We start from the raw sequence: 72,089 nt of genomic DNA, 5'->3' as shown, positions 1-72,089 counted from the left end.
TAACTTCTTAGTGTATTTTTCTTTGCGACGCCCACAGCTACAATCAGACTGGCTTAAAAAGCATGATAAAAACAGAATAATTGACTTGTTTCACTCTTTAAAATATTTAGAAGGCACCAGGTGTATCTGGTAGTTCAAACCCAATAGATTTCTGCTTTTCAAAATTATAAAATGATTAAATAGTCATCAGATATGACATATTGTAAAAGTTAAATAAAATACAAATACAACAATATCCTATGCTTCAATGAAGACCATATTATCAGATGTAAATGATAATGGTGCATTTTCAGTGTAAATATTGTACATTGATGAAGTTATAACATTAAGTCTAATCATGTCAAATTTTCATACTAGTAACTGTTGAATACAAAAAACAATTACCTCATCCTGGTTACTGTCTGTATCATCATCCTGGGTTACTTCTTCAGTGGAAGCATTGGTATGCTCTACCTGTTGTAATATAAATAAAAACATAAGTCCTCAACATAAATAAGTACATATTTTTAAAATATCAATTATGGATACAACATGTCTGCTGGTGACAATTTAATACCTAACAGGTTAAGATTTGCATTTTTTTTTTGTATATTTGATTTCAACAATTTATGTCTCTTCAGTGATGATAGGAATCGAAACGTTATTTGGGAGGCCATACATTTGCCCTTGATTTTGGATCGATTCTTCAATTTTGAAGCTTCTAACTAAGATATAAACCCATAAGGGAACTATAATGCAAGCCCTAACTAAAAATATACACAAGTTTAAATTAAAAACAACTTTCAAAGCTCTATTTAGATATATATATATATTTGATAAATAGATATAATGTCTGATAATGTCTGATTTTTTGTTGTTGATTTGATGTGATAATAAATTTAAAAGATATCTTTGCAAGATAATTCCGACATTTTTTATTTTGGTAAACCTCTAATTCAGTTAAGACCTTTAAATTTCATGGCAGAATGCTGATTTGTAAAATTTATTTGTTTATAATTTATACAATCTCAAGATAAAGATCTTGAAATAATTCCTTAAGTTATATATATTCATTTTACAGTTAAGAAGATTGTTCATATAAGTCTATTTCAATTATATTAATTTCTTTTCTCTAAGAAAGATGGCTTGAACATGAACAGTTAAGCAAATTGTTTTTTCTTAAAAAAATCGTGTTTAAAAAAGTAAGAGACTTGAACTTAAAAAAATAAAATGTTTACCTCGCTCAATAAAGTTTTGAGTCTGTCATTTTCAGCTTTGAGGATAACATTTTCTGCTTTCAGTGAGTTGATTTCCTCCCCTTGCTGCTGAATAATCTGAAAGACAAATATAATTTTTTTAATCTCAAAATTAATAAAATTATGTATTTTAACACTGAATTCAAACACTTTGCTGTTATCTGTTTAAATGTATTAGGTATCTATCCACTAGTACATGGCTACATTGCTAACTATATAAATTTGCCAATTAAAGGCATTCAATGCTCTTTTGTCTTTTCTGTGTTTAGTAGTAAAAATTCAATGTTTTAAAAATACTTGTACATGTAGGAAGTCAAGCTCTTTATAAAACCTTTTTTAACCCAGTTTTCTGTAGGAAATATACCTTCCAATTCATGAATATATATGATAGTATTTGTTAATTCAATGGGCTGGTTGACATATTCCAGAGTGCCGTTATGAACGCTGGAATATGAACTTTGAATGTTTCATTACTTTTCTTCCTTACAATTCTGTAGTTATTAATTTTGTTATTCTAGTTTGTGTATAAAATTTTACCATGCATCTAATAACATTTATAAGCCCACTAGTTCCATTGAGTTAAAAAGTACAAAAACCGGAACTTCCGATCTGAGCTACAGGCATTATATGCCTTTCTATATCAATTTCACACAACTTTTTAGAATACAACAAAACAGCTTGGATTAACAGTGATCACAGGTCCATATCCTTTCATTTAATTCCAAAATCATCCCAAAATATTTAAGAAAGTCAAAAGTGAGAAAGTTCCTTTCCATTTTTGACTTTTTTTTTTAGATATAAGATATTAGAAAAATAATAATGATTTTTCTTTTTATATGCGTTTCAATATAACTATACAATTAAAAGTAAACATACCCTAGTCTGTCTTATCTCCTCTGTGTCATTTTGCTGGACGTGGCGATTGGTATCCTGTCAAACAAATAAATGTTTTATTATGCAGAAGAAGTAAGTAACTAAATATTTTGAAATTAATTGTGTACACTTATATATCTGAAGTTTTGAAACAAAATCTGCAACAAGAGATACAATAATCAATAACTAAATCACTGGAAAGAAGGAGTAATTGTTCTAATTAAGAAGTTTAATAAGCATTTTAATTACAGTCAATTGTAAGGAGTATAATTGTTCCACTCAAACCAATTAATATGAAAATTAAACAAAATCAGCAGAGTCTTGATAATGACTAATGGCTGATAAATAACATCAGATGATTACTTTTGCTATTTATTTTGACTCTCTTTTCAGCTTTATTTTATTGTCTAGTGACCCTCAAAAGATGTGTACCCACATCTCTATTTACTTATGTTTTTTTATTAAAAAAAACTAAGTCACATAATTATGTTTGTAAAACAAGATGGTTGGATATCATAGTGTAAAACAGATTTGAACTGTCCATGGATCAGAACGTTAAACTCTAATTGCACTTTATCGAGAGACGACAGAACAAGAACACAGAACAAGACATCATGTACAAGCTTTGTGGAAATTTATTAAAAGAAACAATCAGGTACTTATATAGGAAATAAGAAAGGCTTGTGGACAACTGTTACAAAATTTTCAGTGTGTCGACTTATTGAAATTTATTTATCTTTACCTTTAAACTCTTGCCTTTTTCCCTGAATTCTTTCATGGTAGTTGTGCCGTTGACCAACTGCTGTAAGGCAAAGCGCACAGGTCTCTCTTCTTTAAAGCCAACAAATGACTGGAACAGGCCTCCTGTTAGTTGTGTGGTCTTGAACGAGGACCTCACCATCCCTTGGGTCATGCTGTCTTCTAAGTCTTTGACTATGTCGAAACAAGACTGTGGCAGTGTGGATACATACAACCTCTCTCTGAAGGTCCCTCCAAACGTACCTTCCTATAAAAATATAAAGAAAATTAAAAATATTTTGGTCAATCTTGTATGCTTTTTTATAAATAAAAAATTGAATACTTACGTTCTACAATAAATATAATTTCAATCATTAATTTTTTAGCCCAAAAATAAGTAAATATGTGATGTTTTTTTTCAAATTCACTACTTAAGTCTGAATTTTAAGGTATTGCACTGTGTGGTTCAGGTTATTATATTTATTATTGCATGTATGAAGAGGAAAAATATGTAAAAATGTTAAACAGATATTTTTTTTTCCCTCAAAAATTAATATTTTTTTTTATGTCTGAGAACCAAAATATCTGCAAATATCTTGTAACTGGAGACCTTAAGCATATACTTGATTTATAATTATTTGGGATAAAACTTTATACCTTTTCAATCTTTAATTCTACTAATATAACTATAAGAATGAACACATTTGTTAAATTTATCTCTTCTAAAATTAAAATATGGTATTGCTAATAAGGAAATTATCAAACAGAGTTGAATGTTAGTAAAATATATTTTTTTTTAAATTGAAAGTTTGATATTATTTTCATGATACGAATCAAATTCTAATTGAAAAATAAATACATACCATGCCCCTCTCAAAACCAAGAGAACTAGCACAAAGCTGTCTCCACTCCTTGTGGCTTGAATCCCAAAACTGGTTGTATACATAGTCTTCCTTTTTTGGGTGCAGCTCTCTCATGATCTGAAATTCATAAAGAAAATGGTGTTATTATATGTGCACCAATATGTGTTAAAATAAATTTACATTTCTATAAAAATCAGTATTAGTCCAGTCAATCGAGCATAAATTTGACCTTAACCTTAAAGTAATTGCAACAGAAGATTTTTAAGTTTTAATCTTTAGCATTATCCCCCAAATGGACACAGTAAAAAGTCTTGTAAAAATCTGAATTGAGGAAGACTAAAAAAATCACAATTTAAAATTTCTATGGAGATTTGCATTGAAAAGGGAGATAACTCTGCAAAAAAAGGCTGAAATATCAATAAAAATTGATACAAAATTAAAACTTTATCGCTTCTTTTCAACAGAAGGTATTGATTCTTGATATTTTAGCAATCTTTAGAGTATGAAAAACAAATCTAAAGATGTTTTCATATCTTTTATCAAATTTCACTCTAGATTTCGTAATTCATTAGATGACCATTTATTTTCAACATGTCAAGGTAAGGAATCTCGAATTAAATAAAAATAATTTATCATTTATTCCTCTTTTTGTGGTTTAAAGTTTCAATGAACAAAACAGTAGCTAAACAAAAATAACATACAGATACAAACATACCAAATTTTCACATAATTTTTTCAAAATGGTCAAAAAGCCACAAAGTTGCAATTTCTTACATGAAAAATGCACCCAATTTTTTTTAACCATAACCCATAATACGGTGAAGTATATTCCATGAACAGAAGATTATATAATATAGTCAAATACAGACTTATTACCCCATCAAAGTATCATATTTGACAGAAATTTTAAGAAAATACACCAAAAATTGACAAAAAAAATAATCAATTTAGTGGAGTTATCTCCCCTTCCAATGTTAATTTCCATGGGAAATAAAGTGATGATTTTGCATTTCCTAATCTCGATTTGATGGGAATTTTTTCTGTGTATTTTTAGGGCTTGATGCTATAGATTAGAACTAAAACATTTTCTGTTAAAATTAGTTCAAGGTTAATACTAAGTCTGGACTATATCTGACAGTAATTGGACTCAACATATAAAAAATTAAGATGTGGTATGGTTGCCAATGAGACAACTCACCAGAAGAGACGTTTGTTCGGACTTAGTTTTTGGTTATCATATAAAATATATGAGCAAGTTTATTTTTCTCTATGCATAAACATGATAAATATGTACCCTTGTACCTTGAACAAAAAAAATATAATGTATATATTGTATATCAATAAAAGAAATGTCAATGATAGAAATTATGCTGAAATTTGATCACAAGAATCCAATGGTGCAAGTATCAAATGACAAACATTTAAAAGAAACTGATTGTCACCAAACTAAACTAAAACTAAGCTTAAATTTTCCTTATCATAATCTAAATAATTGATGTAAGCTATTCTATAATTGTAGACTTGTTTTACATAAATAAGGCCGTTAGTTTTCTCGTTTGAATTGTTTTACATTGTCTTATCAGGGCCTTTTATAGCTTTTACTTCTTAAGCATGTTCAGAATATTATGTGAAGATGAGCTTCATTTTTTCATAGATTGCCTTCTAAATGTACTACATGATATTCAAAGGGAATATTTCTTTCAATACATTTCTAACAATTTTCAAATTATTAATAAATCTTATAAATTGTTATAGTTCGGCTGTTTTTTACTGTTTTGAATTAAGAAAACTCTTTATCATAAAATTGGCCCATTGACTCCTATTATAATTTTCTAGTGGTTTGAAAAAATTATTTTGGAACTGAGAATTATTAACTCGATCCTTTACATGTTTAAGGAGTTCAGGTATGAATGTTGAAACTAAGTTAATTAAATGATTTGAGAATGAATGCAAATAATGTAATTCTATTCTTTTATTCACAATATAAATTTGTGGGTTTTGGCTTAGATTCTGACCATTGAATGCTAGTAGGCATATTTACATGTGACTTTTATTTTTGTTGTTACAAACATTTTATGTAAATCAATCATGCCAATGGTATCTAATTTTGTGCACTTCATGGCCATGGGTCCTGTAATTTGTGAAATAAAATTATTTTAATTTATTTCATAGAATTTTGGCTACAATAATGTCCCCCCTCCCCAACTTATACTGAAAATCGAGTTGCACTTGACACTTGTCTCATTTATTATGCAGGATATCTATAATCGATTTAAGAGGATATATATATAGGGGCAGATATATTACTGAAAGATGAAACGTAGGCTCCCAACCACCTTTAATTGCCATGGCATGAGAATGACGACTTGATATTATTGAAAACATTTTGCTACCTCGTCCGTTTGTGTACCTTCGAAATATATCATTATGGTGACTCATTAAAATAATGTGTCGGTATTGTGTTAAGCATTATGTGGAGTAATCGAAAGATACCAAAGATGCAATCGTGTAATCCTGCTAAGATCTGTTCTCCCCAAATACACTTTCGTACCCGTTACGTAACACCTCACACTTTCGACCCACAGGTCCGTTCGAACCCTATACGTTCGCATAACAGTTGAAGTATTATAGAGGGTCTGGACGGGGTTAATTGATTAAAGAATAATGCCCTTAAAAACTGAAGAATAGAGAATAACAGGCCAAGAAAATTGATTAGAAACATTTGTGGTATAATTTTTGAAGATTAGAGAAAAAAGGGGTGAAAATTAAAGGTCTACAGAATAACAGGCCCCATCAAGACCCTCATTAATTAGTTTCAAATAATCCTGACTTAATAATTTTATTTGATTGTCAAAAATTATAAAATATTAAAAAAATGAAGATTAGAGAATAACGGGCAAAAAATGAAGATTAGAGAAATTTGTGGTCTAATTTTTTGAAGATTACAGAAAAAAGGGGGTTATATTTTTGAAGAAAAGAGAAAAAAAGGGGTGAAAATTAAATGTTTACAGAATTATAGACACGACCCCCCCCCCCCTCCCCCCAAATCAAGACCCTCATTAATATAGTTAAATAGTTTCAAATAAAGTTACGCCTGATTTACAAATCGGGAGCATTATTATGATAATTTTTTAGTAGTAAATAGTTTCAAATAAAGTAAAGCCTGATTTAAAAATCGGGGGTATTATATAATAATTTTTTTATTTGATTATTAAAATTGATAAACTATTGATTATGTCACTGGGTATACATTTGTATTGGCGTGACGGATTATTACCTCCCCTGTAAAAACTGAAAACTAGATCGAATGTCACTTTATTTTATACAATGGAAAATATTTTAATAGCAGTTTTCTTTTAACAAAAACAAGATTATTATTGTGAACTTTATTCAACTCCAGAATGCCTTTATTTTAAAACCATGAACAAAAATCCCAACTTACTTTTAGCAATTTCACTCATCTTATATACAATATATACTTTATTATTTATAGTGATCTAGAGTATAACCGACTTGAAGACTCACAATCAAATTAAACGTAAAAGCAACATAATGAATGTGTTTTTACCATTCATGAATAAAACTATTAAGTGAAATAGTAAGTTCAATCTATTATTAAAAATCCATGCAAGTACATACCTCTGAAAAAGCTACTGTGATGGTAACTGTCCTGGCAGCGGCTGCTGGTTTAACGTCTACTACTAAGTATTTCTTGTTGAAGTCTCTCTGTAAAACTAAGCAGTCTTTATCTGACGAAAACCACCAAAGTTTCTGCTGACTAGTTGAAGACTGTGATGCCATTGTAGAGTAGTATATGTTAATTAATCGAACGCAAAATATAAATGAACCGTAATGTGTATTTTTTTCTACCATATATATACCCATTGTACTATAAATTGTTAAAACAACAAGGATGACATGCTGGAAATTGTAATGAAAAGGGAGGTACCATTCTTTAGAATGAAAGCCTGTCACCATTCATTGTTTACACCTGTGTTTCGTCTTTCCCAGTGACATGTGTATTTGAAGGTAAATTCAAAGACACTGAGTGTTAGAAATACAAGTGATATAGGGTATCCATCCATAATACACAAGATCAGAACATACATCGAAAAACACAATACCTTTTCGTGTCATTACATGATAATAGTCACTAACAATATTTGTTTATTTTTTATTTATAAATTTTTCTTTAAGATCAGTTGCAAATTCTTATAATTTTACCTTTCATACGTCAAAGAAACTATGGTTGTCGTTATAAATCAAATTTCCAGTAAAAATACGTTAAAATATATAGATCGCAATATAAAAGAAAATCTATGAATATATGATATATTTTTTTCTTTGCAGACATATATTTATTTAACCAATACCTGAATTTACAAAAAGTGCATTGTTTAATTTAGATCATCACCACATAATATAGCTATAGAAAAGAGAAATGCAAATATAAACCTTAGAACCTGTACATTGTGTATTGATATTGAGGATGAAATGCATTTTATTTTATCATGTCCTGGTTTATTCCTTGAATGCCAACATCCTTTGTTCTACCGACAATTTACCTGTAAAATTATGTTGGCGTTCAAGGAATAGGTGCTAGTAGTTATCACAACAAAAGTGCATGCTTATCAAAACTAATTAAACAAATAGGTAAATACAGGTAGCTTAATCGAGTTCATGTTTGTCTAAAAATCATATGTTGCTGCTCCTGCTTGAACAAATATGGATTCTCTTAAAATGAAACTTTCAAAAGTGTTGCATCACAAAGTCAGGACTGTAAGGATTCCAGTTTGCACAAATTCTACAATAGACTCTTTGGACTTTGAAGTGGTTTTTTTCAATATTTCTATAGTTGTGTGTGCTGTAATATCCTACCATATTACTGATTAAATTTCCTGAAACTTTGTAAATGTGTTAGATTACTATTTTGTTTATTTCAGTTTGTTCAGGATATTCTCTTGGTTATACAATTACACCTTCTTTTTTTTTTTATTGTGAGTGATTCCTAAAAAAAACATTGTTTAGTTGTTTGTCGTGTTCTCAACTCATCTGAATTCTTTTTACCATATTTCATGAAATTTCTTGAAACTTTTGTAGAGTTTCCCGCTTAGAGGCTATCAAATTAATTTAATTATTTTTTTAATTTCATTAATTGTACAACTGAAATCTTCATATAGTTTATATTAACTAATAAAATATTTAAATTGATATGGAACTAAACAAATCTCTTATATCCTTTATTTAGTTTGAAATAGTTGTATTAAAATAAAATTTCATTAAATTTTTTAATATTTCTTATGTTATTAACATATATTCATTCCAAACATATTTTTTTTATAAAAAGTAATAAAACGTTTTAATTTTCTTTATTTCTTTAAAATTTATGATAATTTTACCCCTAAAATCTTCTATATTTCCTTATGAGAAAGTGATAAAATGTTGCAATTCTATAAAGTTCATTAATTATTTCTAACAGTGAAATACTTATAAAAACACCTATTGCTATTATATAAACATCTATTGAAATATTTTTGTTGGCATTCAAGGAATGGGTACCATATAAAATGTTGGCATTCGAGGAAGACACCCATGTCCTTTATTCAATTTTGCGCAAACATTTGATAAAACCATTTTATTGGCATAAACAATCTGTCTACACTTTTACAATTATTAAGCACAACCTAATGAGGAAAAAAGTTTATAGCGCAACTTACGAAAATATACATTTAGTGCACTAAACTCAGAAGTGACTGTTTTCATGCAGTAAGTTGATTTAATTTGTAATTCATTTTTTACATATCTATTTACTATTTGAAATTATATTTATATATTTTTATGTGTATTTGATACTTGTGTGTGTCTGTTTTATCATGAATTTATGATATTTTAGTAATCAATATTTAGTTATTATAATAATCATACATGTAACTATTTATATGATGTTAAACATTTGTTTAATTATATAGGAATTGAAAAGTGAAAATCCCAGCTATTATAGTAAATTTTATTTCGTTTTTAATTACAGTGCAGAAACATGAGGCAGATAAAGGTAGTCGACTTGCCGTTTGAAGACTGGAGTGATATTGAAGGCTCCGATACTAGTAAGTAATTATTTATTGCATTTATTCAGAAATCAATATTTAAACGGTTATATAGAATTAAAAAGATAAAGAAATAAATAGAAAGGATCCAGAAACAAGCAATTTGCCTACAATACTATATCTTTATTACCAAAGTCTATATAAACTATAGGTATACAATTATATCAACATCAATAATATATATAATATAACCACAATGGTATATATTAATAGATTAACCTTTCATTAACCGGTGGTCTTTCATAATATATTATAGTGGACCAGTAAATGTAGCTTTATAGCTCACCTGAATTATATCATCAAAGAAGTGTCTTAATTTTTTTCGGAGTAAACGGACAGAAAGTTACAAACTGAATAATACAGAATGTCATGAAATTTACAGAACAGAAAGTATAAAAAAAATGGTTTTTTTAACAATAATATGATTGTTATTGGTTTTTTTTTAAATACTAATTTCGTTTACAAAGTTGCTTTATATATTACCAGAGACATATGTCTCTGTATTATAGTATAATTTTTAAATAAAAAAAACAATCATCAGTGGCGGATCCAGAAATTTTCATATTAAAGTGGGGGCCCCCTGACTGACCTAAGAGGGGGCCCGCTCCAGTCATGGTCCCCCTACCCCCCTAAATCCGCCTCTGATTATGCTTTCAAAAGAAAAAATCGTATAAAACTTAGTTTTGTCCTTTCGTCTTGTGACTTTAAAATAGATGTCAGAGCGAATTTAGAGGGGGGCCAGGGGCCCGGGCACCCCTACTGAGCCTTTTCTGGGAACATTTTGCTTGATTATAATTATAGGGAATCATTGAAACATTCTTTTGCCGACAGCGGAAATATATATAAAATATGTTATTTTGTCTGCTCTAATGTCCGTGCTCGATATTTTGACAGCTTCTGGTAGGTTAGAGGATATAAAAGGGTTTAACACTTTGGTTTATATTCATGTTATTACAACACATAAAAAAAATAAAAAAAAAATAAAAAATGACCATTATTTCAAAAACAATTTTACTTCTGTCAAAAAAACAAATTTATTTTAAAATATTTTTGACTTTTGAAGATATGTGAAATATTTTACTGTAATGATTTAACAAATTTATGATCATGCAAAGAGATTTGTAACTTTAATTTATTCTAATAACCAAGAACGTGTAACTAATAGACGTTGTAACATACATCGTGATAAACATAGTCAACATACAGTAAAAATATAATCTCAAAAAATTATTACCAATTAAATCTTTCAGCAATTTTTGGTGAGGTCTGTTTTCATTATCTTATGGGTTAAACACAAATACAATTTTTTATGATTTTAATATGGTAAGAATACACTTCGTCAGAAATTAAAGAACTATATCATGGCCAAATAAACAATAAAAATTCAGACATTTCTGCATCTTATGGCATCTATTTTATAAAAATCGATCAAAGAGCTACTTCGTAATAATTTCTTGAAAAATATTGTTAGTTTTATATCTGATAGGACCTTTTTTTAGTGTGAATCTCACTTTTGTCCAACGATCTACAGTGGCGGATCCCGGCAGAACTTTTTTCATAAAAGGGGGGGGGGGGGGGGGGCTGGGCGCTAACTGACATAAGAAGCCTAAGCAGGGCGCCGCTACAGTGACGCTTCAGTAATTCCCTTTATCAACCAAATTTCCCCCACAAGATTTTTTTTGGGGGGGGGGGGGGGGGGTCCCTATAATGTCTCCTTGATCCGCCTTACCCTATGATGACTATGATCATAGATAGGCGCTGCCTGTAAAATAGCTGTTTGATAGTGCACCTCAATAATAGGAGGATGATACAAAAGAGTATAGATTCAACTAGTCTGCAGATGCTGAAACATCCCCATTTAAATTCAAGTGAAAACTTTTGGAACAAGCTGATACACAGCCGTTGATTACAGGTTTGATGTCTTGAAAAAAGTAAAACCCTGACACATATGCTTAATACAACGATCAAAGACACCAAAAGTTTTGAAAACTTGATAATGTATACTGTAATATTTCAATTTTTATTTGATAAAGCACATGGCATTGGTAGTCCAAATAATAAGGCAGCAACCGTTTGATTTTCTGGGGGGCCATGGATTTTTTTTCTGGACAAACTTTGTTTTTCGCCTCAGAAAACAATCTATTTTTTTTGGTGACAAGACAAGTCGACAATTTTTTCTTTTACTATTAGTATTACATATAGTGGCAGCTGAGGGTGAAACAAACAACTTTTTTTTTCTTTTTCTCAGGGTTGCATGAAAACAAATTATTTTTTTCTCCAAAAACTGGAAAACTTTTTTTCTCCAAAAAAATCCATAGCACCCCCTTTTTGACTTTTTGCAGACACTTTTTGTGGTCCTCAAAAAGTAAAAAAATAGCACAAGGACCTAAAAGCTACGATTCTGCAACCTCCCCACCCCCACCCCCCCACCCCCCCGAAAATCAAATGGTTTCTGCCTTATGACGTCTTGAAAGGCTATTAAATAATTATTTTTTTTTTACGCCCCACAGGCTATTATATATTTTTTCTTGGAACAAACTCAGACAAAAAGTCACTTCAGTTTTGTGATTATTTTTCATGCAAACAAGAAAACACTTATTTTAAGAATATTTTTTTTTTTTCTTTATTTTAAAAGTAATAAATTAATAATCATGTTAATGAAGCAACTTTGTAATAAAAACTTATTCAATAAATGAAGGCGAGTATAATTGAGGAGTTTTTTCCAATGATGGATGACCTAGAACTTTAGTAGTCTATTGTGTTACATTGTCATTTCGGGGTCTGTTATAGCTGACTATGCTGTGGCCTGTATGGGGTTTGCTTATTGTTGAAGGCCATTGAGATGACATATATTTGTTAATTTCTGTGTCATTTTGGTCACATTGTCAATCATACCGCATCTTCTTTTTTATGCATATTGAATTCTTACACAAAATATAAAGTGTTTATAATAAATTCCGTTTTAACTAAGACATGTTAGAGCATACACAATGCAAATTTGTCAGGGTAAACACGCACCCCAAATAGTGAATTTAAACTTGTAAATCAATTAAGTTAGTTTGTAAAGTTGTCAAGGTACAAACTATTGAAAGTTTTTTATCTTAACAAATCAGGGGGAAAATCATAAGCATTCGTTGAATATAAAACTTTTGTATTGAGAGAATATGATGCAACTAACTTATCCTGCTTGAATCTCACTTCCATCTCCTCTTGGGTGAGTAGGTGACTTAGACATACAGAAAGGATACTTTTACTTAAAAATAATTGAATAAATTTACAAATTTTAATTTGTAATGCACAGATTCTTTTCATGATTAAAATGTAATAGTTTTCATTTATCAAGACTTAAATGGTTTATGGACAAATTCTTTAACTTCTACATGCTTTATGTCGGTAAACGTACAGAAAGTTGCAAGACATAAATTTGATAGGACAAAAAGTCACAAATGATTTTTTGACAATTGTTTGAATAATATGACAGAGATGTCTTGAAATATTTAATTTTTAATAGCTATATTTATAATAAAGATTAAAAATATGTCATTATACTTGAAAAATGAAGATTTATTTAATTTTAATCATGTAAACATGGTAAAGGATTCATTTCTTGGCACCACGAAGCCATTTAAGGGGGCTCATTCTGGGTATAAATGAATTTTTTTCTAATATATAGGATTTCGCTATATTTTTTCATAAATGAACTTTATCATATACTTAAAAGAAAAATGAAATAAAAAAAATGGGGTCACCATTCATTTAAGCTAAAATCTGCCTCTGGAAAAAACATACATTTTTGTTAATGTCCTTTTTTTCTGTTGAACTAATAGGAGAAAAAGAGGAAATATCGAAATAAAATAATAACCTAATATAAGAAATCACTTAAATTTTACAATAATTTAGTTTATGTACAGCTTATTTGAAAACAATAATTAAAAATATAGGTCACCGATGAGTTAAAAAAGATATTTCAAATTTCAGGCCAAAAAATGGCATTTTCGCACCAAAGGGAGATAATTTGGAGCTTTTTCAAGTTTTAAAGTCATCTGAGGCCAAACCAAATCATTTTTGTGGGTTGTTTTTTGTACCATTTCATAAAGTAACAACTTATAGTGTAATAAATAAAATTTGTAATGAAGAAGTAAAGGTTTAATTTTTTTGCTAAAATTTTTGTACCCAGGAGCCTCCTTAAGTACAAAACCACTTTGACATTTTGTTTTTTTTAACAATTATTTGATCATCTTTGATAATACAATAATTGAAGTAAAATACCAAAATGCTTTTGTAAAAATGAGGGTTTTATTATTCAGTGAAAATAATCGGAAAAACGAATTGTGATTTTTAAGTTTTGATTGTGACTTTGTCCTGTGACTTTCTGTCCTACATTCCTGTATGTCCTGTAACCTTTGGTCCTTTCAAATTTGTGATTTTATGTTGTGCCTATGATTTCTGTCTGTTAACTTACAGACAAGACTTATCATCAAAGATTGCGGAATAATCAAATCCATTTAGAAAAATTTCTTTAAATTTTTATTTAGTTATACCTTTGACTTATAATGAAAAATAGTGTAAAATTTTGAAATAAAGGAAAAGAAGGACCCTTAATACTTGTAATAATTATACTGTATGAAGTCTTATAAGTCAGAAGGACAAATTTGGTAATTTTGTTAACCTTTAAAGCCCTATACATGAGGGTAGTAATGGGGGTACCTTCATGATGTACAACAGTAAAAATTCTTGCCAAATGACATTAAAGGTATAGTTAAGTGCATGACAATGAAATGAACACTTTTTAGACGATAATAAAATGAGCTAAGTTTGACGAATCACACTATTTGACGCCTGACGGGGAAGGGCATTATCACCCTCGTATATTTACATGTAGATATATATATATCTATATATAAATCAAATGTGGATCATTGCTTTACAACCAAAGATATATATAAAAGAAGAATACAACTGTTATTATAACTTTTTGGTGTCTTATGTGTTGACTCAGATAAAAACACTTTCTTTAAACATGTCAAATGTGCTGTACTCTTGATGACCTACAAAAGACCTAACAATGGGTGAGTTTCCTGAATTATCAAATTACATATATTATCTTTTTTTTTCTCTTTCTTGTAGGAAGTAATACTGTAGATGATAACAGTGATGATAACCTCTTTACCACAGTAGGATATGCAAGATCAGAGGGTCAGTTCAAAAACTTTTTTCAGCAGAATACTGTAAACCAACTTATTTTCGCGGATACTTTATTTCGCGTTTTACCCTTTCTTGACCACTTCGCGGCTATTTAATTTCGCGATTATCTGATTTATTTGATGAATTTTATTTAGGAAAAATCAAAGATTGACATATTCGCGACGATTTATATTCGCGTTATTTTTCTACTCGCGAAAGTCGTGAAAATAAGTCGCTCGCGAAAATAAGTTGGTTTACAGTATTACATAAAGTTTTCATGAATCATCTAATCAATGTGAAGCACAAATATAAAATTTTGATACTGGTTTACATGTGAAAACTGGAGTGGTATCATTAAATGATAATGAATGATCTTTGTTCATATTGTTTCAATTAATCTGTCCGTCTATGACATGTATGATATATAGAAGGAAGATGTGGTATGATTACTAATGAGACCAACACCTCACAAGAGACAACTCTTCACGATGTTCACAAGAGACCCAATAACATTGAATTTGGCAACTATAACAAGTCACCTTACATCTTTCAACATTCAGCAAAACCCATACTGAATAGCTATTAAAGCTTAATATAAGCATGATAAGTCTTTACATTTAAGGAGGATTAACCTGATTCACTAACTATGCTAATGTTATATAGAAAAATAGGTTAATAGAAATGTGATAGTTTGAAAATAATGCTTTCCAAGGTTCCTGTAATTGTTACAATAAGTTCCTTTGTGATACGATTAACTTCATACAAATGAAATCTAAAATTGAATATTAAAATTACAGTTTGAGATGATTATATTATCAAGTACATTTTTTTTCAGTTTTGAGTGAAGATGACAAATACCAATCTTCAGAAGAATCTGATCAAGGTATGTGTTTAATATAACAGATCCAAATTAAACCAGAGCCATGTATTTTTTTTAACTATAGATTTTTTTACTGATAATTTGTATAATAATAAAGATTCTGTCAAGTTGGAACTCAATGATTAGAAGGGAAAATGTTCTTAAAGTCAATATCTACCTTCTTCCTGTTTTCATCCAAATTTATATTTATCAAATGTTTCATTTATAACAGTTAATACCCTCAAATAACACTTTTAAAACCTTTAAATTGAAAACTATTAGATATTGTTTTTGGTTGCAAGAAGCTATTTTGGCTTTAAGAAGCCTCTTGTTGAATAATGTTCCTGCCACTGAGGTGAATTGATGTAAATTGCTATCAGAACAAGTTATTATTTCCTGTCATTTATTTTTCAGAAGTGCAGAATAACATGCTTACAAATCTGACGAATGTGATGAAAAATCGAAAGCCAGGAAGAGCAGGTAAACATAACTAGAGGCTCTCAAGAGCCTGTATCGCTCACCTGATTCTACTTGGGTTTTTGAAATCATATGAAAAAATATAAAATTTGGCTAAAAGTGACAACACAACCTCATTGATAAGGAAAGGAACATGTTTAATTTCATTCAAAAGTCCCCCACTGGCGGCCATCTTGGATGGCGGATCGGCTACAAAGTAACAACACTTTGTCAGCACCTCATAAGGAACATTCATGCCATGTTTGGTTTTATTCCATTCAGTGGTTCTCTAAAAGAAGTCATTTGTATGCATTTCCCATAGGGTCCTATGTTAAACTAAGTCCCCTGCTGGCGGCCATCTTGGATGATGGATCTGTTACAAAGTAACAACACTTGGTCAGCACCTCATAAGGAACATTCATGCAATGTTTAGTTTTATTCCATTCAGTGGTTCTCTAAAAGAAGTCATTTGTATGCATTTCCAATAGGGTCCTATGTTAGGCTAAGTCCCTGCTGGCGGCCATCTTGGATAATGGATCGGCTACAAAGTAACAACACTTGGTCAGCACCACATTAGGAACATTCATGCCATGTTTGATTTCATTCCATTCAGTGGTTCTCTAAAAGAAGTCATTTGTATGCATTTCCCATAGGGTCCTATGTTAAACTAAGTCCCCCGCTGGCGTCCATCTTGGATAATGGATCGGCTACAAAGTAACAACACTTGGTCAGCACCACATTAGGAACATTCATGCCATGTTTGATTTCATTCCATTCAGTGGTTCTCTAAAAGAAGTCATTTGTATGCATTTCCCATAGGGTCCTATGTTAAACTAAGTCCCCCGCTGGCGGCCATCTTGGATGATGGATTGGCTACAAAGTAACAATACTTGGTCAGCACACCATAAGGAACATTCATGCTATGTTTGGTTTCATTCCATTTAGTGGTTCTCTAGAAGAAGTCATTTGTATGCATTTCCCATAGGGTCCTATGTTAAACTAAGTCCCCCGCTGGCGGCCATCTTGGATGATGGATCGGCTACAAAGTAACAACACTTGGTCAGCACTCCATAAGGAACATTCATGCTATGTTTGGTTTCATTCCATTTAGTGGTTCTCTAGAAGAAGTCATTTGTATGCATTTCCCATAGGGTCCTATGTTAAACTAAGTCCCCCGCTGGCGGCCATCTTGGATGATGGATCGGCTACAAAGTAACAACACTTGGTCAGCACCCCATAAGGAACATTCATGCTATGTTTGGTTTTATTCCATTCAGTGGTTCTCTAAAAGAAGTCATTTGTATGCATTTCCAATAGGGTCCTATGTTAAACTAAGTCCCCCGCTGGCGGCCATCTTGGATGATGGATCTGCAACAAAGTAACAACACTTGGTCAGCACCTCATAAGGAACATTCATGCCATGTTTGGTTTCATTCAATTCAGTGGTTCTCTAAAAGAAGTCATTTGTATGCATTTCCCATAGGGTCCTATGTTAAACTAAGTCCCCGGCTAGCAGCCATCTTGGATGATGGATCGGCAACAAAGTAACAACACTTGGTCAGTACCTCATAAGGAACATTCATGCCATGTTTGGTTTCATTCCATTCAGTGGTTCTCTAAAAGAAGTCATTTGTATGCATTTCCCATAGGGTCCTATGTTAAACTAAGTCCCCCGCTGGCGGCCATCTTGGATGATGGATCGGCTACAAAGTAACAACACTTGGTCAGCACCTCATAAGGAACATTCATGCCATGTTTGGTTCCATTCCATTCAGTGGTTCTCTAGAAGAAGTTCAAAATGTAAATTGTTAACGACGACGACGACGGACGACGACGGACGACGGACGACGGACGACGACGACGGACGACGGACGCCAAGTGGTGAGAAAAGCTCACTTGGCCCTTCGGGCCAGGTGAGCTAAAAATTCATTTTATTATTCCCCACCTACAATAGTAGAGTGGCATTATGTTTTCTAGTCTGTGCTTCAATTTGTCTGTCCGTTCGTCCCACTTCACAATGCTTCAGGTTAATGATAATGCAAATGGGGCTTAAATTCCTTGTACTTTGGACACATTTATTTGTTTATAAATAAAAAGAGATGTTGAGTATTCACCAGTAAGACAGCGTTCCAACAACAGTAAATAACAAAATGACAGTTGTCAGTCAGGGGTACTACCTGTACAAATTTTTTATTTACTTGAAGAGGTAAAAAAAATAATTTAAGTGAATTATAATTTGTGAATAATCTCCCTTGAATTTTCTCAAAAAAATTACTGATATAAGTGATATTTTTTTACAATCCCAACAAATATCTCAAATATTGAAATGTCAAACATGCCGTTTTAATGATTTTTCCCAGCTTAGCACATAATTTTTTATTAGAGTTCAATGTTTCATCTCATTAGATCAACAAAGAAACTGATTGTGCAAATATGTAAAGTATTAAGTATCAAAGATTAAAATTATGTTATTTTCTTAGTTTGATATTATTTTTTTTTATTGCTTACTGGAATAAATAAGCTGTCTAGTTATAATCAAAGTTAAGTTATTCTTGATAATGCTGATTTGTATTCAGGTCGAGTGTATTAATCTTATAAATATTGACAATTTACATTTTTAAGAAAGAATATGATTTGTTTGTTTTCAGCAAGGAAAAAACCAAAGCGTAAAGGAAAAATACAGGTCTTGGAAACATCATTTGAAACAGTCAACAAAGTACATGATGGCATCTGCTGTGAGAAGGAATGTGTAAAAAAGATAACAAGGAACACAGTGATGAAACTACGTAAAGCATTTTACAGCATGACTCAAAGAAAGCAATCAAAGTTCATTCTTGATACTCTTCAGTAAGTTCTACTGTTTAAATAATATGTAGCAAAGGAAAAATGAATACAGTCCTAAGCATTCTAATTACTGTAAATTCAGAAATTATTGCGTGCATTTATTATTGCGATTTTGTCATTTTAAACTTTAATGCGATTTTAATTTTTACGATTTTAAGAAAAGTCATGCTTAATTCAGTAAGAATATTACAAAATGCAAGTTATAATTATTGCGTTTACAAGTCTGTCGCATTATTCGCAATGATAAAAACCTCGCAATAATTTCTGAATTTACAGTAGATATTAAAGTCACTTGAAAAGGAGTTTCAAAACATTTTAATGTTCAGGATATTTTTGCACGCATATACATGTACTCAAATAAGTCCTATATTCTGTATGCAATTCTTTAAAGCCCCATTCCGTTGTACTGTTCATCCAATGTTTGAATATATAAGAAGAAAAAAAAATCTAATTGAGGACCAAAGCAAATTTAAGCAGAAATTGACATTGAAACTTTTGCTTATTCTACATGTATTAGTTTGTGATTTAATGGGTCAGTTTATGGGTAGTAGGTCAATGATATTTGGTATGCAGTTGTATAAGCATTGGCATATCTCAATTCCATGGAGATAATTAGATAATATTAATTTTGAGTCATAGTTAAATTTGTTATTTATGTTATTTGCATGACTTTATTAGTTTATACACTTATGATATTAATTTTCAGGAAATCGTATGCAGTTGAAGACATCAGTCCAACTTTTGTAGTTGATCAGAAGCGTGTTTGCCAGGATGCTTGGAAATTGGTGCATGGAATTAAAGAAAGAAGGTATTTGTACTGAAAATTTGTCTTCTTTGGTTATATTGAAAGTTGTATAATTAGATGGATATATTAAAGGAATGACTTATATTTTCTGCATGTCTACGAAGAAATATCATAAAAAATGTGGTGCACACTTAATAATGCACATAGATGGTTATTTCGAATAGACTGACAAAATATTACAGTTATATCTTATAATTTAATTCTCAATTCCATTTTTTACTAGCGTAAATCATGAAAAAAACGTTGATGACATCATGGTCACATGATAAACAAAATGATGTCAGCCAATCAGTATATGTGTTTCTTCCAAAATTAAGTTATATTAATTAAGCATGTCATAAGGCTCAAAAAATCATATTATAATTTGTGGATCATTGACTCATTATGGCACCTTTGATTGTAAAAAACAGAAAGAAGGCAGAAATTATAATAACCGAAAAAAAAGCCACACTTATTAAAGGAGACAATTAAATATATTGGGTTTGTACAGAATAAAACATTTTTAGCTCACCTGGCCCGAAGGGCCAAGTGAGCTTTTCTCATCACTTGGCGTCCGTCGTCGTCGTCGTCATCCGTCGTCGTCGTCCTGCGTCCGGCGTTAACTTTTACAAAAATCTTCTCCTCTGAAACTACTAGGCCAAATTAAACCAAACTTGGCCACAATCATCATTGGGGTATCTAGTTTAAAAATTGTGTCCGGTGACCCCGCCAACTAACCAAGATGGCCGCCATGGCTATAAATAGAACATAGTGGTAAAATGCAGTTTTTGGCTTATAACTCAAAAACCAAAGCATTTAGGGCAAATCTGACATGGGGTAATATTGTTAATCAGGTTAAGATCTATCTGCCCTGAAATTTTCAGATGAATCTGACATTCCGTTGTTAGGTTCCTGCCCCTGAATTGGTAATTTTAAGGAAATTTTGTTGTTTTTGGTTATTATCTTGAATATTATTTTAGATAGAGATAAACTGTAAAAAGCAATAATGTTCAGCAAAGTAAGATCTACAAATAAGTCAACATGACCGAAATGATCAGTTGACCACTTTAGGAGTTATTGCCCTTTATAGTCAATTTTTAACCATTTTTCGTAAATCTTAGTTATCTTTTAGAAAAATCTTCTCCTCTGAAACTGCTGGGCCAAATTATTTGAAACTTGGCCACAATCATCATTGGGGTATCTAGTTTAAAAATTGTGTCCGGTGACCCCGCCAACTAACCAAGATGACCGCCATGGCTATAAATAGAACATAGGGGTAAAATGCAGTTTTTGGCTTATAACTCAAAAACCAAAGCATTTAGAGCAAATCTGACGTGGGTAAAATTGTTAATCAGGTGAAGATCTATCTGCCCTGAAATTTTCAGATGAATTGGACAACCTGTTTTTGGGTTGCGGCCCCTGAATTGGTAATTTTAAGGAAATTTTGCTGTTTTTGGTTATTATATTGAATATTATTATAGATATAGGTAAACTGTAAACAGCAATAATGTTCAGCAAGGTCAGATTTACAAATAAGTCAACATGACCAAAATGGTCAGTTGACCTCTTTAGGAGTTATTGCCCTTTAAAGTCAATTTTTAACCATTTTTCGTAAATTTTATATATCTTTTACTAAAATCTTCTTCTCTGAAACTGCTGTGCCAAATTGATCCAAACTTGGCCACAATCATCTTTGGGGTTTCTTGTTTAAAAAATGTGTCTGGTGACCTGGCCATCAAACCAAGATGGCCGCCATGGCTAAAAATAGAACATAGGGGTAAAATGCAGTTTTTGGCTTATAACTCAAAAACCAAATAATTTAGAGAAAATCTGACATGAAGTAAAATTGTTAATCAGGTCAAGATCTATCTGCCCTGAAATTTTCAGATGAATTGGACAACCTGTTTTTGGGTTGCGGCCCCTGAATTGGTAATTTTAAGGAAATTTTGCTGTTTTTGGTTATTATATTGAATATTATTATAGATATAGGTAAACTGTAAACAGCAATAATGTTCAGCAAAGTAAGATCTACAAATAAGTCAACATGAACGAAATGGTCAATTGACCCCTGTAGGAGTAATTGACCTTTGTAGTCAATTTTCAATCTGCTTTCTTTGTTTAATATTCACATAGACCAAGGTGAGCGACACAGGCTCTTTAGAGCCTCTAGTTTTTTTAATTTGAGGTGAACATGTAATGATATTGCATAGGGCAGATTAAGTTTTACCCTTGTGTCTGTAAGTCTACAAACGTCCTCATGTGTATGTGTCAAGAAATTGGTTCCTGTTCTCTAAAAGTAAATTTGCTTTTACCAAACGTTATGAAACTTATACACAATGCTTATTTTAACAAAACACAGATAAAAAAAGAAGATGTGGTATGATTGCCAATGAGACAACTTTCCACAAGAAACCAAATGAAAACAGAAATTAACAACTATATGTCACTGTTATGCCTTCAACAATGAGAAAAGCCCATACCACATAGTCTACCACATAGTCAAGTTTGAATTTTTGTAGCGTTTCAGTTCTCTTACTTTATTTGCCTTAGTATACCAAATGTTATGAAAATTATACATCATGCTCATAACCACAAAACTCAGTTCAAGTATGAATTTTGGAAAATTAACTTTAACCATTCTTGAGTGTTACCCCTTTACATGCAGGACAGGCTCCATCTGTCATGTCTGTGTCATGGGACACATTCCCAGTTGTTTTTTTCAAGAAAGTTGTTAGAAAATATATTTTGATTTTTTAGGCCTAAAAAAAAAAGATATGTGTTTCCGGTAACATCATTTTGAAAAATAGGGTCGGTAGGTCGGAATTCTTTGCAAGAGGAAGCAAGAGAGAAAAAATATTATGTCATCTATCAGAAGCCTGTGTCAAAAACAGGGTCGGTTGATAAATTTTTTTTATTTTTTTTTTGGAAGATCCAATAAAAAAGTTAGGGTCGGGGCTAAAAAACAGGGTCGGTCGGGTTACCGGAAACACGGATCTTTTTTTTCTCGGCCTTATGGAGAAAATTTCAGAGTTTATGGTGGAAAAAAAAAGATGCCTAGTCTAAATATTAGGAAATATATGATTTTTTAAAGCAATTGCTTTTATGCCGTCGCGTATGGCCATCTTTGTGACCCAGATCAGAGACTCCGCCCAGATCAAGCCATAGTATTTTGTTAAACAGGCTCCTGGTCAGTCATTCTTTAACACCTATGTATGTTTTCTAATGCAATACATAGCTTGAAACTTTAAAAAAAAGTTAGTGGATTTAAGAAGTTTCAGAATATGTTCTTGTAGATGCATTTTTGTATTTAAAGGGTCAACCGTTTGACTATCAAATAACATAGAAGTCCGAGTGAAAAAAAGTACATTTTTATAAATGCGATTCCGTTTTCCGCCGTTCGTACGATGTTTCAACAAAATATGGATTCATTTCAGTTGTTGATTTAGTATTGAAAATTTAACTGAATTATCTCCTAATAAATACGGTTTTTTATGTTTAATTTGTGTTTCTTTAAGAGGTCAGGTGCTCTTGTTCATTCATAAAATTATCGTTCATTCATACATTTATCGTAAAATCAAAATCACTACACAGGTTAATGCGTAGTGTCAAATTATTACCTGTAATCTAAAAATAGACAAACTTTATTTGCGCAAATAATTTAGCGGAACGAAACCCTTGTTGAAAACACATAACAATAAGTTCGTTTTCCTTTTCTGTCAAAACTCCGTAATATTTATCGATCACCTTACTAATGAAATGGACCCGTCCGAACGTAGTAGATGCCAAGTCGGTCCAGATGAAGAGATATTTACAATTTGGAATTTTCTAGTTTATTAATACATAGATTGAAAAAAAGTACGTCTTTTTAAATATCATGATCAAAACTGGGTTTGCATAACAAATGTCAGATGAAACCATTATCCTCGTCTTTTCAGTGAACAAGTCTACTATACGTTTGTTGACACTCGACGGTCCACCGTGTTAGCAATTTTATTTCACATGTTTTCGAAATATTGAAGATCATTTTTCGCAATGTTTCCTGAAAATTGATAAATATCAAAACAACGTAGAGCTGTTTGTTCTTGTTCGTATAATAAAATTGAGAATGGAAATGGGGAATTTGTCAAAGAGACAACAACCCGACCATAGAAAAACATACAACAGCAGAATTAAGGTCACCAACAGGTCTTCAATGCAGCGAAAAATTCCTGCACCCGGAGTCGTCCTTCAGCTGGCCCCTATACAATATATATACTAGTTCAGTGATAACGATTTAATGTCATGTTTGTCTATGATGACCCCCCTTTTCGGGATTGCATGAGAATTGTAGTTATCTCGTACCCACATGCACTTGTTTCTATCCATAGGAAGGTCGACTATCCATATAAAACTATTTATAGGGATAATAGACCTTCCTATGGATAGAAACAAGTGCCTGTGCTCGTATCGCATCAGAAGGACACATATCAACTGAGTAATAATGTTTGGAACTTAGTTTTAAAAATGATGACAAAGTATTATTATGAAAATATTTTTATTAAGCTGAAATATACATTTATTCTTTACATGCTTATGTCTTGTAAGATATTTTATTTCTTTCCCGTTTTTTAACATTTGCGTCTGGAAAGTTGAAATGTTTTAACTTAATCATTTGTGTTAATGGTTAAATATAAATTAATAATGAAAATTGTTAAAATTAAATCAATAAAGGAAATTATTGCCAAGGAAGTTACAAACACTACCAGGGGATAATCCATGATGATTTCTTTTTGAGTTATATGTTTCAGCACATGTATATTTGACCCCAACTTTAGCCTGGTAAACGTGTTGTCTCCTTGTGAAATATAAAACATATTAAAAATGACTTTCTACTAAAGTCTTTTATTTATATAAAGTTAAAACCTTCTTACTTTTAACTAGACAACACTCATGTCAGGTTTAATTCTTGTATATATGTGGATGAAAAATAAAAGTCCCCAAACATTAACATGGCAGCAATTGCTTTTACAGCCTTTAAGGCTTTGATTATTTAAACAATGTCAAGGGAAGACTATATATTGAAGTGCTAGATTAAGTAATAACTGCTTTTATTTTCAGGTTTAGGTATATCAAATCCAGACTACATGAAAACAGATTGCCAGAAGATTACAGGACAGGTCAACAGTATCTCAGCACAAGATATATTTCAGCAATGATGTATTTTAAAGAATATGCAGAAAACTTTGGGGAACAGCAACCAGATTGTCCAGAAATCCACCTTCCATCTTGTTTGACGAAGATAGCTGTATTCAAAGATTATAAGCTTCAATGTGATGTGTCACAACAGCCTAGCATAAGTTTATCAAGCTTTTATGAGATGTGGCGTAAAGAATTTTCACATGTAAAGTTAAGAAAGGTATTTAAATTTTATTTTTTTTATAGTCTTTTAGTCTGTTATGTCAGCAGTTTTAAAATGTTTATACCAACTGAACATTCAACTACATGTACTTACTTAATTGATCTTTGGGTTGATTATTGTCTTGTCCAGAAAATTTGATCAATTATTATAAGAATAGAACATTTTTTTTTATTCATATCAAATAATTGCAAGGTATATATGTTTTAAAAAAAAAGATTGCCGAACCATGACCATATTTCATGGATCAGTGGTTACTTGTTCAATAAGTAGAATGCACTCTTCTAATATATTTTGACAATACTACATGTACTATGAGTTTTTGTGTAATACATTTTCCATGTTTTCGAGTATTACTGAACAAAATGACTTCATATTTAAGCAGCAGTGATGATTTATATTTGTAATTGCAAGACATTTACTTCTTCTTTTGCAATTCATTTAATTGGTCATGTAAGATGAAAATTCATTTGGTTAATTGTATGGTACACTTTGCAAACATGCAGCCTTAACATGCTTAACTTCATCGTTCTATGTACAAAATTTGGAAAAATATACTCTTCATATATGACAATTGACACTTTTTTTGTTTAAATTTAATAGCACCAGAAGCTGTCAAAATGTACAGAGTGTACACTGTTTAAAGAAGCACTCCTTACAAAGCTCACAAAAGAACAAAAAGAAGAATTACTGATGAAGAGGAAAGCACATTTTGCATTGCAACTGTAAGTAAATATCTGGGTATAATCTTGGCTAATTAGCAAAATCTTAAAAGTATGAATTGTTTATTAAGTTGTAGTTTGTATTATATGTTATATAAAAAAGAAGATGTGGTATGATTGCCAATGAGACAACTCCAGAAGTGACCAAATGCGACAGAACTTAACAACTTTAGGTCACATAATGTTCTACAAGAATGAGTAAAGCCCAAACCGCATAGTCAGCTATAAAAGGCCCCCATAAGACAATGTAAAACAATTCAAACGAGAAAACTAACGGCCTTATTTATATAAAAAAATGAACGAAAAACAAATATGTAACACATCCACTGAATTAGAGGCTCCTGACTTATGTCCTTCACTGGAAAAGTTTGTCAATTATGCTTGCCTTTATGATGTTATTTACCCTAACAAACCAAAGTTTGTCAATTATGAAAAATGTATCACAATTCAAGCGAGAAAACTAACAACCTAATTTATGTACAACAAAAATGGGATATTTTTCAACATTTTATAGCAATATGTAAAAACAAAAATTTCCTGATTTTTGAAGCTGTTATCTGGTTTTTATGTTTTTATGTTTTAAATTCTACCTAATTTTAAATGAATAATTGCCTAAAAATGAAGATCATTATTTGGCATACTTTTGCCAACCTTACTTCAATGTATTTAGATATAAGGAGATGTATGAGTACATTTAAAGTGTCAATTTGTAAAAGTAAACCATTATAGGTGAAGGTACGGTTTTCAGCACAGAGCTTTGACTCACATTGAACAGCAACCTATAAAGGAATAAAAAATTACAGGTTTAAAAGCATTAAAACAGGGAAACTAACAGTCTAATCTATATAAAAAAGTATATTTTTATATATATATAATGGATGAATTTTAAACACATATTCAGTTTGGCTGAAAGTTTATTTAGTCTTATCAACTAAAAAGACATAATTTTGTCATGTGACTTTGTTATCAATGTTTTTCATGTTTACTTGTTATAAAGTAAACATATAAGGGATGACTAATATTTTCTTGTCTATTCAAAATAGCCTAAAAAATGTTGTACACTCTTATAAATAATCTGTTATGCAAGTAATTAAATGAGGACCACATTGTTGAAAAACTTTGTTTGTCATTATACTTTGGTTGCTTATATTATATTTTTGGTAATTTCAGCCTAGCAAGACAGAAATATTATAAACATCGAGCAAAAGCTAGATCCAGTCCTCAACACTATCTGTCATTGATAATAGATAATATGGACCAGGCAAAAACCACACTTCCAAGATTCTCATTGAATTCAAAGGTATGTCAACCAGATTCAAAACAAGATCTACAAAACTGTCAATTTGTACCATTTTTTCGTGTTATGATGAAATCTTCAGTAATTGCTCTGAATGTACAATTTGTACCCTTTTTTGTTGTTTTTGCCTTTCATCTTAATAACAATACATGTAGTAATATATATATACTAAAATGTTATCCTAAAAAGCGTCCCATGAAATTATGTCTTCTTGGAACTATCTTGTTCATTGTTGAAATTTGGTTCACAGGACAGAACATCACATTTGTAAACTATAAAATAGTGTCTCCCTTAGTGAAGAATTGTCTCTAGTATGTGGACATGAATGTTTTATAAAAGTTTGTCACAGAGGTAAATTTTTCATAGTGTGGCTATTTTTTCTGTCCCTAAAAGGAAATAATTTAGCAATCATTAAAATGTTTTAATAAATTTAATAGTTAAATCATAATTGAAATTTAAATCAAGACACCACAAATGTAAACAAAATGGAAAGTGATGAATATAAACAGCTATAGACTTTTTGTTTGATGGTCAATACCTTCCAAGGTTTAATAATAATAATTAAAGAAAACCATTAATATGGAAGGCTAAGCAATTTGAAATTAAATAAACACAATGACACTTTTACACAGAAGTGGACAATAATTAATAATAAAATTATGTCCTGGTCAAATTTCACAGGTCATATCTGTGAAACTTTTTCCATGGGACATCATCTCATGGGGCACATTATATAATCCTACAACATAAGATCTTTGTTCAACATGGTCAAAATTATAAGTATTTTTAAATTACTTGAAATTTTAAAATGCTATTTTTTTTTCAGACTGACTCAGCCTATGCTGGAGTTCATCATCATGTTACTGGTGCATTATGCCATGGTTTTGGACTAGACTTCGGATTTACTTGGACAGACCGTTTCCACCCTGATTCCAATGTCACATTGAACTGCCTTCTGAAAGTGCTTCACCATGTCAAAGAGGTATGACAATTTTAAAGTAGCTGTAAACAATTATTTACATTTTAAAAAATAATACTTTAATACCATGACTGTTAATCGTGCTTGTAATTTAAGTTGAATAATTAAACTTTTCTTGGAATGCTATTTAATGGAATGGACCACACCATATTATACCAATTTCTATATGAAGCAATCAAGGATATTGAAAAAAAAACAGAATTCACTTCATCAATAAATTAGAACACACAAAAGGGTGTGAACTGTAAAGGCCAATGCTTTCGAAGAATGTACTTTTCATCTCACCTGGCCCAGAGGGCCAAGTGAGCTTTTCTCATCACTTGGTGTCCGTCGTCGTCTGTTAACTTTTACTAAAATTTTCTCCTCTGACACTATTGGGCCAAATTTAACAAAACGTGGCCTCAATCATCACTAAGGTATCTTGTTTAAAAAGTATGTCTGATGACCCTGCCTGCCAACCAAGATGACCACCACCATGGCAAAAATAGAACATAGCTGTAAAATGCAGTTTTTGGCTTATATCTCGGAAACTAAAGCATTCAGAGTAAAACTAACAGGTGGCAAAAGGTTCATCAGATTTAGATTTATCTGCACTGTAATTTTCATACAAGTCCTTCAACTTGTTGGGTTGCCGCCCATAAGTTAGTAACTTTGCAATATTTTTTATTATCTTAGATATCATTATAGTACATATTGTATCTAATAATGTCTTATATCTAATACTTTAACTTATGATGTTAACCTTATTTTACATGATTTTCAAAAGCATCAGTAAAAACAGGTGAACGACAGAGCCTATAGTATTTCAAGTGAAAACTCTCTTTTTTTAAGTAATAGGATAACTATATTTGGTATTTGGGATTGCTTCAATGTTAAATGTTAGTCTGGTAGTTTTCACCGGACCTCAATATAAAAATAAGAAGATAAATACAGTAACATATGAATTTATATATATATATATATTAACCCATATCTCAGTCAGCTGGTGTATGGTTACACTCTGTATTAATCATGATGTTGCTTAACAATGAAACTTTTAATTTTAGATCAACGACAATGCACTGCCACCAGTTTTGTATTTGCAAGCAGACAACTGTGGCAAAGACAACAAAAACCACTTTGTGCTGATGTTTTTAGCTGCTCTTGTGAAGGCAGAGGTATTCAAGAAGGTAAGTCTAGAACATAATATGAAATATCCCATTTTATTATCCCTTGAAAATGTATTATTAAAATTTGTTGAATTTTAAGTTAGACAGCTGCCCACATTATGAATAGAAAGTTGAAGTGAAAGTGAATCTATTGTTACATTAATTTGCAATATAAACATAAAATTAAAAAAAAGAAAAATATACATAAGCGGATACTTTAACAATAGAAATGCTTATCTAGATTGACATTTATTGAGGGAGTTTTTATTTGATAGGTTTAACAGCTAAAATAACTATTATTGAAAAGAAATGAACTCAGAGCTGCAAAAAGAGGAGAGCAAAACATTTCTGAAATGGTTTTCATTTGAAAGTTACAAACATGTCCACATTGAACAATCCAAAGGTCGTACAGTTGATCATGACTGTTGCTAAATATTTTACCTAGTCTTCTGGTTGAAAGACTGATAGTAAAGATTTTATTTTTTGTGTTTGTAATGTTATATAAAAAAAAAATGATATGATTGCCAATGAGACAACTATCCACAAAAGACCAAACTGACACAAACATTAACTTATTTTGCGAGGTTTTTTTTATTGGACAAAGTATATCAGCATCTTTTAAGTAGATAAAATTTTTGTTGTAGATCAAACTTTCTTTTTTGATGGTGGGACACACACATGAGGATGTGGACCAACTGTTTAGTAGAGTCAGTACCAAGTTGTGTCAAGAGAACGCACCAACGCTTCCAGAACTCCATGCAAGGATAAGGGAAGCATCCACACCTTCACCCATTGTTAGTCACCTCAACAGCATTTTCAATTTCAAGGAAAAACTCATCAATCTAAACAGATGTGACGGAATTAAAGCTCCACATATATTTAAATTTGTAAAGGATGGTCCCATTGTTAAGATGTCAATAAAAGACTGGCCTTTGGAGTATGAGCAGTACAGAACAGTGAACTTAGAGAACATTCCCACCTTACAGGTATATAAATATATGTCATTTGTGACTAATTGAATTTAAGTGCAAATATCATTGATGCAGAAACCGATCAACACATAATAATATCTACATAAAAATCATTAATATAAATATTTTTTTCTTGTGAATATTGAATGTCCCTCTGGTACCTTTTGTCCCTCTTTTAAAGACTTTCTTCTGATTTTTTTGGATCAAATAATTAAAGGTATCCATTTATGAATTGATAATAAGGAGATATGTTATGATAACAAATACGACCTTCTATTTATAAAAAGGTATATACAGCCATTGCCAATGGGATAAATACACAGTTTTTTAGGTACACTTTCATGTTTTTCAACTGATATGATTGAAATGTGTTGTCTCATTTTGCAAAATATAGACTTCATCATTTTTATATATGTGTACTGTGTCTGAAAAAAAAGCCTTTTATAGTTGCTGTTTTATTCACTAATTCACTCTTAATCTTAAAGGGGCACTAGCTGTCAAATTCATGTTCCCTGATTCTAATCAAATTCTCATGTTTGAATTATAACAATGTAAAATATTTATCCAACTATTAAAAGTCTAAATAAAACAATAATCAAGGCACAAGCATGAAAAGACTTAGCTTCGTTACATTTGTATTTGAGTCTAGACACTAGACACCATCTAATTATTTATTGTGTTGTGACCTCTATAGTCAGTTGTGACCTCTATAGTCATCGGATGACCATATAAGATGTAAACATAAATATAGATATAAATAGATTAAGCATTTATCTGTATTATAATGTGTATTAGTGGATAGAATCAGTCAATCATATGATTTACCTTTGTTTCTCTTGCAAGTGAATAATTCATAATCAATGTTTTTTGGCTTTTTTAACAAAATTGAACCTTATTGGCTACTGAAAAGGAAGAATTATTTCACTATTTGTATTTCATTACTGATTGAGCAAAAACAATATTATATTAGGTTTTTCATATATCTGGTAGTTAGTGCCCCTTTAAAACCTTTTTAATAAGGCTGGATACTTATTTCAGGAAATTTGCACATCCTTAAACCCTGTGAGGAAAAATCCAAAAATTGATTCAGTCACTGCAGCAATGGTTAGGGATCTGCCAAAATGGAAGCAAGCAGGACGTTTAACCAGAGATCAGCACACATGGTGGCAGGAATACCTTGAAGTATTAAACGCAGATGATCCAGCACTCCCATCAGTACCATTACCAACCTCCTTACCAAAGTTTCAGATTCCTGCAGTAGAAAGGCCATCTAGGGCACTGGATCCCAACATTTTGGAAGCCATCAATAGACATATTGTTCAGCTGCAGACTTCATCAGAGGTAAGACAAGATAATTTATTTTGTGAATTTGAAAGACCTCAATATTTTTTGGTATTAAGGTGGTACCCAACACCTTTATTAAAATTTATTTGGCTTGTTTAATTTTCTGAAAATTTTGATAAAGTATTTTCTTTGACCACCCATTGACAAAAATAAAAAAAAATCTAAAAATTGGAAGCAACCATTTTATCAGAAAATTTACAGTGGTTATACAGCAGTTTGACAAACACTTAATGCGATCATTGAAAAGCCTAATATTCCAGTAACAGCACACTGTAATTAAAATGTTTAGCTGATTTTACAGAGTTATCTCCCTGTAGTGTTTAAGTACCACCTTAATGGCATCATTTTTTGGTTACTGTTTTACTAGGCCTTTTGAACATGGTTTTATAATAAAACAAATATTTTCATTTATTACATGAAATACATTGATTTCCCAGTTAAATAAAAACCAATAATTTCATGTTTATTTCACTCTCTGACGTCATACAACAATAGGCGTTGTCAAGATGTTGATAACATTGTATCAAAACAAATAGTGAATGCGTAGAAAAAAGATATAGTTCCTTACAGGTAATTAATTTCTTTTAAAAAAGCCATTTGTCAATGTAATAAAAAGAATAACTAGTTTAAGAATTCAAATATTGAAAAATATTCAACTGGTGTCGAAACAACACTGATAATTAACTCATCAAATGTGTATTCGCATTCCTGAATCAATGTGTTGTTCGGTCGCTGGTTGAATATTTTTCTCATTTTGAATTCTTCAATTAGTTATTCTATAAGTATTACTGTCAATTCAAATAATTTTGCCATTTATTTATAAATGTGTTAATTGCAAAATAATTGATATTGAAAAGTTAAATACATTTTAAACTAAGAAAGCTTTACTTATATGCAGAATTTTCTAACATTGCAAAAGTGAATCTGTTTATCAAATGCATGCAAATATTTCAAATGTTATAGTTAGTATTTGAAAGATTTAATTTGTACCAAGTCAGGAATATGACAGTTGTTATCCATTCGTTTGATGTGTTTGGACTTTTGATTTTGCCTTTTGATTTTTGATTTTCCTTTTTAGCTCACCTGGCCTAAAAGGCCATGTGAGCTTTTCTCATCACTTGGCGTCCGTCGTCGTCGTCGTCGACGTCGTCGTCGTCGACGTCGTCGTCGTCGTCGTTAACAATTTTTCAAACATCTTCTCCTCTGAAACTACTGAATGGATTTGAATGAAACTTAACATGATTGTTCCTTAGTATATCCTGCACAAAATGTGCGCTTCGATTTTTGATCCGTCAAAAAACATGGCCGCCGTTACTTAAAATAGAACATAGGGGTCAAATGCAGTTTTTGGCTTATATCTCAAAAACGAAAGCATTTAGAGCAAATCTGACATGGGGTGAAAATGTTCATTAGGTCAAGATCTATCAGCCCTGAAATTTTCAGATGAATCAAACAAACCATTGTTGGGTTGCTGCCACTTAATTGGTAATTTTAAGGAAATTTTGCAGTTTTTGGTCATTATCTTGAATATTATTATAGATAAAGATAAACTGTACACAGCAAAAAAGATCAGCAAAGTAAGATCTACAAATAAGTTAATATGACCAAAATTGTCAATTGACCCCTTAAGGGGTTATTGTCCTTTAATGACAATTTTTCACAATTTGTTCATCATATTTGCTAACTTTAAAAAATCTTCTCCTCTGAAACTACTGAATGGATTTGGTTAAAACTTAGCATGGTTGTTCCTTAGATTATCCTGCACAAAATGTGTGCTTTGATTTTTGATCCGTCAAAAAACATGGCCGCCGTTACTTAAAATAGAACATAGGGGTCAAATGCAGTTTTTGGCTTATATCTCAAAAACGAAAGCATTAAGAGCAAATCTGACATGGAGTAAAAATGTTCATTAGGTCAATATCTATCAGCCCTGAAATTTTGAGATGAATCAAACACCCAATTGTTGGGTTGCTGCCACTTAATTGGTAATTTTAAGGAAATTTTGCAGTTTTTGGTCATTATCTTGAATATTATTATAGATAAAGATAAACTGTAAACAGCAAAAAAGATCAGCAAAGTAAGATCTACAAATAAGTTAATATGACCAAAATTGTCAATTGACCCCTTAAGGGGTTATTGTCCTTTAATGACAATGTTTCACAATTTGTTCATCATATTTGCTAACTTTAAAAAATCTTCTCCTCTGAAACTACTGAATGGATTTGGTTAAAACTTAGCATGGTTGTTCCTTAGATTATCCTGCACAAAGTGTGTGCTTTGATTTTTGATCCGTCAAAAAACATGGCCGCCGTTACTTAAAATAGAACATAGGGGTCAAATGCAGTTTTTGGCTTATATCTCAAAAACGAAAGCATTAAGAGCAAATATGACATGGAGTAAAAATGTTCATTAGGTCAATATCTATCAGCCCTGAAATTTTGAGATGAATCAAACATCCAATTGTTGGGTTGCTGCCACTTAATTGGTAATTTTAAGGAAATTTTGCAGTTTTTGGTCATTATCTTGAATATTATTATAGATAAAGATAAACTGTAAACAGCAAATATGATCAGCATAGTAAGATCTACAAATAAGTCAATTTGACCAAAATTGTCAATTGACCTCTTTAGGAGTTATTGCCCTTTAAAGACTTTTTTCACAATTTGTTCATCATGTTGACTTACCTTAAAAAATCTTCTCTTATGAAACTGCTGTATCAATTTCAGCCAAACTTAGGCTAAATGAGTTTCAGAGTTTCAGAGTATCTAGTATAAATTTTATATTTCATTTCCTTGTATGTCAAGAAACATAGCTCCTATGGCTAAAATAGAACATAGGAGAAAATGATTTTTTTTTGCTTTTGAAGAAAATAGGACGATTCAAAGAACATTTAAATAAATTGAAAAGCCAAAATAATCATTGATGAGAGATTAAACCAAAAAAATTCAGGTGAGCGATTCAGGCTCTTGAGAGCCTCTTGTTGAATTTTCCTCGGAGTTCAGTATTTTTCTGTTTTTACTTTATGCTTACAAATTGCAATTGAAGCATTGTAGACTTCTTAAATGAAATTATTTTACACAGATTTATATTTGTAATAGAATTTGTAGAATAATGCTGTAATTTAAGTTTTAAATGTCATTATATTTCTACTTTAATCTTGACAAATATTTTATCGATTTTCATAATGGGAACAATCTTTATTTATGAAATTTGTTATTGGGATTTGAAAGAAAAGTGTTATCAGTAAACAAAAAGCCATAAAATAAAGGGATGCAGCAAAGTCAAAGTTATTTTATGATATCACTGTGCCTTAATTACAGTTTTGCAACAATTTATGCATTTAAATTTAGTAGAAATATTTAAATAATTTATATATGTTTATTTCAGATCCAGGTAGTGAGGCCAAGAAGACGTTAAATCCAGGATTTAAAACCAAGAACACCAGTCATCCTAAATATTTCTTTGTGTTTTGTATGCCCACAAGTTTGAACTTTGAACTGGTATTTCGCACTAAACTTTTTGTATACAACCAGAAAAATTTGTTTGGGTTGGTATGATATTGTCGTCTGCTGCTTCATTGTCATCTTAAGACACATTCTGCTTTCAGACAATTATTTAAGTTTGAGTAAAAGAATGTCCATGAAATTTTTTGAATTTACAAGAAGCAAGAAGGTTAAATTGTTTTAAGTGTATTGATGTCTCTTAAAGTGTACTACAAGGTTCTATGCTTCAAAGGGAAGTCTGGAATTGAGGCCGGGATTGATGGTTTTGCCTTAAAAAAAATATTTCCTATTCATTTTTATCAATATTTTTTTAAATAACAAATATTTTGAGAAGTTTCAAGAAAAAATCTCCAAATGCACAGTTTTATGAAAGAGACTTTTAAGATCTTAAACCACATTTATTTAGTGTCAAAAATTAGTCACAATCTGAATTTGGAATTTTCAAGCTGGAATATTGTGTTGAAATTTGTCCAAACTATTCAGGGTTTGACCTCTGGTGTTGTATCAGGCTGTGCTCGGCAAAGCATTTTATTTTATTATGTTTTATGTTCTTTGCTTTATTATTTTAATGTTGGATAATTGTATATAGCTATTAATTTAAACAAATATCAATCTGTGTTGTGCATGTTTGTGACATACATGTGGAAATACTGCATCTAGTTGAAAAAATTATAAAATGTTTCCTAAAATAACCTCTTTCCTATAATTGACTTATTTAAGGAAAGGAAGTGAGAAAAAGTGTGCAAGTCTCCAGACCAGATTTGAATAGTCATCAACTATATAAAGAGACATTTTAATATCTTTTCATAAGAAAACTGATTATCATTTATTTGTCGTGAATGGTACTATCTAACCTTTGTTAAAAACAACAACACATTTTCTTTTGTTTATTTAGTTGATGAAGTATAGATAATCAGCAAAACACTAAAATTAAAAACTTTTTTTTATTCATTTTATATTATGTTATGTTTAATTCATGCTTCTGTTGCACATTTTTTATTAGGGTTTATTTATTAATGTTGTTAGGTATACTAAGATAGATTTAATTAGCACTTTTGTATGAATTAAAACCAAAAGAAAATGAAAGAATTTAAAGTTTTCTTTATCACTTTTATTGATGAGTAATCATTTGATAAATGCTTTTCACTTTATGTTGTCATCATGCTGTTTCATTTGTACTCTTGTTATACTATTTTGTTGTAAAATATCGGGTCTTTTAAAGTAAGATTTTTCTGAGAACTTAATACAAGGAACATATCTAAGAGCGTATAAAGGTTTAATTATTGTCGTTAAAGAGAATATACTTCAGCCTTAGCTGGATGGAAAGCTGTAGGGCATAACAAATTTTTGGAACCTTATAAAACATCTCAGAAAAGCAGATTTGTTATATTCCTATACAAGACCGGTTTATTATGTCTCTTGCTTATGACCTAAGATCTATTATTGCTGTATGTTTATGCTTATGACATTTGATATATTATTGCTGCATGTTAATGCTTATGACCTTAAATATATTATTGCTGTATGTTTATGCTTATGACATTAGATATATTATTGCTGTATGTTAATGCTTATGACATTAGATATATTATTGCTGTATGTTTATGCTTATGACATTAGATATATTTTTGCTGTATGTTGATTGTCTTTTGCTTATGACATAAGATATATAATATTGCTGCATGTTTATGCTCATGACCTTAGATTTATATTATTGCTGTATGTTTATTGTCACTTGCTTATGACCTTAGATATATTATTTGTGCAGGTTTAATGACACTTGCTTAAGTTATTTTATTGCTGTTTGTTTAATTTTCTGTTTTTGTTTCATACATTTTACTTGATGGTGTTATCTCAGTGAAAGATTAAATATTAAAACACAAGTGCCTTATTTTTTATACCAATTGTAATGTTTTCTCTTTTCGAAAATCATATTCTCAAATGTACATAACTTAAATTAATAGTGTTGAAATTAAGTAAGGATATGGTATGTGATTGCCAATGAGACAACTAAAAACCAGAGATAAAGGTATTTTCATCCATAGGTGACTGTACAGCCGTCAACAATGAGCAAGACCTATCAAGATTTAAATGTCTGCATGAAAAAACCACAAAAACATTCAAATGGATAAACATAGGACACTGTGAAAACCATACATGCAAAACTATAATACTGAAAAATCAGAAATTATTGCTAGCAATTGTAAGTGTGATTTTTCTCAATATCAGACCTAAACACTTTTTTTTTGTGCAAAATTTAGAATAATTCTGTTTAGTTCATAAAACATTTCAATATGCAAGTGTATATTATTGTGATTAAAACCCTATCACTATTTTCCCAATAATAAAAACAGCAATAATTTCTGAATTTATAGTAGATAAATTTTTGTTACTCAATTTGCACTATGTCAGAAAGTGATTTGTTTTCAATTAAGCATGCCAAGACAAAAATCGTAAAACACACAATTATATATTTCTACAATTAAGATACAAAGAAATATTTGTACCCATAATAACTTAGTCCGTTTTGTGAAATAGCTTCACTCATACAATGAGCGGATTTGTTTATGTTTTTTTTTTAGTTATATCACTTCCCATGGGAATAATTATTGTTCCCATGGGAATAATTTATTGTTCCCATGGGAAAAATTATTGTTCCCATGGGAATAATTATTGTTCCCATGGGAAAAATTATTGTTCCCATGGGAAAAGTATTTTCCCATGGGAAGAAAAGGAGTTCCCTTGGGAAGAAAAATTCCCATGGGAAATTTAAAGTTTCCCTTGGGAAAGTTAGAACTTCCCATGGGAACAAACAATTTACTTATGTTCCCATGGGAACTTTAAAGTTCCTATGGGAACTCTAAACTTCCCATGGGAAAAGTAATTTTTCCCATGGGAACTTTCAACGTTCCCATGGGAAATTCTAATATTCCCATGGGAATTGTCAAATTTCCCATGGGAAATGTACTTTTAATCAGCTGCAGTGACAAGAGTGACAACAGTGACAAGTTGGGACATATGGCATTTTTTAAATTTTTTAATAATCTATCACTGGGCAAAATTTTTTTTTGATATCTTGTAAACCGACAAAGTCAGATTTGCCGGTACCGGAATGGCAAATTTGTCCCGCACAGTGTTTTACACAGACATTAACAACTATATGTCACCGTACGGCCGTCAACAATGAGCAAAGCACATACCGCATAGTCAGCTATAAAATGCATTTCAAAGATACTATAATTAGAATAAAAGGTTAACGTACTTACAAAATATGTCATCTTAAAGAATGTGATTTCACAAATAAATTATTTTCAAATTCGCAGTCCAAGTCAACCTAAAATCGGTTACACACATTTTTAATGTTATAAATCCATTCCAACAATATCATTTTAAACACACACTAGCTTGCCTTTTCATTAATTTGAATAATACAAATTCAGCTAAATTTTGTTTATTCCCATCAACAGAGAAATCTCACACTCATCCCAGACGTTAATAATACTCATGCACTTCAATTTTGATAAACAATTTATTGATACGGACGAAAACGCTTTAACATACGGTTACATTAGGGTTAAAAAAAAATGTGAACTTGTTTTTAATTGAATTCAAAGATAGATTAAACGGTAGCTTTAGGCAGCAACCATTTGATTTTCTGGGGGTGGAAAGGGGGGGGGGGGCTATGTTTTTTTTTTTGAAAAAAAAGTTTATTTCGAGTTTTGGAAAAAAAAAAATTTGTTTTTGACCCGGAGAAAAATAATGTTTGTTTTACCCTCAGCTGACACTATATGTAATGCTAATATTGAAAGAAAAAAAATTTGTCGCCAAAAAAATGTTTGGAAAAAAATCCATAGTCCCCCCTAAAGGAACTAACCAATTAAAGGGAAGTTTTTATTTCTGACTGAGAAGGTACGAAATTAAATTCATTCATTAATGCTAAAAATCCATTTGATCCTATTCTGCTGTACTGCTATAATGGTATATCTACTTATATGATTATTTGACTAATTGTTTAAATGTAAATATGTTCCACTGATGTAATTGAATATTTGTAATAATTATTTTCTGCAAGTTGTATTGCTTACGAATAAAAGATTATATTATTAATAAAATAAATATTATAACTTTCCTTTTTTGATTGGATGACCATGCAGTGGTGTTGCAACGCCAAGGAACTGGTAATAGAAAGCTATTTTGATTTGATACATATGACAATGAATCTTAACAAAAGGTTCTATAAATTCAATTGTGAAAAAAATCACAATACCGTGCATTAACTCAACAACCGTCCATCGACAAATATTACTCGATATTCATTGAAATGATAACAAGTAAACAGTTATTGTAAAAGCAGAGCAGTCTTAAATTCTAATAGTTTTGTCAAAAATGATTCAAAGTTTTACCGATGCAACGATATTTTATATATTTTGAGTTGAAATGGCCTAGCGGTAGTCTGATCACTTCGAATGCAACACGCTTAATCTTTGCTGGGCATTCGTAAAGTTTTTAAACTAAAATAAGATCTTTATTATTAGTTATCAAAACATATGTTATATGTAAGCTATCTATTATAAATCTACGAGGAGTTTCAAGAAAAATGGGGGGGGGGGGGGGCATTGAAGTCTAACTTTATATATATAAAAAAAATAAAAAAAAGTTCGAGATGTGGTATTGATTGCCAATGAGACAACTCTCCAAAAGCATGAAAAGAGATTAACTTCATAAAGTTATAACTAACTAACCCCTTTCAAGACAGACGTTGTCATTTCTGCGGCTCAAGAGATATCTGTGACGAATATCATTATATCATGACATGTTAAGTGTTGGATGTAGCTACAGATAGACAGACATTTTATACTGGAATATTGCTGCAAATTTTATATCAAAGGAATCGCTTTCACATTCTATACTATTATGTACTATATTAATACACACTTAATCATGTTTTTTAAAGTTCAAACTCTGAATTGAGACAGCACTATCGGTCATCTTACATAAAAATAATCTAAATTTCTACAAATGTTACAGGTAAATCGGTCCTGCAAGCTACATTCAAGTTAAATCAAGGTTTTTTTTCAACCAATGTGCATGGTATTAATAATTGTAAATATATATTTTCTCTGTTACTATGAAATGAAGTTTTGAGGTAATAAAGTTCATTCGTTCATTAAAGTATTCTTTTTTAGATACTGATCTGTCTTATAAATATTTTAAATTCTAATTCTAAACACAAGGACACCAGTATGGGTTAAGCCAGAGAGCTTCCGAAAAGGGGAAATCCCACCTATGTTTACCCAGAGACATATATATGTCTCTGGTTTACCTAACAAAATCACTCATTTCTGCTCAAAATATCAAAAAGAAATTTTACAGAAATTCTCTTAGATGGCCTTACATTCACATTATAGCAAAAAAATGGGGGAAAATTCAAAAGAAAGGCAAAAAAAAATTTAAGAAAAAATATACTGAAATTAAAGGGAACTATATTTGTGAACGAAAATTGAAGGGGGATAATTGTGTTCCCGGACCAGTACTAACAACACAATTCATAAACAAAAAAATTTTTTGTTGATTCAGGGACTTTCCTGCTTGGTAATGGTTGGATAATTCACGGCTCAGTAATTGGTGTCATCAGGGTCGTAACTAGCCCCTTTTAATACTGAGGCAAAATATATATTTTTTGCCAGGGGTCTTGGGGCCCTTTAAAAGGGCCCAGAAGCTCTGAGAAAAATAATGCAAAATCGTGCATTCTGAGCGTTTCCCGGACTCTTTCTTACATAGAAACGCAAATCATTTTTAGTTATTTTTTCGACAATATTCTGGTCTCAAAGCAAAAACATAGATTCATTGTTATTTAAGACTTTAAAGTTTTAGGGAAATTCAAAACATTAAAAGACCGATATGTAGGAGGGTCTGGATGGGGGGGGGGGGGGGGGGGGTCTGTTATTTTGTCAACCCTTAATTTTCACGCCTTTTTTTCTTTAATCTTTAAAAAAATAACCCCTTTTTTCTCTAATCTTCAAAAAATTAACCCCTTTTTTCTCTGATCTTCTTTTTTCCCCCTTTATTCTCTAATCTTCATTTTTAAGGGCATTATTCTTTAATCATTTAACCCCGTCCAAACCCTCATGTAGGATAAAGCAAAAATCGTAATTATTGAAGACCCTCCAGCAACTATCAAGATGAAGAACAGGAATAAAAACTTTGACCATTGATTATTTGTATTTTTTTTTCTATACATTGACATTGTGTGCGATTAGCTCCCGTGCACGTGTACTTTATATTCCCTTATTTTCTGTTAAAGGTTCTGAACACGACTTAATGCAAATTTAACCCTTGATTGTAACAGGTCATATGGCAATACATTGATGTTCTTTTTCAACAAATGATTTAATACCGGGAAATTGGTGGTCTTTCTTTAATGTAAACCATGTCAGCTATATATATCTAGTTTTATCCACAGGCGCTTGGGTATATGATACAGTTATTTTTTTTAAAAAATTTGTTGATTAAGATATTTAATTTTCTATATTTATAATACATATCTATCACTTCTGTGCATATTTCACCTAAGAAAATACCTAGTTTTGCAATCCATACTAAGAAAAATTGGGTATGGTTTTATATACAAGAAAGGCAGTTTCGTATTCTTTGATATCAAGTTCAATTCTCCATGCAGAAACGACCACTTTTTTCTGTGTCCAGTAGCATCGTATATTCTTAAAATATTTTCTCGCATAATGCCTGGACATCGGTGGACATGCAACATTACACAGTGTGACACGTTTACAAATGAAAATCAACACTCAGACTAGTAATTAAGTAAGACAATAAATGTAAAAAAGACAAACCCGGGACACAGAAGTACAAACAATAGACCATCAACTCTGAAAACTAAAAGTAAAATAGAAACATGGATTACGAAAAATAGGCAGGGGCGACATCAGAGAGTGAAGAGAACTTGCTTCTTGCAAGACACTTTCAGTGAAAACAATTTGATATGAAGACACTCATATGAAGACAATCATATGTAGACAATCTTTTGTTTTAGTTTTTTTTTTTTTTTTTTTTTTAAATTTAAAACATGAGGCATTTGCCTCATTTGCCTCAATGTAGTTACGGCCCTGGTCATTTTTTCAAAAGAATTAACAAATCTATCTTAGTTCGATTTCAAATTCTACCAAAATTTAACTCTTAGATAAGCAGCGTGTAACGAATATATGCATCCATCCTGCAAATACGATGAATATGAAGGATCCTGAGTGCACATTGTATGTCCTGAGTGCACTCAGGAGGTCATTAGCGGTATTCAGACGTACCCCAAATAAAAGATTGGATTTGTTTTCAAACTTAGCGCACATGCAATGCACCACCTCTTCGGAGTCCTCCAAAAAGGTAAAATTTACCTGTATTTGTATATCTGGTGTATGAAATTCATTGTGTATATGTTCCAGACCATATGAGTATTTGGACCGTACGCGTACGGTCCGGACCGTATACGTATACTCGTACGGTCCGACCATACGCGTACGGTCGGACCGTATGAGTATTCGCGTATGGTCCAGTACGAGCTGACCATACATGTTATTAGATCATATGGGTTAAATTTCAAAAAATTAACATTAATCACAATCTTTATTTTCAGATTTACTAATTTAATATTATTACAATTACACGGATAAAATGAACAAATGAACAATTGAAATAAAATATTTGTTTAATTGTATATCTTAATCCTAATTTTGGTACTCTCAACCAATGTTACACTTGCTACCACAAGTAACGTACTAATATTTTTTACATTTACATTTTTGCAGTTCTGTATGTTCCTTAGCAAAAATATTTTTCGGTAAAGTTGCGTACGGCCCAAATACTCATACGGTCTGGAACATATATTACACGTTCCATCTACAATATACGGCAATGACACGGCCGGGTATTGTAAAGCTATTGAGTGACCTAATACGGTATATATGGGGTCAGTAAATTCCATATGGGGTGCCAGCCCTCTAAATGCTTATTTGTCCTTCTGTCTGGTGGTGGTTCCAAGTTGGTTGTGGGTATCTGCCATCTCTTCATATCACAATTATACGTTAACTTGGTGCAGGCATTAGTTTGTGGTGCGTTGGTTAAGTATTTGGTAAACGTGATTGCAGTTTTGTCTGATAGAGTACTAATCTCCTGCTTTCGAATACCATGACTTATAATAGTGTGGTTTTGGTCTTTCACGCTGTCAGACCTTTTGTGTAGACACCTGTTTCTTGTTGAAGACTAAACATGCGCTCTTGATTCATTTATGATTTTTTGTCGTTTGGTTGCTGTCAAATTGAAACATATCCCACATCTCCTATAGTATGTGTTCCGTTTGATTAAAAAAGGTAATTATAAAGAGATAGATTATTTAAATTCCAACGATCACAAATCTAATCTAAATCCGATTTCAATTATTTCGTAAAATACGTTTTTTGACAGACATTACCTTTATCTGATTATCATAATATTCCCAGTTTAAGGAAGAGAAAAGACATTTTTTCTATATATTTTTTTACAAAGTTGCTAATGGTTTAATTATGTCGTAATTTGCTAGGTCAGTGTCGGATCCGGGCGACATAGCGTACACTTTCCTTTTAATTTTTAGCGTTATTAATATCGTAATTTTTGTATCCTTGCTATCCTTGCTAAATCTTCTACTGTATATCACAGCTAGTGAATAAGTCTAAATGTCCGTACAGTGTATAGTAAGATCTTTTTTCCACACATGGACATTTCATTAGTATAGAAAGTTCGCTATAGTGTTCCATCATGGTCTTAGTGCAGTTTCGAGAGCTTATAGTGCACCGAGGCGGCCTAGGTTATTTTTAGACGCACTGTAAAGTCCCAGTCACACCATTGCAACAACGTCCTGTTTTGATAAATTTGTTAAAATGCTGGGACCATGATACTAATAGTATAATATTTCCCTTTTAAATAGTAATTGTTATGAATGATAATATTTTATATGTATGCTGTCTTAGTTTTTAAATAGTTATTTGGTTAATATGGTGTCTCGTAAGTCATTTTTGGACAGGATATTTTTGTTTTATAGTGTATGTATATTCTGCACGAATAATTTTTATCGCTATCATTATAAAAAACTAGACTATGTGAACCCTAGTGTGAACCGTATGAGATCGCACACAAGACAGCTGATTGGATAAATGGGATGAATTGTTACGCCTACATAAAACTGATATCCAATCGAATGCCAGCAGACACCTGTCAGTAAAAACAAATTGTAAGCGTGGATGGTTAGAGATTTATTTGTGTATTCGATATTTGAAAAATAAGTTAGATAGTCACTATTCGTTTTCCCTTTTTTCAGCCGGATTTCAATTACTGTTTTTACACTTTCTTAATTAACAGAAAGGTATTTAAATAGAAGCGCACCACATGTAACAGAGATTTACAAGCATTTAATATAGCGACTTGTGTTTTCCGGAACGTCCTATTTTCAATTATTCACAGACTTTTGCAATATTATTAAACCTTTATTTTTTACCTTCAAAAACTGCTCAAACTTTTATTCTCAGACTAGACAGCACGAAAGACATAAACACTTTTATAAGTCAGTGTACACACGGTGTTTTCCAAACTTGGTAATTTCTTCGCCCAGGGATATGAATTTGACATTAAAAGTCCCTCAAAGCTTTACAATACCCGGTCGTGTCATTTCCGTATATTGTAGATGGAACGAGTGATATACATACACCAGACATACATGTTCCGTTACAGGTAAATTTTACCTTTTTGGAGGACTCCTAAGTGGGGATGCGTTGCATGTGTGCTAATCTAAAAAAAATCAAATCTTTTATTTTTCTAAACTGCGTTACATGCAAATGAGAAATAATTGGTGTTGTTTGTTCAGTCCAATTTATTTATAAATATTAATTTATTCTTTTGAATAAAAAAAACTACGCATGTAAACTTCAATGAATACAATAGTAATTAATACTAGTAGCCTAAATGTAAAACAATTGCAGCAAGATTTGATGTTGAAGCGGCTCGATCAAAACGTGAATAGATGAGAAATTGTCATCATTCTTCTAATTAATTACAAAGTATTTTGTGAGAACAAATACTTATATTTTATTGATGGTGATTCATTGTTGTTTGCCTCAGTCACCTCCAGTGGCAAATATTTCATTCGTGTTCATAACGAGAACACAAGTTTTAAATATAATAGGAAGCACTTCAAATAGTCGTTCGACAATAAGATTAAAAGTAAACTTGAAATACCACTGAATAATGAGAGAAGATTTAATAAGGATAGAAATTTAGCCTTGCAACAGCTCGCTATAATGGGACCACTAACATCATTGAGGAAGAGTTTTCAATTTGCAGAGAGCGATGGTCCTCTCAATCTACTCTGATGTCGGCCATCTCTATTCATACGTGTAGATACCAACATCACATAACGGTATCTAATTTAGATAAGATCATGACTTTAAAATCGCATTAGTAACGGTGATAATTCTGTTAAACTGTATTGTTTATTATGCTCGAGTTTTTGGTATGACCATGCGACCTCTCTCCTGGTTGGTCTCGTGAGAATAAGTTCACCTCGACAGCGAGAGGACTTTAGTCCGAATCCCAAACGGGTCTAACAAAGAGTTTTTTTCTTTCTTTCGAACTGTTAGCTTGTGAACTTACACGTTAAAAATCCATCTCAGTGTGTCGGTCTAGTACAAAGCAGGCTTAATTTTCATATTATATTTCCATATTATAGTTTTGTCCTAAATCTACTGATTTATATCACACCTGCTATAATTTTCAACGATCGAAATAAAAAAAAATGGCACGTGAAATATTTCTACGGAACACTTGCATTTTTGTCTAAAAAAAATCACTGCTCCCGTATTATTTAGTCTTGTTGCGGTTTAGGCTTTTTATTCTGTATAGGTTTCTTTCTATAACAAAAATCTGTGTGTTGACTCTTAATGTTTTGATTGATATGTGTCGTTGGGTTGATGTCGTATTAATGTATACCTTTAAAATTGTTTTCAAAACCAAATGATGGATTGGGTATAGAAATATTCACATCTCCCGTTCGACAGTATATCTTTGCTAAAATTGGGTGCGGACGTTTGGTTGTTCGGTTGTATAAATAAGCAGCCGCATTTGGTCGAGAAAAAAAAAAGTCTATGCATGGTGTAGTGAGAGTTTCGCGTTATCTATACGTTAAAAAAAATTGAATAAATCGTTGAAGGGATATACGAACTTTGATTGAAATTTCTAAAAAACGAAAAAGGTCACCTGAATCTCCAAGTAAGCCAGTCGCATGGTTGAATTTAACACTTTAGAAGAAACGAAACGGCCAAAATAAGTTTAGTCTTATTATAAATTGTTGCCAACTTTTTCGTCCGTTTTTGCTTTTATGACAACTTTACCAGATATATATATATAAAGATTTGACAGTAATTGATTCACCAAAACGAGCTCAACTACATGTCGTTGTTTTACGCTTCAACATAAATGCATATGTATGTATACAATGGAGACTGTTTTCTGTTCTACTGCCCTTGTCCTAGATTGGCTGTATACAATCTAACCCCTGACATGGACTACTTTATTAAATGTTTACAAACAAATAAATGCAAAGGGAAAGATTCGGAAAGAAATTCTAAAATTTACGCTAAAAAATAAAATACACAAAAATGGAAACAGTTTTAGACAATTATCATTTGAGAACTATATATAATTAGCATGCATCACTAAATGAAACTGATAAATTGATTGCTCCCTTAATGTCCAGTGGCAAATATATCACGCATATTCATGATGAGATGCGAAATGGATCGACCTGAAGCAAATGATTGATACATCACCAAGACAGAGAGTTCGCTGAGGTAAAACGTATGCCGTACTAGAATGCTGTATTGATTTTGCTCATTGTTAAAGGCCGTACAGTGACCTTTGAACGACTTTGACCCCCGCCCCCCCCCCCCCCCCCCCCCCCTTGCAGAGCTATAGAAAAACAGTACATTAAGGGGTGTTACACAGACTCTTTTTCGATGATACACAGACTCTTCTTAATTGTTACACGGACACTTTTAATGAATAGAATCACTCGTGCATGATCAGTGAGTTCATGGGCACTTTAATTTTCAATTAGATTTGAACTTTTTGGTTCACCGACTTATTTCCTGTCTTTTTATTGGATAAAATATTTACGTTAGCATCAATATCTATTTTCCGAAACATTTCCAGTAAAATACTATTCATATCAGTACACCAAGGGATTGGACATTTAACTTCAAGGGAGGGGGGAGGGTATGGTATAATAAATCAAATTGTCATCACTGTTGGGTTTCTCGTCTGAATATTTTACATTAACTGTGTCAGATGCCTCATTACAGGCTGAACCTTTTATAGGGTGCTCATTATAAAGTTTTAGTTTTTGGTCATTGTTGAAGGGTGTGCAGTGACCTATTACATGTATATAGTGACTAACAAGTAAATCACTTGGTCTACATGATTTAAATGGTTGATAGTCGTCTCACCATATCTCCTTAGGCCAAAATAAAAATTGTTTGTTTCCCCTCCCCACACCCAGGTAAAAAATAAGCCCCCTGGGATGGGAAACAGACATTCTTTTAAATGTGGCCTTATTCATGATCTTTTTATTGAAATTCTGTAATAAGAAGATTTTACTAGTCTATAAGTATCACATAAACTTTACATTATCAATAATCCATTAAAATGAAGTCCAGTCAAAATAACCATGCCAGACAGATATATGACAGATAATTTCATGAATTTCATGAATTTTTGAATTTCACAGTTCTTCCATACCCCAAATTTATGGTTAAACGTTTATAGTAACCATAGAAACAGAGAAAAAGACTAAACATAAAAACCATGAAAATGGTGTCATTGTCAGATGAAATAAGCCATTCAAAAATGTCAAACATGTACAACTTACATTTATTCCATAATTATGCCAAAAGTAGTGATCCTATACATGTACAATGTAGCTTATAGCTTATGAGAAACATTGATGACCTTCGGCTATTGTCTGCTCTGAAGTTGGGTTGTTGTCTTTTTTGGCACATTCCCCATTTCCAGTGTCAATTTTATTAGGAAATATAAACTGAGAAACAAACCTAACCATGTTAACATTGTATCAAACTGAAATAAGGGTTGAGATCTCACAAACATGTTTAACCCCGCCGCATTTTTGCGCCTGTCCCAAGTCAGGAGCCTCTGGTCTTTGTTGGTCTTGTATTATTTTAATTTTAGTTTCTTGTGTACAATTTGGAAATTAGCATGGCGTTCATTATCACTGGACTAGTATATATTTGTTTAGGGGCCAGCTGAAGGACGCCTCCGGGTGCGGGAATTTCTCGCTACATTGAAGACCTGTTGGTGACCCTCTGCTGTTGTTTTTTATTTGGTCGGGTTGTTGTCTCTTTGACACATTCCCCATTTCCATTCTCAATTTTATTAATCACTTAAATTATCCATGAAGGTCAAGGTCAGGTCAACCCAACCTGATAGACAAGTAGATCTTTCAAGATACTCATATACAATAAAATGTATCCAATTACATATATAAAATATACAGTATAAGAGAGCATTTCATTGATTAAGTAACAGTATATTTTACATGCAGTCATTGAACCATGAAAATGGGGTCAGGTGCAATGTACATATAATGGCAAACTGAAACATCATAACATATTAATTAGCTACTAGCATCTGAATACAAGACAAGAAACATCCAGCTCTTTTAGCTTTTAAAATGTAAAGCTCTATAAAATAGCTTACATCATCACCCCAAGACTGTAATACAAATTTCTTGTATACAACCAACTTTCATGACTTTTGTGTAAGGCGAGACAAAATAAAATGATACTTTGAAGTACATGTATTGTTTAATATGTTTGACTACTATTATAAAATGCCAGTTTCAGAATGAACAGTAATTTAGAAGATTATTAAAATACATGTAGATACATTCAGACTATTATAACTATACAGCAAGCTGTCATTCGACTCTAACCAACAACCATGCCAGGGCTGTAAAGCTTGTCTAGGTTGGTAAAAACTTCCATCATTATGCATATATATGACACTAACCAATAGTGATGGACCGTGATAGACCCTCATGGAAAGTAAAGGAGGTTTAACACTCCCTGGTGGTACATGTAGCCAACAATAGCAATGGCAGCATAGAAACTCTTATTATATCCAAATTCTTATTTCAAATGAATAATTATCCAAGGTGAATCAGATGATGTATGAGCATGATGCTGCACTTTTAGTATTGACAATGATTGATATATATTCACTGAAACTAGAAATTTCCATTATTCCAATTTTCTATTCTTAATGATATAACTATCCAAGATAATCATGGAATTAAGATATGATGCACTACTAATATTCCTAGAAAACTTTAAATTCTCTTTATTTCAAATTGTTAATATTACTTATTTCAAATATATATATATATATATATATCAAAGGTATGCTCTGTCACCAGGTAATGTAGTACATTGTATTTCCTACATTTTTTCTATGAATTGTAAGTTTGCTATTTGTTCAATTCACAATTCTCTTTTTGTCCAATCAGATCATCCCATCAACTGTACATCATGACATAATGCTGTTAGCTCTATCAACGTTATTTCCAAACCAATAAGTAACACAAAATTATGAATGAATCCACCATTTCACAATTTATAGCTACAGGTACAAATGAGGTACCATATGAGAGTATAACTTAGTGACACTATATATTTCCTATATATACATTGATATACATGATATATGCCACTTCATAATCTGGCTGGGAATCATGCTCAAACCAATGTGATATCTTATCTACAAAAAAAATATACATTAAGAATAAAGTATTTATTATATATAAACTTGTATTTATCTACAAGAAAAACTAGCAATCATAAGTTTAATGATGTAAAGAAATGAATTTATGACTTATACAATTTAATTGATAAGTCCCTTATGAGAAGAAGAATAAAACCCTTTTTTGAGGTTCTATTTCTAAAACAAAATGTTCTCTCTTTCTACATCAATGTTTTCTTAGGTGTATACTTCATTGAAGGGTTACTGTCTAATAGAGGCTATAGCACTATACTTGTTGTGATCAATTATAATACTTTTTTATTTTAAAATAGAATTTGTTGAATATTACTACCAACGTGACATGGTGACAAAGCAAATAGTATTTATAAGATTCTTCTTCTTCTTCTTTATAATCCATCAACATACTGACGATAACGTGTCGGGCACTTATTTAACTATGCCGCGCATGCGTGGGATCTAATTTTTATTTAGTCATGACAGTCATGACAGTGAATAATATACAAAAGATAAATAAAATTAAAAAATAAAAATTTCAACATAATTTCTTTTTCTTGTTATAACATATATTTAAGTTCTACAAAATTAAGAGCATAACAAATCATTTATAACAAAATAATGAATCATACCCGGTAAAATCTTAAATTTCTTATCACAAAAGATGAAAAGTGTTAAAAATTGTTGTTAAGGACGCAATGCCGTCTCATCATTTGGAATCAGGCATGTCAGGGCACAATATCAATATACTCTTTTTTTTGCCCCGGGCAATTTTGAGGTTATTGCATATATACAAACCCAAGCCTTGAGCATGTTGAAGGTATTCATAACACATATGTGACAAATTATAATTATTGTACATCACCCACCAGTGGCTATATAAATAGGTATATCATCGTCGTAACTAGTCCGAGATTACTCTGACGTCCAAGCGTAACTAGTCCGAGATTACTCTGATGTCCAAACGGCTGTTTTGCCAGACAAGCTTATCTCGGACTACATCGTAACATGTGAAAATTGGTTGGTTATTGGTTAATAAAAAAAAGAGACAAATATTTCATGCAAATTTAGGACGTGACAGTTATCAATACATTAACATACAATATGTAGGATTACTCGATCAGGGGTTTAGGTCTTGTAACTGTTGTATAGCCTATAGGCCATCCCGCACAACCATACCATTGTGAATACCCCACATGTCAATGCATGTTAGGCAATAAACAGGGGTGGATCCAGCCATTTTTAAAAGGGGGTTTAAACCATACTTGTTTATATGTATGTATATATATGTTTGATCTTCCAAAAAACATGAAAAAGGGGGGGGGGGTCCAATCACAGGAACAATTTTTTAACAAGCCCAAATTCTTACTTTGCCTTTGAACAGGCTACTATCAAAGAGTGTGGAGTATTGGAACGTCGATTCATACCTGTATGCACAAATTTAACAAATGTGAACATTTTTCCTTCAAACTGTTGGGTGATGATCCATGATCAATGATTATTCTGATAGACATGTATTAAAATATTCATTTCTACTCACCAATTGCAATTTCCAGCTCAGCTTATATTGTACTATAGTTTCCTTCTACCATGTCAACGATTTTGTGTAAAATAAGTTAGCTATTAGAAGCGCTGACACTGCCGACACACATGCGACATGAATGCAACAAAAATACAGGAGGGTACGGTAACGTTAAATCGTTTACGGGCGAAGAATTATTTTCCGTTTTTAATTAAACTTGTCAGATTTGATTAATTATCGTCGAAAAATGTCTCTAATGGATAGTCATTCAAATTAAACCAGCTTTATTATGCTGTATGCATGTAATATATATGTAACCTGGTCTTTAAATGTACTTTAAGTACAGTGTCTGACGTATTTATAAACATTTTCTTGATTATTTATCCTATTTCAAATATTAATTTGAATGAATTTATAAGCCTTTTTCTGCTATAATATTCAAACTTTATTTTTTAACGAAGGCTTCTGGTATGTAGTTTTTTTTACAAAAGGCCCTCGAATTATAGACACATTAAAAAATAAAGATGGAAAGTCAAACGCATGAGTCTGGCAAAAATAAAGTTAACGGACAATGTCATGACAATAAACGGAAAACGATAAAAGACAGAGTTATATCTATATATTTTTTTCCCTGCCTCAAATTTACTCAAATGCAATTTATATAGGTAACATAAAAAGATAAATGATAATGCATTCATTTACAATATTTAAAAAAAGTTACATCTTAAATTTAATTTAACATATTAAGATCACGTTTTCAAGTGTTCACGGCCGACATCCGTTATTATAAAATAAGGGTGTAAAAATGAATGACAAATTCTTCACCACATACGGCAGTCTGTAATTGCATATAAAACGTATTGCAATCACTTGTAAACCATTAAATATAAAGGTTCAGGTGCTTATATTCAATAATCAAATATTATTTCGGCAATCTGTTGATTTTTTTAGTCAATTCGCGGCGATTTGTGCAGCAGTATGACTTTGAGCTACTTTTTTTATTTATATAATTATAAAACAGTGTTAAATAATTAAATAGGAAGAAGTTAGAATTCAAATTGAATATTTGTTTTATTTAAATAACATGATTAAGGGAACGTGGTAGACTTTCAGTTAAAAAAATCGTCTTCTTTCACAGTTTTATTTTATTCTTGAAAGGGGAGCAACCCCTGATAAATAATGGGAAAGTTTCACTCGTTTTGTGTCCAAATTATTAAAATCTGAACACGACTGGACACGGTCTGACAACATCTTGACGTCAGTTTGTATTCATGGTCTGTTTTGGTCTGACACGGTCTTAACGGATCTAAACAGCTCGCTAGAAGATACAGTCTTAAATATCTTGACATGCCTTAACGGGACTAATTTACCTAATGAGACTATCGGTCCGAATGGAGACTTAACGAACTGACAAATCTTGACGTTTTCCTCTAGCGGTAAATCCAGTCAATTAAGATACGATCAGACCAAAATGACCGTTTCAGACTGAAATCGTGCTACTAGTGAAATATATATAATGGATAACACCCTGTGTATCTTCTTGTTTATTCTGCTTGTATTTGTGTCAGCAATAGAACAATAAAAAATGATATTTGAATTTCATATCTTACATTTTTTTTTCGGTTTTATACATTTAGGACCCAACAAAGAAATACAGATATTTTCTGATATGGAATTTCAAGGTCTGTTAAGCAGTGGATCATACAAATGTTACTGGAACCGTGTTTTTCTTACCGGTCCATTTGGTGTTGGCAAGACATGTTTAGCCAAAATTCTAGTGGGAGATGAGGCTCCAGAGCAGCGAGAGTCAACAGATGGTATATGGATTTACCTCGGCAGAGCTGGAATGAATATAAAGGAACGTTGTTGGATTTTCTTGGAAAAGGGTAAGTTAATTTTAAGACTATAAACAATAGAAATTGACTGAGGATATGCATCTCAGAGTAATTGGTTTAATTTTGAATAAGGGATCGAACCAAGATTTCAGGTCAAAGTTCGATTTATAATGTGAGGTGATAAGGTATCTCGAGTTACAATTTGAACTTAACTTAATTATTTGTTTTATTCGCACTTTTTGTGCTGATATGAATGATCATTGATATTGTTATATTTATAAATTAACTGTTTACAAAATTTTGAATTTTTTGAAATACTAAGGCTTTTCTACCACAGGCATAGATTACCTTAGCTGTATTTGACAACACTTTTAGGAATTTTGGATCTCAATGCTCTTTAACTTCGTGCTTTATTTGGCTTTTTTTTAAACTTTTTTGGATTCGAGCGTCACTGATGAGTCTTTTGTAGACGAAACGCGCGTCTGGCGTATATACAAAATTTAGTCCTGGTATCTATGATGAGTTTATTTGCATGAGGGAGATACAGATGGGTGCGGTCCTAACCTTGTCAAAAGTTAACTTGGAGCAGACTTGTTGACTGCTTTCTAAGTTAATTTGAGAATTTTTAAGCAGTCAAGCAAGTTAACTTCGTCGTTGGTGGACCAGACCTACGGTCTGCTTTTTAAGGACTGCTGCAGACCTATCGACAGGTCTGCTCCAGACCAGACCTGTGGACAAGTCTGGTTTTAACCAGTCCTAAGGACAGGTCTGCCCTTAATTTATAATAACGATTTTCTAACATTAATTTCGCTGACCTTCATCCTGGACGGCATCGTGTACTGGACCTACCTATTTTATTTATTATTAACTTGTTCGCGTCCTGAAAATGCATTACATATGTCCCACTGGATGTAAGGCAAACAACTATCAGTATTCAATTATAATCCCTAGGTTTACCCTTAAATAGGGCCCTTAGTTACTTGTTCGAAATGTTTTACATTGTGTTGTGTCATATCGGGGGATTGGTAATCGTAATTAGAAATTAGTTATCGATTACTTTTTGCAATGTGATCATCTGTAACTAGGCTATGACTTTCCATATTTCGTAATCTAAGTATTTCCTAAGTTGACGTGAATCAATATTTTGTAATGATCAAAACAAACGTTTTGGAAACGAACATTTGTTTGATCAATCCGATATATATTATTTCAGGGACAGAGGTAATCGTAATCAGTATTCAGTTGTCATCGATGACTCTTTGCAATGTGATCACATGTAACCATTCAATGTCTTTCTTAAACATATATCTTAATCTAAGATTATACCCTTAGTAAATGTGAATTTATGTTTTGCAATGATTAAAAAAATGTCTTTGAAACGAACTTTTGTATGATTAATCAGATAACATATTTCAGGGACTATCTTGAATGCAACAGTGCAAAGTTTACTACGAAGTAAAGAAATGGCAATTCCAGGTGTTGTAAAATCTATCGAGGAAGTGGCAGATTCTGATGATGCTAAACATAGGGAAGAAATCAAAAACAAAGGTTCTGTATCTTTCAGTCTAGGGGCTGCAAAACGTATAGAGGAAATGCCAGATCGCAGTGGTGTTAAGTCTAACATCAGTACTCCAGGTGTACATACGATAACGTCAAGGTTGAAAGCTTTCTTCAGTCTCCCAAGTCGAAAACAGAAAGAATTTAAAGGTACGTGTTGTTAATATTATGTGTAAATATAAATCATGCCATATTGTGTAGACGTCTGGTCTTTCTTGTCAGTGTAGTGCTTAATTTTGTCCATGTCACAGTTTATGTTAACCAATAACGTCGTTAAACAGTGAATAGCTGCGAAATTTCACTACAAGGTTCTATTCTTCAAACAGGAGGTTGGGATTGATTTTGGTGGTTATGGCCAAAATTGTCTAAAAGGACCAAACACTAGGATGTATATGCTGCTGGACAATTATGTGTGTATCTCTATGAAATTGAACCACAAGGTGTCACGACACAACCGAAAGGTTGGGATTTTTTTTTGTGTTATTGTCCAAACTGTTTTGGGAGGAGGGGTCCAACAAAAGGTATTTTTATGTTACAGGACTTGTGTATAAATGTATGGATATCTGTGAAATTGTACGACAATGTCCTATACATCAAAATAAAGGGTTGGGCTTTATTTTGGTTATTATTGCCAAATCTGTTAAAAAGGATAAAAAAGATAGAATTTAAATGTTCTCGGACAATAGCTTGTGTATAAATCTATGGCTTTCAATGAAGTTATAGCCAAAGGTGTCATACTAAAAAGGAAGGTTAAGAATTATTTTGGGGATTATACTCAAACTGGGAAGAAAGTAACGGCCATAAAGACTAAGATTTCCATGTTTCCTGACAATAACTGATGTTAAAGTCTATTTGTCTCTGTGAAATTTAAACCCGAAGGCTCTGTACTAAAAAGGGAAAGCTTGGAATGACTTTAGGGGTTAAACCCTAAATACTTTACTAAAAGGGGTAAACGATACTTTTTTCTACTTTGAATTAATTGTTTTTTTATAGAGCAATATCAATCGGGTTATAATTCAAAGACTTGAATTCTTCTTGTTCTTTAAAATGTGGAATCTATCAATGTAATGTGTTCATATTTTGCATTTTGGACTCTTATTTCAAACTGGTCATCATTAAGGTCAGGAGAATCCAAAATGAGACTTTGTTCGATATTTAAAAATGAAATAATGGATTTTTGTATTTGCTGAATCGAAACATGTATTTAGATTTTATAGTTAAGGACCAGCTTTCAAATCGGCACAAATCGGGGTCTTTTAAATTAACCACTTTTTCAAATTCAACAAAAAATAATTTTCATATATATATATTTTATATATTTTACTATCATAGTCAAAAAGGCTAATTTCAAACTTTTAAAGTTGAAGTTCTTAGACAACAATCTTTCTGAGTCGTATCAATAAGCACACTGTAGACTATTTATTTTAATAACCCTATGCCAGATCATAGATGTCACCATTTATTTTTTGCGACACATATTTCTCACTGAACGTGGTTGCATCTTAATACACCTCACACAGCAAAATGCATCACCAATTTTAACAACTTTTTTACTGCCAAGAATGGAAAAGTCCTACGGATGACTATATTATATTCCCAGTCTAACCCTTTCAAAGATCTATAAAATAATCTATGTTTTTGAATCATTGATTTAATTGTATCAAGACATGACTGCTGAAATGAATATCATTGCAAAACATTTCAAAAGTCAAAACATTTGAAAAGTGAAACAATGCTTCGTGAATAAGGATTTGTCTGTTTACAAAACTTGTTTGACAAATTTTTAAATGTGCAATTAATTATGTTGTTTCAATATCTAGGAAAATTTAAAAAATATACACGATAATCTTTAACCTTTCATTCAGTTCTTACATACACAAAGCAACTTATATCTTTTGTTCTCAGGTCAAAATGTTGCTCATCTTAAATCTTCAAATGATGAAAGTGCTCTGATGCATGGAGCTACTACAGATGATAGTGCTGGGAGAGGGGGAGACTCGGAAGATATATTGACTGCCAAGGACATGTCAGAGGATGAAATTATTAAACTAATCCGATCTGAATGTAATAAAGGCAATTACGAAATGATAATTGTCCCCATTGATTTATGGGACTTTGGCGGTCAAAAGATATATCACTTGACACACCAACTCTTTATATCTAGCAGAGGCACTTTTGTATTAATATTCAATGGTAGTAAAGGTATCCATGACGAAATACCTGACTACACGGACTTACCTGGCTGTAATAATCAACAGAATACTGCAGGTATGTTATTATTTATCAATGGGTAAAACAATCTGTCTTTTTCAATACAAAGAATATATTTTGTAGTCTTTCGATATAGATAAACTGTAGATTGCCTAAGCTCTCCTTGAGCATAAATGGCCTCAACATACAAATAAACAATAGGCTCCTTAGTGAAGATGTATACAGCATCAGAGTCAGCAATACAATATCTGGTATTTTTCGTAACATCTAGATGAACAGACTAGTCATTGTTTTAAATCAAAGTTTGTTTTATCCAGTATAAATAATGAAGAATTTCATTTTCCTTTCTTAAAATTTTAACACAAAGAGCGGAAGACTAATTTGTGAATGGTAATGTATAAAACTGATTATGCTTAAACCCTACATTCTTTTGTTGCGTAATTCATTTTATAATTCCTACAAATATATACAAAGTATTGTTAAAAGCTATATCTGCGAGAATACAAAATATGTTCACCTCAAAGGAAAGATAAATAAGCTAACAACATAAATTATAGAAAAATTGTGTTTGTTTTAATTCAACAATGCTGCTTACAATTGAAAAGATATCTTCAATTGATATGCTTAGATAGTGGTAATGAGAATCAATTATTTTCAGTTCTTTATAAATACCTATTGTTCAGTAATTATTGGCAGGCAATTTTATACTTTAAAACATATCAACATGTATGCGTGTTTGTTGCAGTCTATCTCGTCCATTGGGTTAATTCAGTCCTTACATATTGTAAGACTTCGGCTGAAAATGGAGGATACCCAAAAATCAAATTTGTTGCAACACACAAAGATCAAGTAAAAGTAAGTACTGACATAAATTCAAGAACTCTAATACTTTGACATGTCTGACAGAGTTACAATTAACTTTTGGGTTAACAACTCATCTGTCCGTTTTTTTCCTATGTCCATGACTCTTTAAAAAGAATGAAATAAGTTGAATGTATGAACATGCCATAATGAAATTGTTAGCGGTATTCTTATCAGCTGTCTGATTTACAATATGGTACATATTTTGTATAATCAAATCTTTCAGATGTTAGCCTAGATTATGGGATTTTCACAGAAAGAGTGTTTGAAGTTTTTTTCCCACAATTTCCTGCCTTATAAATTAGTGATTGGTTTTCAAAATAAAATTATAAATGATGAACAATTTCATTATAGCATGTTCATAAATTCAACTTATTTCATTCTTTTTAAAGAGTCAGTGACATAAGAAGAAACAGATGTGTAAATCCTTGAAACCATGTAGAATGTCTTGTAGCTATGTACCTGCTATGTAGGGTTTTAAAAAATATATATAATCGCTCTAGACTAAATCATTTGTCGTTAAGATTTTAAAAGTTGTTGAAAGTTCAGGTCTCTGAAACTTCACCAAAACATTAGCCTGGACGTTTTGTAGGACATTCTGTTTTAAAAAAAAAGGTGCATCTGAGATTTGATCCATCAAAAATCATGGCCGCTGTCGCTTGACTTATTAAATGTAGTTTGAAGTCATTTTTTGGCTTATCTCCATAAAACAGTTAGAGTCCATATGACAGTATAAATGGTCAACTGTTATCCCTATGGAATTCAGTTTTTGGAACTCTTGCAATTACAATTTCATTTTAAGCAAATGCCATAGAATAGTTTTAGTGAGAGGAAAAAAAGATTTGACTATCTTGTTCACACAATGAATCATTAGTATCGCTTGATTCACTGAATTGTATATATACATTTTTGATGTGTGTATATTTTAGGATGATATTGAGAAACAGAGACGAATCTTAGAAGACTCAATCGATAAACTCTTCGAAAATCATGGAGGGAAACAACATCTTCAATATCAACCACTTATTTTTGTGGATGCCAGAAACAAAGAGGACGAAGAATTAGACACATTGAAGAAGCAGTTGGTGGAAGTTGCATTAGACCATCCTAGTTGCGGAGAATTAATGCCAACCAAGTTTGTACCCCTTGAACTTCAATTAGCCAAAAAGGTAGAGGAAAAAAAGAAAGTACTATCCATTGGTGAACTGAATGACCTTAACCAGCAGAATGAAAAACATGCATTAACCCCTGATCAGCTACAAAAGTTTCTGAAGGTTAACCATGCCCTTGGAAAACTGATCTTCTTCGATGAAGCTTGCTTGAGAGATAACGTTATCATAGATCCAGTGTTTTTGGTAGACGTGCTACGTTCCATCGTTACTGATGAACAATTTTGGCCAAAACATCTCATTGAGGTACTAGGAGACCTCAAAGAAAGTGGAAAATTGCTGAAAAGGGATTTACACGAAATATGGACACAAGACTGTTTCAAGGAGATCTCAGAGCATAAAGAATATATGGTAGAAATGTTAGTACATTTGGACATAATTTGTCGACAAAAAGACGATGAATATGAATCAGAATTGTTCTTAGTTCCATGCATGATTAAAACCAAAAGAGAAGACAACCCACACATAGATTTTGACAGAAGCATACATCTGGCCTATAGGTTTAAAGAGGAAGTTGTGCCACCTGCTATCCTTTACCGGTTCATTGCGACTTTCATATCAATGTGGAAGCTTCGAGTCAGCTCTAAATCCAGTCGTCTGATGATCTTTACAGACAGTGCTGATGTTACAATTGATACTGAACACGATATGAGAATTGACATTCAGGGAAACAGAATCATAGTTTCTCTTTCTCACAAAGAAAGCCAAATTTCCATTGTACCTACAATTGCATCAACAGCTCAGGAATGCCTCACACATGCCATTACACGCATTTCCAATTTCTATTTCTCAGTTTCAGAAGATTCTGGTTGTACTAGAGATTTGCCTTTTACCATTCAAATTGGTATAGTTTGTGGGTCAGATCTTTGCTTTTTTGACCACATGTTGAGATCTAAGGAGGAATGGACATGCCCCGATCACAATAGAATACACAAGACTAATAGTGTGTCCAGATGGTTTGCAGACAAGGTATCTATCGTTTATAGAATGTTTTTAACTTTTTGCTATTGAATGAAGAGTCAATTACCTTTTGAAGGTTTGAACGGTCATTTTGAACTTATAATCATATGAAAAGTTAGAGCAATTATTTAGATGTGTTCAGTGTTTCAGTAAATTTTCCGACTTCTCCTTGCAATAACCCTAACTCTAACTCAAACCCTAACCCTTGAACTGATCCTAAACTTACTACAAGTCAACAGTCTGAACATTACTGTATTTACCGTTGTTTATAAGTACATGAAGTATAAACATTGACTGGATTATACAAATGAGTTGATAAAGAACACAAAAAAACTCTTTCTTAATTTCATGCGTCCAAAGTGCTTTTCTGATTTGATCTTTATCAGGAGTGCTCAATGCTAAATGTTTGAAAGTCGAGGTTGTATAAGAACCAAAACAGTTTTTAAAAATCTGTAAGAAAGATAAGAAAGAGCTTAATCACCATGTTGGGTTACATGCAGACAAAATCAAATATAAACAAGAAAAAAAGTCAAAATGCTAATCTAAGAACACTCACCGTTACTAGTTGGTATAAATACAAAAACAACTGAAACATCAATACGTGCAGCTCCATCATGGCTCGCGGGTCTAAATATTATTTTTTTTAAATATAGGATTTCGCTATTTTTTCTATAAATACACTTCATCCTATACTTAATAGAAAAATAAAATAAAAAATTTGGGGTCATCGTTCATTTAAGCTTACATTCTGCCTTCGAAAGAAGCAGGTATTTTAGTTAAGGTACTCATTCGGTTGAACAAATAGGAGAAAAAGGGTAATATCGAAATAAAAAAAGAACTAAATTACAGTAATCGCTTATAATGTACAACAGTTTAGTTCAAGTACAGCTTATTTGAAAGAAATAATAGAAAATATACCTCAGCGATGAGTAAAAAAAGATGTTTCAATTTTAATGCAAAAAAAATCATTGTTTTCACCAAAAGAGGATAAGTTGGAGCTTTTTTAATGATATAAACATTTGAAAAGTCATCTGGTGCGAAAACGAATTGATTTTTTTTGGGTTGATTTTTGTACCATATAATTGAGTAACAACTAATAGTGTAAAATATAAACTTTTTTTATAAAAAAAAAATGTTTAATTTTTTGCTCTATTTTTTGTACCCCCGAGCCTCCTAAAGACATCATAAGTTCATTAAAATGCAGCTTTGTTTATCTTATCTTACAGTTACCTACGGAGGGTGACAGATGTCAAGAAGATTGTCCTGGTAAGTAATATCTTATGATTTCCGTCATTAGTTTTATTTACTTGTATTATAATATTACACATAAAAACATTAGTTTAAAGATTTTTTTATGTTTGTTTATAAACATGAAAGAAAATGTTGTAGATAACCCAAAATGACAATTTCCCCCCACCCCCCAAAAAAATAAAAAAAATAAGAAATAATTGATGCAAGCTATACGTTATTGTAGTTTTAACATGGGTAGGCATTATATCGTTGGATATTATTTTTGCCCGACCGATAGTGGGGGCTAAAATAACACGAATATAATGCCCCCCCCCCCCTACATGTTAAAACTACAACAAAGTATAGCTTGCATTAATTATTTCGATTCTGATTACGACAATTAAGGGAATTTTTATGCCCGATGTGTATAAGGGTAAAGCAATTGTGTAGGCTCTTCCATGAACCTCCCTTTTTTTGTTTGTAAAGAAGCAAACAGCTGGCACTGTGATTTTTCAGATGGAGGAGTTTTTGAACAGTCAGCATGAACAGTTGACGTATTTAGGTCAAATATGTCAATTTCGGAATGCAACACATTACAGTCATATTAAACGAATTAGTAACAACATGTGCATCATTTTTAGAGTTTGGAAGAGTTTGAAGTTAATGAAATATATTAAATGCATGCCAAATTCATTATTCTGAAGAAGTCAATATACGCATGTGCACAAATTATTGCATTTTGAGCATGGGTTTATTCATAAAGAAATAGAAGCATATTAGAATTCAATATGAAAAAAAGGCAAATCATATATAGTTTGTATAAAGTATTGACATATAATATGAATACATATCTATTGATAAGTTCAAAGTCCATTCAGATGTTCGATGTACATAAATGTAACAGTAACGTATCGTCATTTGGTTGTAAATTAAAAAGGGTAGATAACTCATGTCGACTTTTGATAAGTTAAATTTGTATGCACTTACAGCAGGGACAATAAGTCTCCTTTATGTTCTATACCACAGATTCATAGTACGTTACATATAGTTGCGAAAAATGGTCAAAAAAGTATTCCCTTGAATTTGACAGTTGTAGGTAATTAAATCTTCATGCTAAAAGAGGGACGAAAGATACCAAAGGGACAGTCAAACTCATAAATCTAAAACAAACTGACAACGCCATGGCTAAAAATGAAAAAGACAAACAAACAACATCACACACGACACAACATAGAAAACTAAAGAATATACAACACGATGTTAATAGGATAAACTCCGATATATGTAATGTTCATTCATTTGTATAGCTATGTAAGTATATTGGAGGAGACGTTACTAAGTTGAAAAAATGTCTAATCCATTTGTCCTTTTTGAACAATTACATATGTTTAAACTAACTAGTATCATTCATTAGTAATAAGTTAAAGTTAAACTCGAAAGTCTATGATTTCGTATCTACTTATATAATTGAAGTAATGTATCCCTTCCAGAATACCTGAGATCACCCCTAGTTTTTGGTGGGCTTCGTGTTGCCTATTTTTTAGTTATGGCACCCTCAACGGAGTTGGGGTGACGTATTGTTATTCTACGTTTCTTTTTATTTTTTTTATTTTTATTTTTCTTCCACACTTTTTTGTCCACTCTGGATCTCAGAATTGAATGGACCCAAGTTGATGGAACTATATCATAATGTGAAGCACCATGTGAAGATTTGCTTTTTAGGGTTGGCACTTTCCATTTCTAAGTAGCAACATTCCAGCAGCACCTGCATACGGGGTATATATCTCCCAATTGATACGATATTCCCGTGCTTGCATTTCCTATCATGATTTTCTTGATAGAGGGTTACTGCTCACAAGGAAGCTATTAAACCAAGAGTTCCAAATGGTGAAGTTGAAATCATCCCTTCGTAAATTTTACGGACGCCATCACGAGTTGGTTGACCGTTATGGAATAACCGTTTCACAAATGATATCGGATATGTTCCTTACGTCGTAACTACAATCCCCTTCCCTTTCATGAATGTGACCTACCGAATTAGACTATTTACCGGATTTGTAATCACATAAGCAACACGACGGGTGCCACATGTGGAGCAGGATCTGCTTACCCTTCCGGAGCACCTGAGATCACCCCTAGTTTTTGGTGGGGTTCGTGTTGTTTATTCTTTAGTTTTCTATGTTGTGTCATGTGTACTATTGTTTTTCTGTTTGTCTTTTTCATTTTTAGCCATGGCGTTGTCAGTTTGTTTTAGATTTATGAGTTTGACTGTCCCTTTGGTATCTTTCGTCCATCTTTCAAGATGGCCCCCGTTACCATGGAAACAGTAAAAATCCGAAAATTCTCAAAGTCTTCCAAACTGGATGAAACTTCACAGAAATGGTAACTAGCATGTGCAAAATTGCATTTTGAAGTTGAAATTTTCAAAATGGCTGCCGTTACCATGGAAACAGCAAAAATATCAAAAAGTATAACTTTTTCGTTATAAGACCAAACTGGATGAAACTTAATGAAAATGTTACCCAGTATGCCAAGATGTCAAGACAATATTTGGTTAGTCAAAAATGGCCGCCGTTGTCATGGAAACTGGAAGCAAATTTTACATTGACCCTATGGGAAAATGCATAAAACAAGTATTTCACCAAAGTCAATTAAACTGTACTGATATATAACATGACATGTGACTATGAGATGTCTGCTTTTACAATTTTGGAATTACCTACTGTAACCATGGTTGCAGCATAACATGCATAAATGTCAAAAATTCGTAACCATGGAAACAACAAAAATGTCCCAAATTTCAAAATGCTCCAAACTTAATAAAACTTTATAAAACTAATAATTTGCATCTGTAGATTCACTCTTTGACTTTGGAATTTTCTAAATGGCTGCCGCTCGCCTGGCAATTTGGGAAGGGTGCCATCTGCTATTGCTTGCAATGGCAAATCTAGTTGTATATGTTTTTAGCCATGGCGTTGTCATTTTATTTTCGATTTACGAGTTTGACTGTCCCTCTGGTATCTTTCGTCTCTCTTTTACACATAAAAACATTAGTTTAAAGATTGTGTTTGTCTTCGTTTATAAACATAAAAGAAAATTGTGTAGAGAAACCAAAAAGACTACCCCCCCCCCCCCCAAAAAAAAAATAATGATAAAATAATTCAATATAAATCAAAGGCAAATCATATATTGTTTGCATATAAAGCATTGACACATGAACACATATCTATTGGTAAGGTCGAAGTCCACTCATATGTTCGATGTACATAAATGTAACAGTGTCGTATCATCGAGATATGGTTGGAAATTAAAAAGGGTAGACAACTCTTGTTGATTTTTGATGAATTAAAATTGTGTTCATAAATCGCAGGGAAAATAACTCTCCTGTAAGTGTTATACCACAGAATCATAGTACGTTACATTCAGTTGTGAAAAATGGTAAAAAAAAGGATTCCCTTGAATTTGCATTTGTAGGTAAGTAAATCGTCATGCTAATAATAATAGGTTAAAGTCCGATATATGTAATGTTCATTCATGTGTATATCTATGTATGTATATTGGAGAAGACGTTACTTAGTAGAAAAATGTCTTATTCATTTGTCCTTTTTGAACAATAACATATGTTTAAACTAACTAGTATCATTTATGAGTAATAACTTACAGTTAAGCTCGAAAGTGTAGGATGTTTTATCTACTTGTATAATTGAAGTAGAAAAATAAATTGGACATTTAGTATTACGAATTTTTACTTTGCATTGATTTAAGTTTCAATATATTACAGGTCTAGATATGGCATGGTTAGACAGTAATCCAGATGATAGACACTTGGGTCGTCTAGCAGCTGAAATGACAATGGAAGAAATACGAAAAATATACATGCACCTAAAGGGAAAGAAACCTGCTAGGTCTTGGGAAATTATTAACGAGTCAATCAACAAAGAGCCTTTTGATATCAAAGTCAAAGCTTTGCATGATTGGAAGAAGAGCACGGTACATGCGTCATTCCAGCACCTTCAGCAAAGTATGAAAAAGGAAGATATAGACTTACACATATTATGCCAGGTAAAAAAAAAATCGTATGCATCGTATATAACATCTTAAATAACATCTGTTGTACCAATTGACATATTTTCTACAAGCTATCTAAATTGAAAAACTAACCCATTTAAGAGCAAAACTAATCTGCAAATATAAATCAACAAATATTGAAATTTGAATGCCGGTAATTGTATATATCTTTATTTTCAGCAAGTACTACTTTTCGATTTTGTATTTGATTTTGCTTTCCAAATGTTTTGTGTTGAGAGACATAGATGGGTATAATTGATAGAAAACACAGATCTGGCGTTCCAAATCATTTGTTTGGTATCTTAGATGAGTTTGTTTGTCTCCTCTCTCTCGAGATTATTCATATTATTGTAACAATGTTTTAAAATAGAAATAGGTCATATAAATTCTGTCAACAGCAAAAAGGTGATTTTATACCAAAACCCAGTGAGTGCTTCTTTATTTCATTAAACAGAAAGACATGAGGATGCGAACGTATGGGCTCAAAAGAATAAGTGTCTAACTTATATATATGGGATTATACAGGAAAACCCACCTTTTTTATTTAAAAATTGTGTGTTTAATGACTGATGTGCATGTCATATTTCAGATTTCAAGAGAATTCCAAAAAGAGTTTGGTAAGTGAAACTTTTAAAAGATTTAAAATGAAATTTTTAAAACACATTTCTGGATTAACCTCGATAGAAAGGTCAATCGTAAAACCGTATTTGGGTGCAGTGGCACCATTTTACTAAATCGTTTAGCTTCGTCTGTGTGAGGTGGACATTAGTCTCCTACTTGATATGTAAATTCTAATTTTTACATGGGAGAATATAAAACATATATCTTATAAATCATGTCAGTACTACTGACCACGTAACTGATTTACCCTTTACAGACTAACACGCTTCGGGACTAGTATCGAACAACTTCTAAAATGCATTACAAAATATTGCTTTATAAACTAGGTGAATATCGTATCTGTATTTACCTTAATCAGGAAAGCTAACAACAGAAACTGTGAATGCCAAATATGTATTATCACATTGGAGATATTGACCATAATAGACATAAAACGATTGACGGAAAACACCAACTTAGCTTTATGGATCTAATTCCCCCATTAGTTCACAGAGAGATAAAGATAAGCTCACTTTGAATATTGTCAGTATCGAAGGATTGACTACTGAACTGATGATACTCTTGGGATCTTACAGTTCACCAGAGGTGACATCAACCTATAAATAGATAATAAAAACACTATCAACCTTGTATCCTATGTTGTTTTATTCCTTACACTTGTTATCGTCTCTTAATTGGTTATCAAAAGTACCAGGATTATAATTTTATACGCCAGACGCGCGTTTCGTCTACATAAGACTCATCAATGACGCTCAGATCAAAATAGTAAAAAAACCAAATAAATACAAAGTTGAAGAGCATTGAGGACCCAAACTTCCAAAAAGTTGTGTCAAATACGGCTAAGGTAATCTACTCCTGGGGTAATGTTACATAACTACTGAAACGGTCATTACGATAATTTATTGTTACACCTTTTTCTTTTAGTTATCCTAATGAATGTTGGGGTGGTTACTTCTGTAAGATAATGAAATTAGTCATATCTGCAGACAGAATATTCATATTTCCTAGTTTTTAGTTGCACTTAGGTGTTCATTTCCTCTTAATATTCACATTTGTTGATAAATAATAATGCATCTTTGAGTCATTTTAATAGTATATGGTGTAGATTAGTAGTTTCAATTAAATAATTAGCTTTAGAACACTGTAAAACTATCATGTTTTTAGCAAAAAACTATTAGTGTCAAATTATTTCAATAACTATTCCGAGATTATTTCTACCTTCAACAAGGGTTATCATAATGTGTCGCACATTTTTTATGTATGTATACGTCATTTGTTATATTTTGTTCTTGTTTTGGCTATATAACTATTTTGATCTGAGCGTCACTGATGAGTCTTATGAGTCTTATAATCCTGGTACCTTTGAAAACTATTTTTATCTTTAAATATGTCCTGTACAAAGTCAGGAAAATGGCCATTGTTATATTATAGTTCGTTACTGTGTGTGTAACATTTTAACGTTGTGTTTCCGTTTTGTCGTTTGTTTTCTCTTTTGTTTTAGTGTGAATTCACATTACGATAAGACGTGTCACGGCACTTTTCTATCCCAAATTCATGTATTTGGTTTTGATGTTATATATTTGTTACTCTCATCGGATTTTGTCTAATGCTTAGTCCGTTTCTGTGTATGTTACATTTTAATGTTGTGTCGTTGTTCTCCTCTTATATTTAATGCGTTTCCCTCAGTTTTAGTTTAAAATTGAGAATGGAAATGGGGAATGTGTCAAAATAACCCAATTTTGTTTTTTGTCCATAGATTTACGAGCTTTGAACAGCGGTATACTACTGTTGCCTTTATTTATGTAGGCGAAACGTGCGTCTGGCGTATTAAATTATAATTCTGGTACCTTTGATATCTATTTGGGTGTCAGCATTCCTTATGAAGGTTAATAGTACATGTAGTATAAAGCTTTGTAAACGCAAAATTGAAAAATACACATAAGAAAATGTTGTATGATTGCCAATGAGACAACTCCCCAGCAGAGACAAACCGAGGTACAAGTTAACAACTATTAGTAATCTTTCGTTTATTCATTGTCTTCTCATTATAAAACACGAATTGTTGTGTTTAGACAGTTGTAATGGTGTCTAATTCGGCTTCAATATGTTCTTATATGGTTAATGATTGTCATATTTACATTTATATCATTAATTTCTTGAAAATACTTTATGTAATTGCCATATGGCATGTATACTACCAAATATTTCATAATAACTTATATCAACTTTTGAACCTAGAAAATAAAAGTTTTGTGTTGATTTTTTTGGGTCATAGTCGCGTGGATATCATTACGGTAAATAAATGATAAGACAGCTGAGTTAATGACAATAGTATTAATCAATGTTAAAGATAAGAAAAAAATGATAATGTTGTTAAAATATATATACATTATAGACCAATCAAAGGAGAAGTTACTCATTAGACCATCAAGTACCATTACAAAACTACTACCTGACCATATTGGAATTCAAACATTCCAGCTTGGAATAGAACTTGGGCTATCAGTTGTTGAGATGCAACACATTGCAATGAACCACGTGACAAATCTTCGTGGTCAAACAGAGGAGGTTCTGAACACATGGAGGACACTTCCCGAAGCTACTTATGAAGTTTTAGTCAATGCTCTCCATCGGCTTGATTTATCTAGTGTATTATCATACATAACATATGAAGAAGCATCAGAAGAAATATTAAAAGTAGGATTAGAAAGAAAGGTAGAAGTAGGATTAGAGGAACAAATAGAAGTAGAATTAGAGGACTTAGTAGAAGTAGAATTAGAGGAACAAATAGAAATAGGATTAGGAGAACAGGTTAAAGGTGTGTTAATTTTGACATAGTTGCCCCTTTGTCTGACATCATTTTTGTGCATTGACTATATATAACGTGAAAAATTAAATTTCCTTTATTTCTGATAACCTTATATCCAATGTTACTTAAAGGGTTTGAACTTTGGTGTGGTTTCTACAATTACAGTTATAAGGCAAGTTCGTCCATATGACAACATACCTGATAATGAACTCAAATCAATGGTTCTTTGGTTAATTTTTATATTACGTGCTTAAGTGAGTTCTTTCTTTTATTCGTATGCAAATTTAGGTCATAAACGTATTCATATTAAAAAAGAACTTAAAATGAATTGTCGCTACAAAACAAACAGATAAATAGATAGCAAACTAAAAGTCCTAAGAAATAGCAAAGAAATAAAATCAAGCCACAAACTAATTATACACATACTATAATGCTTGGGCAACCTAAACATGCTATAAATCAAACCAAAAGCATACTTCAAAATCTGATAGATAAGAAGACTAATAAAGTAAAAGAAGTTGTTTTATCTGCTTTAAAGTCACATATTCCCTCTAAACTGGTATGTCAAATAACAAAAGGAGCACAGATTTTTTGATAAATTGATATGTGCATGTCTATCTGTCAAAGGACATACAACTTTGAACTAACGGTCTTCATTTTAAATTCATCAGCATGATTTTCTGCTTAATGCAAAACAGATAAAAAAAAAAACATACAAAAAGTGGATATTTTGCAGACGTATAATCATAAAGCTACACATGTTACACCACGTGAACAATTATCAAAATTAACCAGAGATTAATTTGCTACTGCCTTTAGAGATTATCGAAATATAATGCAATCATACACAGATTTAGAGAATACACAAAAAAACAAATGTTTACTTAAAATTATAGTATAATAGTTTAATCAGATTTAATTTGTCTTTCCCAAATACAGAGAGGATTATACAAGATATCGAAATCAGTCAGATTTTAGATTATATGATAACACATTTAGTGATATCATCTGATGATAGACGTCGTATTGAGCAGCATGCTGGACAAGACGATCAGAATAAAGCCTTGCTTGCAGTAGTGAAGAAAAGGGGAGAGTCTACTTATACAGTGTTTGTTGATGCACTACGGATAAGTGGATACACTGATTTAGCAGATGAATTGAAACGCCATTCACACGAAGAGGGCTCAAATGAAGCATTAGAACCACCTCCAAATGAAGGTATGAACTGCCTTTTTGTAATGAAAATGTACAAATAATAGCATTTGTATAACATTGATGTTCTTGATACAATGTTTACTATATGTCTGTTAGTGTTTTTCATTTTAAGCCATGGCGTTGTAAGTTTATTTTCGATCAATGAGTTTGACTGTCCCACCCTTTTGAGGTTAAAAAAGATCTAATTTATGCATTGAAAGACGGAAAGTACAAAAAGTACAAGCAATCCAGAAGATGATGGTAGGTTGAATAATCAATTGCGCAAAAAGAAAAAACAGTTTTTAAGGCACTACATAGGAATTAAACATTGCAAAAACCCACGAAATAAATGTGGAAAAGGTAGTCTGATTTAGGCGGACCGTACAATCCTTGTGACACCGTTTTTAATTTTAGGGGTTTGTATTCTATGTTTGTATTGTTTTATGTCGTCGATATAATTGCAATGTTAACCTGGATGACTTGTGTTTTGTATTAACCATCATTCACTTAAAAGATTAAAAATACAATCAGTATTTGTTTCTACATTTTCGGTTAATGTTGGTCTTATTCTTATGCTGAGATTTCCCTCAAAAGTTTTGCCACGCATTTTCCAAAACAATTTACTACTTCTGCGGTTATGAATAATGATCATGACTTCCTGTGAAACTTTCGTTGTTTATTTTTATCATACATGAATATAACGTCGTATTAAAAACTTATAAACAATAAATTTTAGGATTGTCAGGGTGGACTGTTCCAGTGTATAGAGTTCGTCTACAGAAGAATTACTCAAATATCATTGACTGTATAAATCATGAGAAAATAGTAGATCATTTAATATCACGTGATATTTTGACAATAGCTGATAGTCAAATGATAAATGCCTGTCCAGCACAAATTCAAAAGAACAGAAAACTAATGGACATTCTTTTACATGGAAGTGAAAAGGGATTTATTGAATTTCTAAAAGCTTTACGAGAAGACTCTGTTACTACTGAACTGGCAGATGAAATAGAAAACACATTGGTTACAAGCAGAAATATATCAACCATTCATAGTTGCTACAAATACACTTGAAGACAGTAGGTTATACGTATATTCATCATGTATCTTACAATCTGAAGATTTTTCTACGTATACTAAGATATTATAAATAATCTGAGTATGAAATATTTGCAAAACAGAAATAACTATTGGTTTTAATATTTGGAGCTTAATATTACTTTTTGATGAAGATATATATTGTTAATTCTACTATAAATTTGAGTTGTGAATGAGTAGATAAGGGGAAAAAACAGACAATAGTAACACTAATAGTACGGCGGCTTTGTGAAAAATTGTGCACATCCTGCTACAAGTATGAAATTTGGCATAGACCTTCCTCAACTATTTTTCTTTTATTTCAGATAGGGAGGCACTTCCGGTAAAATCCAAAATGGCGTACATCATACTTAAATTAGCCCAATCTTGAAGGCTAGTATGTGAATACGTGTTATTGACATGAATCTATCATAATATTTGGTACAAACCTTTGTTACGTACTACTTTTGGATATATGATATAGATTAGATGTCTTCAAAAACCCTACTTCCGGTAAAATATAATATGGTGTACATTGTACTAAAATAAGCTTATTTTTAGGGAGGGTAATTGAAATGTGTTTTGAAGTACTGCTACTATCATTATATTGTGCAGAAACCTTTCTTTGGTGCTTTTCATGGATACAATGTATAAGACATATGTCTTTAAAACCCTTACTTCCGGTGATATCCAATTTGGCGGACATAAAAATGTTGATATTTTTTCATTTTAATATTCAACTTTTTTCAAAATGTAAAGAAAACGGTTTTTTTAGCAGGTCATTAAACTTTTGGCTTTAAGTCATCCTCAA

The 72,089-nt window shown here is 31.8% G+C and overlaps 3 protein-coding genes and 1 long non-coding RNA gene across 4 annotated transcripts in view; 2 read left to right on the top strand and 2 right to left on the bottom strand.

Moving 5' to 3' along the window:
* The window catches only part of LOC143058655 (uncharacterized), a 4,556-nt gene extending 727 nt beyond the window's left edge, over window positions 1-3,829 (bottom strand). Inside the window, exons 1-5 of the mRNA XM_076232119.1 lie at window positions 3,710-3,829; window positions 2,851-3,114; window positions 2,112-2,165; window positions 1,218-1,313; window positions 385-453 (exon numbers count right to left, since the gene is read on the bottom strand). Of these exons, the coding sequence (XP_076088234.1) occupies window positions 385-453; window positions 1,218-1,313; window positions 2,112-2,165; window positions 2,851-3,114; window positions 3,710-3,823 (597 nt within the window). The 5' untranslated portion in view covers window positions 3,824-3,829. The remainder of the gene's footprint in view (window positions 1-384; window positions 454-1,217; window positions 1,314-2,111; window positions 2,166-2,850; window positions 3,115-3,709) is intronic.
* A 15,134-nt stretch (window positions 3,830-18,963) lies between these two features.
* Window positions 18,964-36,040, top strand: LOC143058390 (uncharacterized). The gene is made up of 10 exons (XM_076231891.1): window positions 18,964-19,159; window positions 19,863-19,964; window positions 25,038-25,335; window positions 25,939-26,060; window positions 27,228-27,357; window positions 28,181-28,336; window positions 29,380-29,502; window positions 30,126-30,467; window positions 31,491-31,793; window positions 35,184-36,040. Exons 1-10 carry the CDS (start codon window positions 19,089-19,091, stop codon window positions 35,211-35,213), a joined length of 1,677 nt encoding a protein of 558 aa, XP_076088006.1. The 5' UTR covers window positions 18,964-19,088; the 3' UTR covers window positions 35,214-36,040.
* Window positions 36,041-49,193: 13,153 nt separating this feature from the next.
* On the bottom strand, window positions 49,194-51,819 carry LOC143058514 (uncharacterized). The gene is made up of 2 exons (XR_012973099.1): window positions 51,702-51,819; window positions 49,194-50,164 (listed from the first exon to the last, which is right to left on the bottom strand). It is a non-coding gene; the product is annotated as an uncharacterized LOC143058514 (long non-coding RNA).
* A 1,517-nt stretch (window positions 51,820-53,336) lies between these two features.
* LOC143059146 (uncharacterized) lies at window positions 53,337-71,692 on the top strand. Its single transcript, XM_076232633.1, has 11 exons — window positions 53,337-53,569; window positions 54,935-55,225; window positions 56,981-57,343; window positions 58,032-58,141; window positions 59,077-60,285; window positions 61,503-61,542; window positions 65,288-65,568; window positions 66,164-66,191; window positions 68,591-69,013; window positions 69,944-70,222; window positions 70,935-71,692. The coding sequence occupies exons 1-11, from the start codon at window positions 53,353-53,355 to the stop codon at window positions 71,273-71,275; spliced, it is 3,582 nt and encodes a 1,193-aa protein (XP_076088748.1). The 5' UTR covers window positions 53,337-53,352; the 3' UTR covers window positions 71,276-71,692.
* The last annotated feature ends 397 nt before the right edge of the window (window positions 71,693-72,089 follow it).

This window comes from Mytilus galloprovincialis, chromosome 14 (assembly GCF_965363235.1).
Source record: "Mytilus galloprovincialis chromosome 14, xbMytGall1.hap1.1, whole genome shotgun sequence".
Lineage (NCBI taxonomy): Eukaryota > Metazoa > Mollusca > Bivalvia > Mytilida > Mytilidae > Mytilus > Mytilus galloprovincialis.
This window is presented reverse-complemented; position numbering and strand designations above follow the sequence as displayed.

Coding starts and splice junctions, on each gene's coding strand:
- LOC143058390 (XM_076231891.1), top strand. CDS start 19,089: ATGAAACTACGTAAAGCATTTTACAGCATGACTCAAAGAAAGCAATCA. Junction 19,965..25,037: donor CATGGAATTAAAGAAAGAAG/GTATTTGTACTG, acceptor TTTTATTTTCAG/GTTTAGGTATATCAAATCCA. Junction 25,336..25,938: donor CACATGTAAAGTTAAGAAAG/GTATTTAAATTT, acceptor TAAATTTAATAG/CACCAGAAGCTGTCAAAATG.
- LOC143059146 (XM_076232633.1), top strand. CDS start 53,353: ATGGAATTTCAAGGTCTGTTAAGCAGTGGATCATACAAATGTTACTGG. Junction 55,226..56,980: donor AAAACAGAAAGAATTTAAAG/GTACGTGTTGTT, acceptor TTTTGTTCTCAG/GTCAAAATGTTGCTCATCTT. Junction 57,344..58,031: donor TAATCAACAGAATACTGCAG/GTATGTTATTAT, acceptor TGTTTGTTGCAG/TCTATCTCGTCCATTGGGTT.